Genomic DNA, 69,792 nt, shown 5'->3' on the forward strand with positions numbered 1-69,792 from the left:
AGATATAGATGATTGCCAAGGTGAGGGGCAAGAAGTAGGCAAAGTAGGTAAAAGGGGTCAAAAGATATAAACTAATGATAACACTATTTTTTATTGTTTTAAATTTACATCCAATTTAGTTAGCATATAGTGCAACAGTGATTTCAGAAGTAGATTCCTTAATGTCCCTTGCCCATTTAGCCCATCCCCCCTCCCACAGCCCCTCCAGCAACCCTCTGTTTGATCTCTATATTTGTCTCTTATGTTTTGTCCCTCGCCCTGTTTTTCTATTATTTTTTGCTTTTCTTCCCTTATGTTCATCTTTTTTTTTCTCTTAAAGTCCTCATATGAGTGAAGTCATATGATTTTTGTCTTTCTCTGACTAATTTCACTTAGCATAATACCCTCCAGTTCCATCCACGGAGTTGCAAGTGGCAAGATTTCATTCTTTTTTCATTGCCAAGTAATACTCCATTGTATATATATATATATATATATATATATATACCACTTCTTTACCCATTCTTCCATTGATGGAAATTTGGGCTCTTCCATATTTTGGCTATTGTTCATAGTGCTGCTATAAACATTGGGGTGCATGTGCCCCTTCAAAACAGCACACCTGTATCCTTTGGATAAATGTCTAGTAGTGCAATTGCTGGGTCGTCGGGTAGTTCTATTTTTAGTTTAGTTTTGGTTTAAAAAAATTGTTTTTAATGTTTATTTATTTCTGAGACAGAGCATGAGCAGGGGAGCGGCAGAGAGAGAGGTAGAGACAGAATCAGAAGCAGGCTGCAGGCTCTGAGCTGTCTGCACAGAGCCCGACACAGGGCTCAAACTCACGAACTGCGAGATCATGACCTGAGCCGAAGTCGGTTGCTCAATCGACTGAGCCACCCAGGCGCACTTATTTTTAGTTTTTTGAGGAACCTCCAAGCTGGTGAGTAGCTGCACCAGCTTGCATTGCTACCAACAATGCAAAAGAGATCCTCTTTCTCTGCATCCTCACCAACATCTGTTGTTGCCTGAGTTGTTAATGTGAGCCGTTCTGACAGGTGTCAGGTGGTATCTCATGGTGGTTTTGATTTGTATTTCCCCGATGATGAGTGATGTTGAGCATTTTTTCATGCATCGGTTGGCCATCTGGATGTCTTCTTTGGAGAAGTGTCTATTCATGTCTTTTGCCCATTTCTTCACTGGATTATTTGTTTTTTGGGTGTTGAGTTTGATAAGTTCTTTGTAGATTTTAAATACTAACCCTTTATCTGATATGTCACTTGCAAATATCTTTTCCCATTCTGTCGGTTGCCTTTTAGTTTTGCTGGTTGTTTCCTTTGCTGTGCAGAAGCTTTTATTTTGAAGAGGTCCCAGTAGTTCATTTTTGCTTTTGTTTCCCTTGCCTTTGGAGATGTGTTGGGTAAGAAGTTGCTGCGGCCAAGATCAAAGAGGTTTTTGCCTGCTTTCTCCTCGAGGATTTTGATGGCTTCCTGTCTTACATCCATTTTGAGTTTATTTTTGTGTATGGTGTAAGAAAGTGGTCCAGGTTCATTCTTCTGCATGTCGCTGTCCAGTTTCCCCAGCACCACTTGGTGAAGAGACTGTCTTTATTCCATGGGATATTCTTTCCTGCTTTGTCAAAGATTAGTTGGCCATACGTTTGTGGGTGCATTTCTGGGTTCTCTATTCTGTTCCATTGATATGGGTGTCTGTTCTTGTGCCAGAACCATATTGTCTTGATGCTTACAGCTTTGTAACAGCTTGAAGTCTGGGATTGTGATGTCTCCTGCTTGGTTTTCTTTTTCAAGATTACTTTGGCTATTCGGGGTCTTTTCTGGTTCCATACAAATCTTAGGATTATTTGTTCTAGCTCTGTGAAGAACGCTGGTGTTACTCTGATAGGGATTGCATTGAATATGTAGATTGCTTTGGGTGGTGTCGACATTTTAACAATATTTGTTCTTCCTATCCAGGAGCATGGAATTTTTTTCCATTTTTTTTTGTGTCTTCTTCAATTTCTGTCATAAGCTTTCTATAGTTTGGTGCATAAATGTTTACAATTGTTAGGTCTTCTTGGTGGATAGACCCCTTGATTATGATATAATGCCCTTCTCCATCTCTTGATACAGACTTTATTTTAAAGTCTAGATTGTCTGATTAAGTATGGCTACTCTGGCTTTCTTTTGTTGACCATTAGCCTGATAGATGGTTCTCCATCCCCTTATTTTCAATCTGAAGGTGTCTTTATGTCTAAAGTGGGTCTCTTGTAAACAGCATATCAATGGATCTTGTTTTCTTAATCATTCTGTTACCCCACATCTTTTGTTTGGAGCATTGAGTCCATTGACGTTTAGAGTGAATACTGAAAGTTATGAATTTATTGCCATTATGATGCTTGTAGAGTTGGAGTTTCTGGTGGTGTTCTCTGGTCCTTTCTAATCTTTGTTGCTTTTGGTATTTATACACACACACACACACACACACATATATATATATATATATATATATATACATAAATTTTTTTTTCATCTTTTCTCCCCTCAAAATTTCTTGCAGGGCTGGTTGAGTGGTCACAAACTCCTTTAATTTTTGTTTGTCTGAGAAACTTTTTATCTCTCCTAGTATTTTGAATGACAGCCTTGCTGGATAAAGAATTCTCGGCTGCATATTTTTCTGATTCAGCACACTGAATATATCTTGCCACTCCTTTCTGGCCTGCCAAGTTTCTGTGGATAGATCTGCTGCAAACCTGATCTGTCTTCCCTTGTAGGTTAGGAACTTTGTCCCCTTTCTGCTTTCATGATTCTCTCCTTGCCTGAGTGAGAGGGACTCAGGATCGCCAAAGAAACTTGACCCCCTTCTTCATTCCAGAGAGATGCCTGATATTCCACTGCCTCTAGGGCACAGGTTGCTAGGTGGGTACAGCTCCAGAGCAATGGGCTTAGTCAGGCCCTGGGTGGTAGGTAGTCGAGACACTCTAATGTCTATGACACCCTTGTTTCCTAAGACTGTCCCTTCTCCCTACCCTCCCAAGCTCTCCTGTCTCCCTGAAGGAGAGTCCAAAGACCTTTTCCCTCAGGAGTGCTGGTTGTTAGGGGAGATACTCCATGGCAACAGGTCTTAGAGAGGCTTGAGGCCAGAGCTCTCAGAACTCTTAGGAGCCCAGACAGAGGCAGTGCCCTCCTTCCTGGTCCCCATGTTAAATATTGATGCTGCCCTATTCCCCTGGGCTGGAGCCTAGTGTCTTCCACCCCTACTTGGCAATGGTTATCAAGGGTGGAAACTGCCTGGAGCCTGAGGCTGTGGTCACACTGTAACTTAGAGGCCTCCCCACCCCCAACCTGAAGTCAGGGTTTTAGGCTCACGTGCAGGCTGGCGGAGTCTCACAGTCGTAGCCATCAAACAGACACTCTGCAGAGTCACACTGTGGGTGGCACTGCCCATCCCGAAAGAGAAGCCAACACCGGGAGTGGGAAGGACAGCCCTTCCAGGGGTCCGGGACCCCCAGGGAGCAGTCTCCCCCATCCCAATTTCCTCCAGGGCCGCTGCAGCCAGCATCACAGGCCCCATCTCCACCTCTGCCCTCACATCCCTTTGCTCCAGGCCTCTGACACCGGGGCCCTGGAGAGCTGGGAGGGCAAGAGCATCAGAAGGCTTGGGACCCCAGCCCAGGGATCTCTGAGCAACTGCCATTGTGTAGGCATGGAGAAGGAGGGCCACAGCCATGAGGAGCAGGTGGGGTCAGACAGTCAGGGCCCCCGTAGCCATTGAGGCAGGCACAGCGGGGTGGGAAGCCAGGCTTGGGGGAGGGCAGACACAGGCCACCATGGTGGCAGTGGTGGTGGCCACAGGAGGGGGCTCTGTGGTTACAGGTGGGGCCCTCAAAACCCTGTGGAGAGGAGAGAGATGTTGGGGAAGGCCCTTGTATTATTCTTCCCACTCCCCCTCAAGCAAACTCTCGGGTTAAGATAACACAGATGGCCCTAGAATCTCATATCTGGAAGGGGCCTCAGAGAACATCAGGTTTATATCCAGTCATTTTATAGATGTTGAAACCATGGCCCATGTTTTTTTCACATAATGACATATTACACAGTGAAAACGGACGAACCACCGCTGTGTGCAACAACCTGGAAGACTAAACACTTAATAGAGTGGTAGTAAATGAATATTATCTTAATCCTTGGACATAGGGTGATAAACTCTCTTTCTCTGGAAGGGGAAGAGGATAGAGGAAGATATAAGTACGTGTGAGTCATCGTTACTGTTGTAATTCTTAGGTTAGGTTCCTGGGTATTATGTTGTAAGAATAATAAAAAGAAGGCCGTGCACAAACCAATGATGATAGTGTATCATGAACAAAGGCTTATGATTAACCTGATTTCATGCATCTGAGGTCCACGCGTGCGCGCACGCGCGCGCACACACACACACACACACACACATAAAAGAACTTACCCAAGGTCGCCCAGCTTGACTCTGGGGCCTTACCTTAGGCAGTGCCAATGATTTCTGAAAATCCATTCATGCTAACACCTGATCCTGCCTGCCCCCCTGAACTGCTTCTGAGAGCCACTCATCGCCATTCACATGGGCTGGTTCTCGTCAATAATTCCCACTCCAGTGCTCCCTAGACTCCCCTCTAGGATCCCACTCAGGCATTCTCACCTGGCACCAGTGTTGGGGGAAACAGAGAAGACTGCTTTGTGGTTACTTACCTGGAGGCAGTGGCAGGTGAAACCCAGGGGTGGTCCTGCTGTTGTCTCACAAGACCCTCCGTTGGAGCAGGGCTGGCTCTGGCAAGGGTCTGTCTCCACTTCACACCACTGGCCTGTGGAGGGTGGGGTTAGATGTCATACGCTACTTCAGTCATTGCCCCCTTCCTAGCTCATTACTGGGAATTGACCCAGTACTACCTGCACAGGAAGGGATCCTGGGGCATATTCCCTGGGGTGGGGAGGCAGGGGGATGGACATGATGACTAGGCTGCCTTGTGGGTGGGGGTTGTCAACTCAGCTGTGCCACAGAGATGCCTACACACACCTTCCCAGGCCTCACCCGTGTATCCAGGCAGACATTGGCAGTAGAAGGCATTGGCCAGAGAGTGGCAGGCTGCAGTGCCTGGGGGGTGGCAGGGCTGGTCCAGACACTCATCTACGTCCCCTTCACAGCGCAGCCCCACAAAACCTGGAGGGCAGGTGCAGTAGAAGCCTCCAGGTTTGGGGGTGCAGGTCCCATGGTTGTGACAGGGCTGGGATTGACAAGCGTTGGATTTCTTTGAGCAGTTCCATTGTAGCCTGGGGCACACTGCGGGCAAAGAGGGTCAGACAGGGAACCAATAATCCAGCCCATCTCAACAGTACAGGGGAGCCAGCTCAAGACATTCTGCCTAATCCCTTCCCTACCTTCCAGTTCAGAGTATCACTCAACTGATCATCCATCACAGCCCTGCGTAGCTTCACCCTTGTATCTCAACTCCATGCTATACCCTTGTTCAATAGTGGGCAATTTAACCGCTCCAGCAGTCCCAAACCATCTTATGATACAATGCTATTAAACATAGTTCTGTTTTTGGTAAGACCTCCCTCCCTCAATCACACGCCTGACAGCCAGGCTCTGCCATGCTTTCTTAATTAATTTGTAAGTGTTTATTGAATGCCTGCTACATGCCAGGCACTGTTGAGGCACTAGGAACATGAAGAAAATTAGAACTCATCCCTGCTTCCATGACGTTCTCAGTAAACCAGAGAGACAGTTAGCATTTATTGCATGATTTCTATACATAAGCTCATAAAACCCTCCCAACAAACTTGTATGTGAATTATCTCATTTGATTCTCACTTTACAGAAAAGGCAAATGATTCCTGGAAAGACTGCATGACTCGGCTAGCAGGTGGCAGAGCTGGGATTCAGTGCAAGTCTGTGACTTCATAACCAGTACCCTTAGCCATTTTCCAATTGTTTACCTTTCTGCTAGTGGGAGAAGGGTCATCGATGAGGTCTGTACCATGTGCTGAGTTCTTGCAAGAGGAAGGAGAGCATGTAAGAATGCAGTACCAGGCTTCAGAAAGGTGGAGCAAAAGGGAATTACAGAGAGCGTGAGGAGTGGCTGGAGGGCTGGGAGAAGCGGGTGAGGGGGTATCTTGGAGATATCAGAGGGAAGGAGTCTCAGGAAAGGGGAGGTAAAGCTGAGTGTTGGGTGAAGGGGTGTTGGCTACTAATTAGTACACTGCTTTTGTGTATGTTTGAAAATGGTCATAATAAAAAGTTAAAGAATAAAATTAAAAAGTTAAAGAGGATGGTTGGGGGATTTGCATCACACCTTTTATCCAAAGTCAGCCTTCTGAGTACAGGCATCAGGCTGCTTGGACTTGAATCCCAGCTTTGCCTCTTCTGCTCAGTGATCTGAACCACGAGGGAGAGGCCCAAACCCAGTCTGGAGAGAAGTTAGGGACATTTCCCTGAGGAAGGCACCTCTTGAGCACCGTCCAGTGGAGGTGGGTGGGGAAGGACACTGGAGAGCCAGTATAAGGGGTGTGTAGGGAAGCCAACAGCAGCTGGAGCAGAGAGTGGGAGGGCGGGGATGTGGGTACATGAGACCTAAGAAGCAGGCAAGGCTGGGTCACGCTGGCCTTAGATTTCACTATCAAAGAGCCACATTGTGCGCCTGGGTGGCACAGTCGGTTAAGCTTCCGACTTCAGCCAGGTCACGATCTCGCGGTCCATGAGTTCGAGCCCCGTGTCAGGCTCTGGGCTGATGGCTCAGAGCCTGGAGCCTGTTTCCGATTCTGTGTCTCCCTCTCTCTGCCCCTCCCCCGTTCATGCTCTGTCTCTCTCTGTCCCAAAAATAAATAAACGTTGAAAAAACAAAACAAAACAAAGAGCCACAATGGGGCGCCTGGGTGACTCAGTCAGTTGGGCGTCCGACTTAGGGTCAGGTCATGAGCTCGCGGTCTGTGAGTTCGAGCCCCGGGTCGGGCTCTGTGCTGACAGCTCAGAGCCTGGAGTCTGCTTTGGATTCTGTGTCTCCCTCGCTCTCTGCCCCTCCCCCGTTCATGCTCTGTCTCTCTCTGTCAAAAATAAATAAACATTAAAAAAATTTTTTTTTTTTTAAAAAGAGGTGGGCAGCCACTGAAGGGTTTTAAGCAGGGGAGTGACAGGTCAGCTTAACGTTTTCAACAGAGCACCCTGGTAGTGGAGTAAAGGTTGAGCCTATAGGTGGACAAGTGGGGAGGCAGGGACAATAGGAGGGTGCTCCATGTGTCCGGGTGGAAGGCAGCAAAGGCCTAGACTGAGGCAGTGGGACAAAGGGTGAAGGAGGAAGGACAGAATTGAGAAAGATTTAGGAGGCAAAATGGCATGACTTGGTGGTTGGTTGGGTATGTGGGTAAAGGAAAGGGAAATGAATACATCACTACACGCCCCCTCAACTACTTTTCCCACATCCACCCACGCTTGTCTCCCCTACTGCTCTCCTCTAGACCGGCTTACCTGGCAGAGATACCCAGTGGGCTGGGCCATGCACGTGGCCCCATGTTGGCAGGGCCTGGACTCACATGGGTTCACCCTGTCCTGACATACGCTGCCTTGGAATCCAGGGGGGCAGTGGCAGAAATAGGAGGAGCCACTGTCGATGCAGAGACCTCCATTCTGGCACAGGGAAGAAACTTCTGTGCCTGAGAAGAAAGGCAAACAGGGATAGATAAAGCTAAGTTAGGTTCTCAGGGGCCCCAGACACAGAGCAGAGAGGCTCATGGGGATCACTGACATTCCTGGGGTGGGTGGAGGCCACTTGGAGCCTGAGGAGTCAATAAATTCTGGTGCTGAAGAGATTAAGACATCAAGATCCCCCTCCTGCCTGTTCTGCCAGAATGGAGAGAGATAGCTCTTGTTAAACTTATTAGAGCATTATAAGCAACCGTATTCTTGGCTTAAAACAAGTGTCAAGGAAGAAAGAACTCAGCGGAAACTTTAGGTGCCTAAGTCTGTCCCCTGAATTGGCATCCTGTGATGTTCTCTCACTGTGATTCCCATCCCCTAACCCACAGTAGTCTCTTTCCTGAGTTCTGCTCATATTAAACCTCATTTGAATGAGGGGGGGTATTCTTTCACAAGGGGGTTGGCATAACATGAAAATGATTGGGAGCAGCAGCTGAGTGAAGTTGGGTTAAGTGTGATCCATTCTAGCTGAGTTATGATGATAGTGACAGAGTTGAGTTGCTTCACATGGAGTTATGTCTCAGTGGTTGTGATAAACTGGAGTCTTGTTGTCTGGGTTGGTTGGTGTTGCTTGAGTTGCTTTGAGCATGGTGATAGGAGGGCTGAGCTATAGAATCAGCAGTAGTGGTTGGTCTGTGTTACTTTGACTCTTGGTTGTTTTGGTCAAAGGTTGTATGTGGATGCCCTTAGGGATCGGGTAGAGAGGGACACCCGTTCTCTCTTCATCTGTTCCCCAGTTGGTCCTTGGGTTAGTACCTTGGCTCAAAGCGGCCTTCTGGCAGGAGGACAGCGGAAGGTTGCAGAGAGGCCCGGTCCATCCCTGGAGGCACAGGCACTGGAAGGAGGGCCCAGTCTGGAGGCAGTGGGAATTGTGTGGACAGGGCTTCTGGGCACAGATGTCCACCAGAGTCTGAGGTTTAGGAGAGAGCATGGGGCAAGACTGAGTGTCATGTGTTCAGGCCCAGAGATGGTTTTCTGCCAGCTGCTCAAAATCCTTCCCTGTCAAGCTCTCTCCTGAATGGTCTGGAGCCAGGTGATAGCCTCCCTCCCCCACCCCCACATCCCAGAACAGTTCCTGGGATCAGAAATCCTTTCCTTACTTCTACTCCATGCAAACCTCAAGCTAGAGCTCAACTCCCAGATTCCACACCCCCTTTCATGTGGTTACCTTCCCAAGCTCCCTGCTCTTCTAGTCCCTGAGACCCTCCCACCAAAGCCCTTCAGCCACCGCCCTCCTCAGCACACTTGGCTCAGCACCCCTCACCTGGCAGCTGTCTCCTGTGTAGCCAGGGGGGCAGAGGCAGTGGGGACCCTGAGGGCCATCTTGGCAGGTTGCCCTGTTCCTACAGGGGCTGGACAGGACAGAGACAAGGCATGGTGGGAGGCAGTCCCGGCAACCAAAGGGGAGGGAGTGTGTGACGCGGTGATGAGATAGAAAACCAGAAAGTGAGTCATAGTGAAAGGATGTGGGATGTGGAATTCAAGGCAGCCTGGAGCCCCAGAGGAGATGGACAGGAATGGTGGGAAGGCTGAGGGGCCCCTTCCCTTCCTCTCGGGGTCTTTGCTCACTTGTCTGCACAGCTAGGACGGGTCCTTCCCTCACAGCGTGGGCCTTGGAAGCCCGCAGCACAGAGGCAGGAGGAGGTGCCAGGCCTGTTCACACAGGTACCCCCATTGAGGCATGGGGCTGGAGAGAGGAGGCTGTGAGGGGTTGGGTTCCTTACCCATACCTGGCCTGTGACCTTAGTCACACCCCGCACAGGACATACACGCACTCCCTGCTGCCCCCATCAAAACTGCAGCTCGTGGTGGCCAGTTGATTTTTATCAGACGGCACCAACACACCCTGACCAGTTCCTCCATCCACCTGTGGCCCAGCCCCAGAACATGGTAGGTACTCACCAGAGGCACAGTGGTCAGTGCTTGTCTGGCAGCGGGGCCCAGTGTGGCTCCAAGGGCAGGTGCAGGAATAGCCCCCAGGGCTGGGGCTACAGGAGCCACCGTTGAGACAGGGCCCTGAGTGACAAGCCGTTAGCTCCTCGCTGCAGGTGGGCCTGAGGGAAATGAGTGGGGTCTGAGAAAGGGCATCCTCTTCTCTCTGTCTTCCTCCACTTATCTCCCCTTCCTTTTCCTCATCCCCATCCCTTTTGTCTTCCATCCAACCTCTTTTCTTTTCTTACCACCTCCTGCATATCGCTTGTGGTCCCTGCAGCACATGCCCAGTTCTCCTTGGTGGTGACCAAGACCCAGAGGCCTTGGACACATGCCTCTACTGGTCTTGCTCTTGATTAGAGGTGGCCAGCCCAGAATGTCTGTGGTTTGGGAAGGGCCTCACCTGTGTAGCCTGTGGGGCAGGCACAGTTGTAGCCCGAGGGCTGGGGGTGGCAGGTCCCCCCATGCGCACAGGGCGTGGAGATGCAGCCCCCTAGCTCTGCTTCACATTCTGGTCCTGTCCATCCCACATCACACACATATGAGGATCTGGTCATAACGAGAAAAAGAAGGGTGGTTTTCTTCTTCTGGTGATTTTTTCTTCTCCCCTCCCCACTCCTCATCATTGGTTAGACCCTTTCTTTTTTTTTTCTTTTTCATGTTCATTTTTGAGAGAGAGAGAGAGACAGACAGACAGACAGGGTGTGATTGGGGAGGGACAGAAAGAGAGGAAGACACAGAATTTGAGGCAGGCTCTAGGCTCTGAGCTGTCAGCCGCGAGATCACAACTTGAGCCGAAGTCAGATGCTTAACTGACTGAGCCATCCAGGCACCTCTTCTGTTTTTAAGTAGGCTTCACGCCCATTCCGGAATCCAATCCAGTCTGGAGCCCAACGTGGGACCTGAACTCACCACCCTGAGATCACATCCTGAGCTGAGGTCAAGAGTTGGACATTGAACCAACTGAGCCACCCAGCCCCCTGATCTCTTCTTTTTTTTGGCCCTGAGACTCTGGTCCCCTTCTTCAGTGGCTCTGTTCTCAGCATTGTCCCCCTTCCATACCTGCCTCCTGCTTGTTTTCTTCGCATATATGTATGAATATGTATATTCATTTCTTCTATAATTTGTTTGTTATCTGTCTTTCCTCATTAGAATGAGAGCTCCATGAGAACAGACACTTTGTCTCTTTTGTTTTGTGCCATTCCTCCAGGGCCTGGAAAAGTATCCACACATAGTAGATGTTCAATATTTGTCTAATGTATGATTTTTTTTCAAATTTTTCAATTTTTTATTTTTGAGAGAGAGAGAGAGAGACAGAGTGAGAGTGGGAGAAGGGCAGAGAGAGAGAGGGAGACACAGAATCTGAAGCAGGCTCCAGGCTCCGAGCTGTCAGCACAGCTTGGACGTGGGGCCTGAACTCATGAACTGTGAGATCATGACCTGAGCCGAAGTCCGACGCTCCACTGACTGAAACACCCAGGTACCCCTCTAATGTATGATTAATTGGCCCTGGGATTTCATGTTTTTCTTCCTGTTCTGACCCTCTAGCCCTCCGTTTCTCCTGTTATTTATGAACTCTCCCCTCACGGGATAGCACTCACTAGTGGATCCCTCACCTTGGCTTTGACCTCAGAACTTGGCCATTTCCTTCTTCTTCCCTATTGGTCATTTCTTGCAGACTCACCCCTCCCTGGTTGTCTCCCCCTGGCCTAGCTGAGGAGGACCCAGAGGACAGTGGAAGGTTACCTCTGGCAGTGTCCGTGGTGGCAGGTGCAGTTGTCCTCAACGGGGGCACAGCCAGGGCTTCTGTCAGGGCAGAGGCAGTGGGCCTTGTCTTCCTGATCTTGGCATTTTTGCTTGGGCTGGCACAGGTTGGGGGCACACAGGGGAACCTCACAGAGATGACCTGGGGTGGGGAGATGGGTCACAGGGAAAACAGAGTCCCTCTATGTCCTTGATGGGGCCAAAGCCACATATGACTTGCTCACTCCCCACGAACCTGTCCTTCAGTGGCTCCCTGTTGCCTCAGGATACTGTCTAACTTCCTCAGAATGGCACACAGGGTCCTGCATGGCATGATTTCACAATGCAGTTACCTGCAGCTAAAACATGTAATCATTCTGTCTTGACAAACTCCTACTCATTCTTCCAGACTCAGCTCAGCCATTACCTCCTAATGAAGTCTTGTCATCTCTAGTCTGGTTGGCTGGTCCTTTGTGCTCTTACAGAATCCTGTGCAGTCCTCTCTCAGAGCACCTGTGGCTATAACCAACAGGAGACTTCTTGGTCTCTCTGCACTAGATTTAAAGCCACTTGAGGAGAGCAGGTCTCTTACCAACTTGTGTCTGTGTCTGGCTGTGCATAGTAGGCACTTAATACATTCTAAATAAGGAAATGAATGGCTTCCTGTTGAACCCCATCCTGTTTCCAAGCCCTAATCACACCATTCATCTTGGGCCCAGTGTGGGCCCTGTAAATAACACCTGCTGTCAGCCTCAGGTTGTGCAAGTTTTGCATTGAATAATTTGAAGGGGTTCCATTCTCATTCTCTTTTTACAGTCCAACCCTTGAATATCCAGCAGTGACCTCTGCTCCACCCCTAATGGACTCAACTATCCTGCCAGTCCTTTCTAACACCTCCCCTGCTTACCTGTGAAGCCAGAGGGGCAGAGGCAAAAGAAGGCTCTGGGAGATCCAGGCAGCTTGCTCCAGTGGGGCATGGGCCACTCAGACACTCATCCACCTTGGCCTGACAGCAAGGGCCTTCAAAGCCTATGGCACAGCAGGAGGGTCAGGGACCTGCAGGGGAGTCTGCACTTGGCCCCCACTCTTCCCTGCAGTGTTTGAGCACTGGTCTACCTGGAAGACACTCACAGTGGAATGATCCAGGCTGGTCCTGGCACTGCCCACCGTTGCCACAGGGAGAGCTTCCACACTCATCGATGTCCTCCTGACACCGGGAGCCAGTGAATCCTGGGGGGCAGGGAGTAAGTGGGGAGAGATGGTAAAGGCTATCTTTCCTTTCCTTTCCTTTCCTTTCCTTTCCTTTCCTTTCCTTTCCTTTCCTTTCCTTTTTCCCTTCCTCTCTTCTCTCCTCTCCTCTCCTCTCCTCTCCTCTCCTTCTTTTTCTTTCTTTTGTGACTTTGGATTCATCAGGGAGTTTGTTACAAATATTTGTGACTGAGATGTACAGGTGTGATTTCATGGATTCAAACAAGAAATTTAGAGTTAATGTCGCTATTTAACCTTCTATTTACACAGACAGAAATAACATTGCTACGAATTGCAGTGAAGAGAACCTTGTTTCAAATGGCTTGGTTTGAAAAAAAAAATGGCTTGGTTTGGAGGACCACTGAGACACAGTGTCCTTCCAAATTTGGTGGCCTTTCCGTGGTGGGGAGGAGAAAAGCAGCTGGCCTCCAGACTCGGCACCTTGCTGTGCCACCACCGCTGTGTGCCCTCAGGTGTGTCTGGCCTCCCTTGTCTGGATTTCCTAATCTTTAGGTGGGTACAGTGTTGCAGATAATGATAAGGAGACAGACATCTCATCTGTTCCCCCCAGTGGCAACGGCGGTGGTGGCGGTTGGCACTGGGCTAAGTGACCACCTCCTGAACATCACTCCCTTTCCTCCTCTCGACAATGTTATGAATTGTGGACATCAGCTGGCAACTGAGGATGCAGAGAGCTTAACTACCTGATGCAAGGGCGCGCGTCTCATCGGTGGCAGAGCTGGCACTGGACACGTGGGCCGCTGCTTGAAGCACAAGGCCTGGCAAGTTGTCATTGACAGTCCTCCTTGTTGTCACACCACGAGAGGCTGGTCTCCCACCCCCAAATCCTCAGAATTACCCAGGCACTCAAAATATCTCCATGCCTGGGCCCACCCCAGACCCACTAAAGCAGCCTTTCTGGGACGTGGGCACCAGTATGTTGCAGGCTTTCCAGGTGATTGCTGTGCCTTGCCACGTTTGAGAAGCCTTGCTCTTCTAGTCCATCCCTCACAGATCACTTTCCTCCCCATGTGGTCTTCACTGCCCTGTCCAGTCCCCTCCCTCCTGGTAGATCAGAGGAGCCTTCCTCTCCAGGGGCTTTCACCTCTGTCCCATACCCCTGACTGCTTCCCCGGGCTAGGACACCCTGCCCACCAGGGGTCCCACACCCTCATCCCCGGGTTGCACCCCTCTTCCTTGCCATGATACCCGTTCCTCTCTCTGGGTCAGATCCCTTCCACCCCCATTACACCTCCCACCACCACAGTCTTTCCAGGTGCTGTTATGGGCTCCTACTAGGAAGGTTAAAGGCCAGATGCCCATTATGCAGAATCCAGGAGGTTCCCCTCTCCCTGCCTTGTGCTAGGCGTTAACCCTCTAGCTACTGGGTCGAGGGTCCAGGCTGGGGCACTAAGGGGCTATGGCAGTAGCCATTTACTAACGGGTTGGAAAACACTTCAACGTTTTAACCATTGGTACAGCCATGCTGGTGAATGTGGCTCGGGTCAATGGTCAGCAAGAGGGCTTGTTGACTCTCACAGCCTCTGTCCTCAAAGGAGCTGGCTGTTTTGCAGACTCCAGTTCCATCTTTCCCACCCCACTTCCCAGTCCAGTGTTCCTGGCTGTCCCGTCCTCCCCACCACTGCAGCGCTCACCTGTCCATCCAGGCAGACAGGAACATCGTGGGCGGCCTGAGGCCTGGATATGGCAGCGGCCCATTTTGGAACAGAAGGAAGAACAGGGGTCCTTGAGTTGGGCCTGGCACCTGTGGCCAGTGAAGCCAGAGGGGCAGGTGCAGGAGAAGCTGGGGGCCAAGGGAGAGGGAAGGCTGGGGGAGCCTGGGAGGGCGGGAAGCAGAGCTTGGCAGCTGCCCCCATTCTGGCAGAGCTGGCCATCCTGGCAGGGGTCAGGAAACTGGCATGTCTCACCCAGGAAGCCAGGGGCACACCTGAGCAGGGGAGGAGAGTGGAAACTTAAGTCACTGGGTCCTCTTTGCCTTCTCTGCCACCTCCCTTCCTTTGCCTTCATTTGTTTCCCTTTAGTGCCTTTACCTCCTCCCTTTCTCCTTCCTTCCCAGTCCCTCCTCCTCCCCAGCTCTCCCTCCCCATTTCTGGTCTCCCACTCCCAGGAGACACACTCACTGGCAGCTCCCTTGTCCCTGAGATAGGCTCAGGCAGGTGCCTCTGTTGGCACAGGGTTCTGGGAAGTCCCCACACCGAAGCACTAGGGATGGAGATGAGGAAGGCATAGGAGTGGGGAGCGCTGCGCTCCCAGATTTCTCTGGGTGCTTTGCTGCCTGCAGCAGCCCCACATGTGCTCTCAGCCACCACCACTTCTGCACTTGCCTGATCCCTACCAGAGTGGTGCTCTTGCCCTCGCATCGCCCCGCCCCCATCCCAGGCCTAGGGATCCTCTCAGTTCCTAATCCCCACCCCCTTTCCTGTTTATTAGCCAGCCTTCCAAGTCCAGCCTCAGGCTCCATCCCTTGGAATGGAGACAACAGGGCTCAGGAGGGGGGCCCAGGGGACTCCTGGAAGGTGAATGGCTGAGACATTGAAGGGATTTCCTCCCGGAAGGGCCCAGCATTGAGCCATCCGGGGGGTGGGGACAGCTGGGCCTGGAAAGGGACTTGGTCAGCCCTTGACCTTCCCATGTCTCCATCTCCTGCTTTTTTCTCATCGCCTTCCCTAGCAGGTGGCCACATTTTACCTCCTAAATGTGATTGCAAGAGCCTGCTGTCCGCCAGCACTAAGGCCAACTGGGTTCTCCCTGAGGCGGGCACCCTCCCACCCATTCCCCAGACAGTCACCGCCCCTGGCACAGGCCCCAAAGCCTTGGTTTGTGCAGCTGCAGCAGCAGAGTCTTCTCTCCCTGCGTTTGGGGGGTGATGGTGGTGAGATTCTCTTCCACCCAGTGTCCTCTCAAAGCATGGGGCTTGGCCCTCCGCCCCCAACCCATCAACACCCTCTTAAGGAAGATGGGTCCCGTCACCTCTCCTACCCCATGCCTCACCTCTGGTCTTGACGACTGAGTGACACAGCAGCAGCAGCAGCAGCAGTGAAGGGGGCTGCATTCCAGAGCACCGCCCCACACCCAGATCCTCTGCTTCCTCAGGCAAGGACCCTCAGAGCCCTCACCGATGCAGGAGCCACCTCCTCTGCTCCCACGGCCCCTTCCTCCTCCTCTGCCCACTGCAAGCCTTACATCTGAGCTGTTTCCTGAGTCACACAATGTCCTGGACACCCTAATGATGGGAGGGGGAGGAGTGGAACAACATTGAGGGGGATGAGGGAGGGGCCTTCTGTCCCTGACAACCCCTGGGGAGAGGGGGAGTGGGATGGTGTGGCAGGTGAACAGGACGGGAGCATCGGGCTGGGAGGGGAGGTTCTGGGTTCAGTCCCAGTTCTTCTATTGTTGTGTGGTCTCCCCTTTCTAGAGATGAGAATGACAAGGTGGCTTACCCTTGCCCTGGGAGGGTCAGGGCCTGGAACAGAGGTGTGGGGTGCTGAGGCATCTTCTGTTCCAGGTTAGTATCCGTGCTTCTTGGACAATCTGCAACTTTCTATAAGTTGAAACCACTAACCTTGGCAGTGGGAATGCAGGGCACTCCTAGCCATTACCTTGGCCCTTGCTGGGGACTTAGTTTTCTCCTTTGGGGGAATGGGCAAGTTACTGGGCTGGTTCTGGGGGAAATCTTGGCCTTCCTTTGTTGGGAAACGTATAAAACCAATATCAATGATAAATGGACATTGTCGGTACTGAAATGTGCAGTCTGGATTATCCAGCGCAAACTCTATATTTAGGTAGGTTCCCTTCCCTTTCTCTACCACAGCGATCTCTGAGATGTACGGAATGTCAGTTTCTGAGTTCATAATTGGAGTAAATAAAACGACAAAAGAGAATTCATTTCCCTGACTCATCCTACCTTTTTCAAGTCAACCCAGGACAGCTCCAGGGTCAGTCACACACTGAGTTTCCTTAGTAGCACAGAGAGCTGAGAGTCTGGGGTGGCTGGAGGTGTTATCAATAGCCATGCACAGCCCCAGCACTGTGGTACCCAAAGCTGCATCCTGGTGTGCCCGGAGTACCTTCCCTTTTTAAAACTCTTTTTTATTAGCATAAGAGACTCTTAAAAACTGAGAACAAACTGAGGGTTGATGGGGGTGGGGGGTGGGAGGGAGGGAAGGGTAGGTGATGGGCATTGAAGAGGGCATCTTTTGGGATGAGCACTGGGTGTTGTATGGAAACCAATTTGACAATAAAATTCATATATTAAAAAAATAAAACTCTTTTTTATTTGGAAATAATTTAAAGCTCACAGCAAAGGGGCAAGAATATAATTCCGGGATACTCTTCCCTGAGATTCACCAACTGGCATCATGACCACATCTGCTTTATCATTATTTCTCTAAATAGACAGTATTTTTTTCTGAACCACTTGAGAGTAAGTTGTACACAAGGTATTCGTACTTATAAAAACACGGGTATGAATGTCTTAGGAACAAGAACATGTTTTATATAACTACAGTACAACTATCAAAATTGGGAAACTTAAGTTGATACAAGAGTATTATCTAATCTAGTGTCCATGTTCCAAATCTGCCAATTGCCCCATAATGTCCTTCATACTGAATTTTTTTTCTTGGTCCAGGATCATGCCTTGCACTTAATCATCATGTCTTTTCAGTATCCTTTAATATGGATAGAATTCCTTAGACGAACTTTGCCTTTTATTATATTAACAGGTTTGAAGAATACAGGTCAGCTATTTTGTAGGTTGTTTCTAAATTTAGGTATGTCTGATGTTTGTTCACTTTACTCATTTTGGGCCAGGAATACCACCAACGTGAGGCTATAGCCTTCTCAACGCAGCACACCAGAAGACACACGGGCTAACATCATTCTTAATGGTTGGCAAGTATCCCACTGCTTGATGAACCCTCGTTCATTGAATCCGGTTTGCCATTGTGGGGGCATTTAGTTGCATCTCAATCCTTAAAATTACGGTAAGGCATGCTGCAGTAAATATTCTTGAACATACATATTTGCATGGTTGCCTAAGTGATTCCATAGGCCGAATTCCTAGAAGTGAAACCACTGAGTCAAAGCGTCAAAGGATAGGCTTATTTGGAAAGCTTTTGGTATCTAAGTGTTGCCGAGTCATTCTCCAGACAGCAGCACAGGACAGCACCTGGGCCGTAGTGTCTGTGCATGCCCTTATTCTCGCCGACCCTGCTGATCAGAATCGGAATACCTACCACTTTGACAGGTGAAATGGTGTCTCATTGTTTTCAGTTGTGCTTGTTGGAGAGCTGACATTATTTTCATCTATTTAGTGGCTATTCTTGTTTCTTCTTCGTGAGTTTCCTGTGTGTGTTTCTGTCCCGTTGTCCTGTTTATGTCATTGCCACTGTCCCATCATCTTTGTTAGTTGGTGGCAGCTCTGAGGATGGAGTCTTGGGCAGAAGAAACCTAGTGTGAAAAGTCTCTCCTTCTGGTACCTTCTGGTTTGTTGACTGGTGGACGGGGTGAGATTTGATGTTTGTGAGAAGGGAAAGGAAAATAAGAAGGGATACTACGCTTCTCACGGAACTATGAAGACCTGAGTGGAAAAAATGAAACTCTCCATTTCTTCCATATTCTTGACCCCACATTTTTTTTGTGTGTGTGTGGAAAAGGAGGCTAGTGCACTAGGCTTCAGCTTGAGACAATGAAAGGATAACAGAGACAGAAAGGGAGTGGTTGGGTAGAAGGGGGACCTGGGGTGTGATAGGGCAGAAGCTGAGTTTAAAGACAGTGACAGTGGGGTGTATGGGTGGCTCAGTTAGTTAAGTGTCCAAATCTTGATTTCAGCTCAGGTCATGATCTCGTGGTTCATGAGCCCAAGTACTGTGTTGGGCTCTGCACTGGTGGCTCGAAGCCTGCTTGGGATTCTCTGTCTCCTTCTCTCTCTGCCCCTCCCCTGCTCTCTCTCTCTCTCTCTCACACACACACACACACACAAATAAATAAACATAAAAAAAAAAGATGGGGCACCTGGGTGGCTCAGTCAGTTGAGCACCCGACTTTGGCTCAGGTCATGATCTTGTGGTTCGTGAGTTCGAGCCCTGAGTCGGGCTCTGTGCTTACAGCTCGGAGCCTGGAGCATTCTTCGGGTTCTGTGTCTCCCGCTCTCTCTGCCTCTCCTCCACTTGCACTCTGTGTGTCATTCTCTCTCAAAAATAAATAAACATTAAAAAAGAAGACATTGTCAAGAAAGTGCACAGCCCACTTCTTGCCTTATCCCTGCCTAAGGAAGACAGCATGCACCTGTTCAGGTGTTATGAGCTGTGCTTGGGTCACAGATACTCTCCCTGGCCTTTAGGATCTTACCGTCCAAAAGAGCATTGATGCTTTCCTAAGAGCTTGTTTCTCTGTCCCAGGAGACACAGAAAGTTCTTTCTGGTGTAAAGTGACCTCATTCCTTACAACATCCCATCAAATAGAGATTTGTTTTACTCAACTGACTCTTCTTATATTGTATATCCCCTGAGGAGAATAAACTTGTCAATCATTCACACTTTAGTCCTGGGGACTTTTGACTTTAAGATAGGATCCATCTCTGAGCTGGGCCTTGATAATGTGACCAAACACAGAGAAGATGCTCACCGTAGATGTAGAAATGCACAACCTGAGCGTTGGCCCACCCTGAGAGATTACTTGTGATTATATAGTTCAGGAGACTTGGAGCCTCTCTTGTTCCCTCAGACCTCCCTTCCCTGCTGGTGACTTCTTGTCTCCTCAACTTTGTACCACAGTGGTGTCCATGGTGCGATCTCTGGGCCTCTTCTATTTTTCATCTGTCCCTGAGTGATTCCATCCAGTCTCATGTCTTTGTCAGATTTAAATATCACCTAGGAAGACTACCTTTGTGTTGATGACTCCCAAATTAGTGTTTCTAGATCAGACTACTCTCTTAAACTCTTAATGTACACTTCCAGGGTCTCATGAGTACTTCAGACTGGTCATGTCCAGAACTGATGCGATCTTCGTCTCCAAATCTTCTCCTTCCTCCCAATGGACTTGGCCTTTGCCTATTCTTTTAGTCTGTTCAGGCCCAGATCCTTGGAGACATTGCTGACTCCTCTCTCTCATACTGTATATCCAATCTGTCTTAAATCCTACTGGCCTACATTCACAATCTTTCCAGAATCTGACCACTTCTCATCTCTTCTCATCCCCACTGGTAGCACCCTAGTCCAAACCACCATCATCTCTTGCATCTCCTAACTTGCCTCCTTGCTGTTGTCATTGCTCCCTTGGCTATTTGTCTATACAGTAGTCACAGTGAATCTGTTAAAATATGAGTCAGACCATGTCGCTCCTATGCCCAAAACTCTCCAATCACTTCTGCATTCACTCATAGTAAAGCCAAATTTCTTAAAGGGTGGGCACGGCCCTACATATTGACTCCTTTCCTCTCCTGCCTTGTTTACCTCTCTGACCTCATTTCCTATTACTCCTCCCTTCCACTGTGCCACACTGGCCTCCTAACTGTTCTGTAAACAGGCACATTCACACCTGAGGACCATTGTACTTGTTCTTCCCACTCCCTGGACTGCTTTTCCCCCCAGCTACCCGTATGGCTTGCTCCCTCAACTCAAAAACTTTCATAAGATTCATAGGAAATATGAAGGACTCAGAATAGCCAAAACAATAGATTTATATTTCCCAATTTCAAAAGTTACGACAAAGCTATGGTAATCAAGGCAGTGTGGTATGGACATAAGTTTAGACATTAAGCTCAATGTGATAGAATTGATTTATGGTCAATTGATTTTCAACCAAGGTGCCGAGACAATTCAGAGGGAGGAAGAAAAGTGTTTTCAACAAATGGTAGTGGGGGGCACCTGGGTGGCTTGGTCAGTTAAGCACCGGACTCTTGATTTTGGCTCAGGTCATGATCTCATGGTTATGAGATCAAGTCCTGCATCGACCGCTGAACGTGGAGACTGCTTGGAATTCTCTCTGTCTCTGTCTCTCTCTGCCCCTCTGTCCTACTCACTCTGTGTCTTAAAATAAATATGTTAACATTAAAAAAACCCACAACCAAATAGGGGTGCCTGGGTGGCTCAGTCAATTAAGCGTCCAACTTTGGCTCAGGTCATAATCTTGCACTTCGTGAATTCAAGTCCCATATCAGGCTCTGTGCTTACAGCTCAGAGCCTGGAGCCTGCTTCAGATTCTGTGTCCCTTCTCTCTCTGCCCCTCCCCCACTCATGCTCTGTCTTTCTCTCTCTCTCTCAAAAATAAACATACATTTAAAAAATTTAAAAACAAACAAACAAACAAAGAAACACCAAATAGTACTGGGACAATTGGTTCTCTACATACAAAGAATGAGTTTGGACACTTATCTCACAAAATACACAAAATTTAACTCAAAATCAATCATAGACCTAAACATAATAGCTAAAGTATAAAAATGTTAAAAGACACCCTAAGAGTGAATATCATGATTTTGGATTGGACAATGGTTTTAACATGTGATACGGATGCATAAGCAGCAAAATAAAATTTTGATAAATTGGACTTTATCAAAATTACAAATTTTTGTGCTCTGAAAGTTGCCTTAAGAAAATGAAAAGACAAGCAACAGAATGAGAGCAAATATTTGTAAATCATATATCAGATAGGGGACTTGTATCCAGAATATATGAAAAATTCATAACTCAATCATGAGACTCAGAAATGGGCAAAATATTTGAACAGCTTTTCCCCCAAGATGTACCCATGGCTAATAAACACATGGAAATATGCTGTTTGGGATTCACTCAGCTTCTTTTTTTTTTTTTTCCTTTTTCTCCCCCAGGTAAAAATTGAGACATACATTTATTTATTTATTTATTGCCTTTATTTATTTTTATTTATGAATTTAATTTAATTTAATTAATTTAATTTTTTTAACGTTTATTTATTTTTGAGACAGAGAGAGACAGAGCATGAACAGGGGAGGGGCAGAGAGAGAAGGAGACACAGAATCTGAAACGGGCTCCACTCTCTGAGCTGTCAGCAGAGAGCCCTACGCAGGGCTCAAACTCACAGATGGAGAGATCATGACCTGAGGTGAATCGGACACTTAACCGACTGAGCCACCCAGATGTTCCGATTTTTTTTTTAAGTTTACACCCAAATTAGTTAGCATATAGTGCCACAGAGTTCAAAAGTAGATTCCTTAGTGCCCCTTACCCATTTAGCCCATCTCCCCTCCCACCGCCCCTCCTGTAACCCTCATTGGTTCTCCATAGAGTCTCTTCTGTTTTGTCCCCCTCCTTGTTTTTATGTTATTTTTGTTTCCCTTCCCTTATGTTCATCTGTTTTGTCTCTTAAAATCCTCATATGAGTGAAGTCATATGGCTTTGTCTTTCTCTGACTGACTTTTCACTTAGCGTAATATCCTCCAGTTCCATCCACGTAGTTGCACATGGCAAGATTTCATTGTTTTTGATTGCCGAATAATACTCCATTGTATATATATATCACATCTTATTTATCCATTCTTCCATTTACCCAAAAGTAAAAAATATAGTAGAAAAAATTAAAAATACTTTTAATAAAAATTGAAAATAAAAATAAATTTTTTCTCTTTGTGCATTGAAGAAAAAGAAAAGAAACGAAAAGAGTAAAAATATAAAGGAAAAAGAAAGAAAATTGAACAGATGGACCATCGAACAGACTGAAATATGATTGAAATTAGTTCGTTTTCCCCTAGAAGTCAAACTATGAAGTGCTTTATAGTCTGTAAACTAAGCAGGCAGAGAGACTTGTGTTCCTGAAGAGTGAAGTTGGCCCAGATGGGTGGGGCTTAATGTAATGGCCTTGTTCTCCTCTAGATGGCGCTGCTTCGCTTCCTGGGATGGATTGTTGTGGCGCTTGTAGGGGTGTATGTGCATGCGCCACAGTGGTGAGAGTGGTGTCACCCAGCTACCCAGTCTCTAGTATCGGAACCCTGTTTTCCCTGATCAGCAATCACTCACCCATCCTTTGTCTTTGGCTTCTGTCCACTCCCCAGTTTTACACTGTCCATGACCAAGGCCCAGGCAGCACCTCCCTCCTGAGTTTCATTTCAGATGCAACTGTGTTTCCTGACCCCTTAATTCTGAGGGCCTGTTTCTTTGACCCATTCTGTCCCTCTCGGGAGGGTCCACAGAGCAAAGGACAGGTGCCGGCTGCACCCAGAAACGTTCGTGGGACTGTGCCGCTGCCAATGCCCAGAGACTATGGCTGGGTGCCAGCCTGCTCCAGAAAGAGTTCACACGATTGTGTAGTAACACTGTGTCAGGGATTATGGCAACTCAAACATGCATCTGGCACCAGGCTTCACCCCCAACAACCTGTTCCAGCAACAGTGAATATGGTTGTTCTCCTGTATCCACTGGGGCCTTTGACTTGGGGGGGGGGGCACACAGCTTCTACCAGATGTCCTCCCAGCAGGGGAACCTCCTCTCCCTGTGTGGCCTGAAGATCCCCGGACTTCACTCTGCTCCTGGGGAATCGTCCTTCACACCAGAGCACCACCAGGTATCGGGCTGTGGAGTTTCAGACTCTGTGCTCCCCCTGTTTATAGAGTTTTAATGGAATTTAAACCCTCTCCTTTCTCCTTTCTCCCTTTTTAGTTTAATCCCTGTGACTGTTTCCACTTTTCCCCTTTCTCTCCAGCTGGTTTGGGGGGGATGCTTTTCCCATATTCTCCCGCGCCCCCCTGTCTCCATCCTTTCTTTGCATGCAAAAACAGCTCCTTGCCCTCCGTGGCTTCTGTCTCCCCCAGTTCACCTCTCCGTGCCATGTACATGCTGAATTTTGTGGTTCAGGTTATGCAGATTGTTGTGTTAATCCTCAGATCAGTTTTCTAGGTATGCAGGATGGTTTAGTGTTGATCTGGATGTATTTCATGGACACAAGACACAAAAAAACCTTCCATGCTGTTCTGCCATCTTGGCTCCCTGCCATTTGCATTTTAAGATAGGAAGTATACCATGTATGTTTTCTTGTGGGTGTGATTTTCAGAGGGAAAGGCAGCATTGCAGAAGAGGGAGGGTTGCAGGAGGAATGACCTTGAATAGGTGGGAGGGTCTGGGGTTCAGTGACCAAGTGGAGGAGTTGGTTATCAGTTGAAAGTGGAGGGGAGGGAGGGTGTGCAATTAAGAAGAAAATGTGAAATAATTGCCTTGAAAGTTTGTGAGTGAGTAAACGGGAAAATTCTGTGTCCTTTTATCGACGAGCTTGAAGTTTGTGATTATAAATATTCCATAGGCATGTTTGAGTATTTTTATCCAATCACTTAGCTGCTTGTATTTAGACATGGAGTAGGTGGGAAGTTGGATTTAGGCAAAGCTGGATTTTTCCAGGGTGGTATGATGGAGAGAATGCGGAAAATGGGAGTTGAGTGTGCAAGGTAGTTATAACAATGGGTCTGGAAATCTAAGTGGGATATTGTTAAAATCGGGCAGAAGCGGTTGGAAGTCTGGGAAGAGGACAAATTATAGGGGTGGGGCAGAAGAGTGACTTGCAAAAACAGGAGGTGTTGAGCACAGTGTGGGATACTTAAAATTTTTCAGTATTTCCTAAATGACCTCCTTCCAGGTTCAGAGAAGCTTTTCCATTTCCTGGATCCTGGGATCTTGTGAATCAGGCTAATTGCCTTTCTTATAGGGACTGCTCTCCCCACATGCATCTCTCAGCTGCCCTGGCCCTCTCCCCATGGATGACCATTATGCGGTTCTTGGTTCTTGGATATTCTGGAGAATTAATTACATCGAGTGACTGCTCTGTGCTCATGGAAGGTATAGATAGGGCCCTTGGGGCTTCTGGACAGTGGCTCTGAAGGTGACCCTGAAGATGCTGACATCCTTTCATGATGTGAGAGCCCAAAGTAGTACCTTCTGGAAAGTCTGACCTGGGAGGAGGGGTGGGCTGGGGAAATGGTTGCCTCTCTAGGTCTGGGATCCAGAAGGAGCTGAAAGCGGCACCTGACATAGCACAAAGTGTGCTCTTCTTAAGTCAGTGAACTGTGCCTGTCCCTTTTCCTCAGCACACTACTGGCCCTGGGCACTCAGACCTTGGCCGGGGAGGTTGGGGCTAGTGTGGGTCAGTCAGTAGGTGCTGGATTCAGAGCATGGGAGGTGCACAGGGAGGTACATGGGTACTTGACCAGTCAGATACTGTCCTAGAAGACCCTAAACTAGAGCTGCTGGGTGGTGCAACATTACGGGTTATCCTTTTGCCAGAAAGATTGGCAATTAAACCCGTAAAATAGACTAACATTTTTACTGGACACACATGATCATAGACTGATTCAGAAAATTCTCCATTTTAAAATTACAAACTATTGCATAAGCAGACAAAAGTTAAAGATAGCACACCGACTTATTTATTCTTTTCCTGAAGAGAAGCAGTCTTGTACTGGGGCCTAGTATGAGGAACAAATTTATTTAAATATTAAGGAAATTTAAGTCCACAAGTTGATAAGTATTTAAACAATTGGCAGGATAAGTAAGAGAAGCAAAACTACTACTTGACCTCTAGTAAATGTCTCTACGTCCTAAGCCCCAGGGACCCAAAGGGTTTGTGAATCTGTGCGTTTTCTCCTTTTTTTTCTACCTCTTTTGCCAAAGTTTACTGAATTCTTGGTGAAGAGAGAGGACTGTTGGATGTGTTTTCAGTGGAAGGGTAGTGCTTTCTCAGTGGTAGGAGGAAGAAGCCCTTAGGCAGTGGCTGGGAGTGGGGTGGTGGAGGGTCTGGAGTGGGCAGGGGACGTGGCTGGGGTGGGGGTGGGGTGGGAGAGTTGAGGTTAGGATGGGGAGAGTGGAGTTGGGGAGGTAATGGGGGTGGAGTGTGACTGGGGTGGGGGCAGCAGGCTGGGGCTTTAGGACTTGTCCTGGGGGGAACTGTTTAGAGGGCAGACTCAGTGAGGATGCAGAGGGTCCCAAGATGCATGATGTGGGGGCAGGGAGGTCATCGTGCAGCGAAGACAGCCAGAGGTGTTGAGATTGGCAGCTAGCTACCTGCGTGGGCTGCTCTGGTCTACTCACAACCCACCCTCCCTGGGTGTTTGGGACAAGAGGTAAGTCTCTGGTCCATGGCCCATGTTGATGGAAAGGCTGGGAGTGGCTCTCCTGGGTCCTGGGCCCCAGCCTGGCACAGTCACGGGGCAAGAGCTGCCCAGCATGGTACCTTCCTCATGGGTTCTCTGGGCCTGACCCAGCTTTAGGTGTTGGGAGGATCTGTCTACACTAAAGGATCTTTGACCTTCCACTGCCCTCCAGAGGTTCCCAAACTATGCGGGAGACCCAGACAGTTATAATAAGTAAAACTGTGGATGTGAAGGGAGGTGGTATGAACATCCCCTGTGGAAGCTCAGAGAGAAGCCAGCTGTTCTCCATCCCCACAGCTCTGACTACCATCAAATGGTCCTGTAGCCACACAAAGGATGTTTCCAGCCCAGAACTTTTCTTTTTTTAATAATGCTTATTTATTTTTTGAGAGAGAGAGAGAGAGAGAGAGAGAGAGAGCATGAGCAGGGGATGGGCAGAGAGAGAGGGAGACACAGAATCAAAGCAGGCTCCAGGCTCTGAGCTGTCAGCACAGAGCCCGATGCAGGCTTTGAACTCACAAACTGCAAGATCATGACCTTAGTCAAAGTCGGATGCTCAACTGACTGAGCCACCCAGGCGCTCCAGAACTTTTCTTGGGCTTAAGACCTACATGTTCAACTGTGTCTTCCACTCCCCACCAAGATGTCTAACAAAAAAGTCAACAGAAACACATCTAACCCCAAACTCTTGATTCCCTTCCCCGAAATGGAGCGCTCTGGGCTGGATGTGGGCAGAGGCACTGTGGATTCTGCCCTTCTGGGCACAGGAGCTCCTTGGGTGCAGTTGAGGCCTGAAGACTCTCCCCTTCTGTGACCTCTGGGACTTGGGAAAAGGGGAGGCCCTTAGGAAGCTTCTGGAAGACTTTTCACCCCATACCCTCAAAGCATATCCTTTGGTGCATGTGACCTGTCACATGCTCCCTGGGGAGAAGGCCTCCTTGAAGCGAGGGTGCTGGGCTTCTGCCCACTGAGGGTGTCCAACTCTTGGCTGTGGAAAGGGGGAGGAGCAGGCTGACCCCTGTCTCCCAGCAGGTGCTGATGTGGCCTGTGCCCTGCAGACCTCTTCAGAAGCCAGTGGCCAGGCTTGGCACTCTGGAAGAGGGGCAGTGTACATGTGCTGGGTGCAGGTCTAGGGCATGACAGGACTCTTACCCTGCAATGGGGGAAGGCCCAGGGCCAGGGAAGGCCAGGTTGCCTCAGGGAGAGGCAGCCAGCCACAATCATTGGGAGCCACTCCCTCTGCCCATCTGTATTTTTAGCCAAGGAGAAGGTATCACTTTAGAGGTAGAGAAGATAGAGTGGGAAATGGTGAGCAAGGTCAGTGGATAATTTGAACCCAAGGGTTTGAACTAGAAGTTTCCAGGGCTCCTTTGGGTCTCCTATCTGACACCTGATGGCAGTGAGTAATTTGAGGAGGGACTGAGAAGAACTGAGTGGCAGGGAAGACTTGGAGGGGCCGGTCAAAGGAAATTGAGGATGGTTGTTGCCCACAGAAGCTAGTCTGTGTGGGTGAGGGTGGTGCACGAGAATAGGGCTGGTGAGTGCAGGAAGGCAAGGCGGGAGAGGGGGAGCTGGGATCATGGGGTTAAGGCACTGGGCTTCCCAGAGCAGACAGGTGTGACAGGAGAGTCCTGAGGGGATGGAGAGACATCTGCAGAGTAAATCTGGGGCATGGGGAACAGCCTCAGAGCTCAATGGGGTGAGAGATTTGGGGAGAGGAGGTGGTTCTGGAATAGCCTGAAGCTGGTCCCACTCAGCTACTGTGCTTGGCCTCCTGGCCAGCTGTCATTGTATAGGCCTGTGAGAGCCTTGTATTTTGACAATCCTTCTTTTCTGTGTCCTTATGTTTCTTTTTGCATTTCCTATGCAAAGTTCTCTAAAAATGAATCTCTACCTTTTGAGTGTGAACTAAAAGGATGCAGGGGGTGATTCTTCCTGGCCTCTGTGATGGTGATGGTGGCAGAAGTGGATGGGGGCTGTCCCTGGGGAAGGCTCCTGGGGGTAAACCTACATAGAACCTAGTCCTCAGGTCTTTGTAAACGCCTGCTGGGAGGCTCCCCACCCTTCCTAGTCTGGGCTATGACTTTGGGCCTGGAGACATCAAGAATTGTGTTTTGTCCACTCCAGAGCTGCCTGGCAGGCCTCCCTACCTCTCCCACCTCTATATGCACCCAGATTCCCCACTCACTGGGCTTGTCACTGGTGTCCTTATCTTTGTTGGGGGGAGGGTTGTCATCTGGCAGAAGCAGTAGTTGGATCACTTGGGAAGGTGCTTGTGGCAGAGATGGATCAGGTGGGGATTCTCATGTTAACCTCTTCCCCTGGGTCCCTTTGTCCTTTGTTGTGTTACTCCCTGTCTGCCCTTCCTTGCTCTTCCTTGTCTTTTCTCACCTTTCCCTGCCTCACTCTGTAACTGGGGACACTGACTCCCTGGACTGATCACAGGGAGCGAGGGCTTAGGGACTTGCTGGTGGCTTTTCACTGGGGACAGCCAATGGGAGGCACTAGAGGGAGGCTTTGGTGGAGGGAGAGTAGGTGGGGTATTCTCCCTCCCTCCCTGCCAGTATCTGGGCTCCTCTTCCCTGTCCCTTTAAGGCTGGGAGGGGGAAGAAAGGCTCTCAGGTGCCTCAGAAGCCCCTGCTGTTCCCTTGTCCCACCCATCCCCAGATAAATTACTTCTTTACAACTTTGTAATTGAACCATCTAATGGAATTCTGCTTCCTTCTGGGGCCCTCCACCTCTCTTCTCTCACACTCTGGCCTCAGGTGGGCTGGCTAAGAACTGAGTTTCCATGTGGGGGGAGACACGCTCTCCCTCACTCAGTGCTGTGCTTTTCTCACCACAAACTGTAAGGCAGAATCTTCAGCTTCCTTTCCATCGCTCACCCTCTTGGGATTCAGTCTTTAAGTCCCTCCCTCTACCTTGAATCTCTGGTTCCAACTCTGAGTCAGTGTCTCCTCAGCAAGGAAGCTGTCTTCTCAGAGGTGTCACACTTGGACTAACCACTTCCAGCTTTGTTCCAGGGAATCTGGAGTTCTCAAGGGGAGTCAACATGCAAACCTAGGGCACTTCTCCAGCAAGTCTGCCCAGGGCCTCCCTTAGGTGTATCGTATCTTTAGTGTATCTGAGGGTCCACACTTCTTGCTCACATTGCCTTGCGGTTTCTCTGCTTTGCCATGTGTCATATTAAGTGGCCAGGTTGTGAGAATGTCTGGGGCAAGAGACTTTCTTTGTCTCCCCCAGATGCTTGAAGCCAGCTGTCAATGGATGCCCACTGAACAAGTGAGTGTAGAGATTGTGTCCTATGACCTTTCACTAGGGGCACAGTGAGGGGTGAAAGGGGAGGGGGCAGGTGGAGAAGACAGCTTTTGGTTTGGGGGAAATGGCAGAGCCAAGGCCTGGCAGTGTGGACCTTTTGCAAAGACAGGATGCAGTGATGTGTGTGTGTGTGTGTGTGTGTGTGTGTGTGTATGGGGGTGTCTGTGAAGGGGGATCCTCACCCTACCAGGCTTTAGAGGAACAGTGAGAATGGGGAGCCAAACCAATGTGTGGAGACTTGGTTGGACAGAGATGTTGACATCTGTCCCAGCACTTTCCTGTGGGAACTCAGTTTTGTTCTTTAAAAATGAATAATATTTAATTACAATATATACATAAAATAAAAATAATAAATAAAATGAATAAGCTAACTTCAGTAAGTCAGTAAGTATGAATTAAGCCCCACCACCCCAGGATAACTATGTGGTGTCCTTTCCTGTCCTAACTACCCCTCAGTGCTACGGAACTCCTCATCGGCCTTCTGGCACCGCGGATCCGTTTTACCTTCCGTTTTGCCTGTTCTCTAATTTCATCTATCAGGAGTCTTGTAGCTTGCGGTCTTTTGTGCCTGGTTTCCTGTGCTCCCATCCACATTTATAAGATTGTATCTGTCCCTGTGTCCTCCCGCAGGGAAACGCTCCTTCGGTGCTGTGCGTGCTGGCCACAAGGGGGCAGCAGAGCCTGATGCAATCTGGGAGACTTGGTAGGGTCTCCAGGGTTGCTCTCCCCTTACAGCACCCTCTGTCTGGTTGCCTCCCAGGCAGCTGCTGCAGCATAGTCCTCCTGCTTCCGTCTCTGAGACCTGCTACTTTAGAGAGGATTTCTGGGCCCAGGGCCTCCAATCTGGTGCCCTCTGTTTAGGGCTCACCTGAGTTTTGGGGTGGACCTGCCTCAAGTAGGGTTTGGCCCTGGGCAGGTCCCTGTGTCCCCGTGTATTCTTCAGCTTCTGTCTTTCAGCTTTAAAGTGAGGAAAGGCTCTCCTCTGAGGATTAGAGTAAGTCATTTACTGAAACAAAGTACATAATGACCTGAGTGAAATAGCACTAGATAAATGGTGGGCCTGAGTATTTGGTGAAAGTCAGTAGTGAGCTGGGGCCTGGCCTCAGGGCTTCAGCCTACAGCTCAGCCTGTGGAGGCAAGTCTCCCTGACATGGAGGAACAGGGTGTTGGGCATGCTGGGGACTGTTAGAATCAGCCTCTCAAGCTTGGCCAGGGCCCCTCCTGACTTTTCTGCCTCGGGCCTCTCTCCTCTGATTCTTTCAAGGTCAGAGGCTAAAGTAGCAGATCTCCAGGCCCTTTTCCCATAACTTGGCACTCACCCTCCTACAAGGACTTAACTGTTTCAGCCTTGACTGTGGATGGGCCTGACCTACATGGGATTGGGAGAGTGAGTAAATGCTTCCCAGGTTATGACTGGGTCACCTATATGTGGGCGGTACTTGTATTCACTCACTGCAAAACATTCACTGACATCTCAGTGACTAGTGAATGTACTTGAGACACTGCGGGCATACCTGTGTCCCATTCAGGTGTCTTGTCCCCAGATATATCAGGGCTGAATGCAAGGTGGGGCTTGCACCTTCTCTTTTCCCTTTCCTTTCCTCCCTGCTTGCCCTTCCCTCCCTCCGTCATTCTGTTCTCCCTTTTCCTCTCCCTCCTTCACTTCTTTCTTCTTGCTCTTTCCATTCTTTTTTTCCCCTGTTCTTTCCATTCTTACACCATTTTTCTCTTGGCTTTCTTTCAATTTCTTATTTATCTTTTGCTAATTGATGGCATAATAAAATTTATTAAAATTTCTATAAGAATGTCTTTCTCCCAGGTCTCAGTCCTTTGCCTTTATATATAGCTCAGAGGGGTGGGAGTGATGCTTCTTCATGTCCCCAGGAATCTCAGACTTTGGAAGCAAAGGGACTTGCCCATTCAGAGGGTGCCGGGGCAGGTGCCCTGGCCAGTTGGGCTTTGCCGTCGACCTGTGAGAGGCCTGGGCAGGCCCCACTCCTGGGAATGAGTAAGGATCTAAGGAATTTTCTGAGGCATCTTTGGTTGGATAGTTCAGATATGGGAAGACAGCCTCCATTAGGAAGGTCTGTGCTCACCAGAGGGGCAGGTGTGCAGACTCAGGGGATACTGATCATCCCCACTGAGCCCTTGGTCTTGTCCTCAGCAGACTCCCAGGGCAGAGCTCAACCCACCAGCATGGTCATACTGGTTAGAAAAGGAAGGAACATTTTGAAATCTACACGGAAACTATCGCCTTATGTGTGTGTCCGCGCATGTGTGTATGTGTGTGTGTGTTTCCTGTTATTTTTCAGTTTTTCCAGATACCAAACAAGCAGGAAACATTTGTATAAACTTTTTTCCTGCAGTGGAAGATAACCCAGTGAACCTTCACCTTCACAGCGTCAAAATAAATTAAGATTCACCAGATTGCAGATTTTTAAAGATGAGGTTTAATCCTTTCCACCAAACGTCACATTTTAAAATTACACTTCTTTTTATATTAGCCGTTGATTTATGGCTTCAGTATTTATCTGAAAAGTGTTTCAAAAGTACTTGAAACAACTAAAGATAAGAGGCATTACATGGCTGTTAAAGGAGAAAGTATAATATTAACACACTAGCATCGGGATCACTTATATTGAGCAAGAAAAATCATTCATGGCCAGTGGACAGTATTTGTTGACGAACAGCTGGAACATGAGTCTGAGAGCTGGGGGAGGACGGTGAAGTTTGCTGTGTGGTGTCCTTCCTGCAGTGTCCCCAGGTGTCCTTCCAGTGTCCTTCAGGAACATCTTCCCTGTGCTTTGTCATTCCTTCCTCTCCCCTTCCTCGCATCCTGGGATCGAAGGACTGGCCTTCAAGGGAGATAAGCTTTCTGGCCATATCATCCTGGTCCGTTGCTGAGTTCAAGGTCCTCTTCCTGCTCCTCTTTCACCCAGAGCTGTGTGGAGCTAGGGGCTGGGCTGGGCTCGTGGACTGGGTCATGTGGGGCAGTAAGGAGGGGTGCACCTTGCAGGTCCAGCCTTCCCTCCTCTTGGAAGTTCCTGGATTAAAGGTTAATAGAGGGCAGGGCTCATGTCTTCCTTCATCTCTGTGTGCATGTGTGAAAATGAAGTGTCATAAATACAACTTGTGTAGCCCAGTTCCTGGCACTTAGTAGGAACTCAGTCAAATTCTTCGCACAGTCTTTACATCAAATTTCCCTAATGTCTCTTAGGCATTGAGGAGTCTCCCCGTTGGGCAGGGATTGGTGGTGGCATGGGTGGGGGGGGGCGGACCTGGAAGCTGATATTGGTCCTTATCTCATTTGTTATTTTTCTTTCTTTTTTTAAAAAAATATTGACTTTTTAAAAAGTTTATTTATTTTTGAGAGAGAGTGAGTGTGCGCACCCACGTGAGTGGGCGAGGGACAAAAAGAGAGGGAGAGAAAGAATCCCAAGCAGGCTCCTCTCTCGGAGGGCACAGAGCCCGACAAGGGACTTGATCCCACAAACTGTGAGATCGTGACCTGAGCCAAAATCAAGAGTCAAATGCTTAATGGACTGAGTCACCCAGCCTCCCCTCATTTGTTATTTTTCCGTTAAGGTACATTTTCCCAATAGTCCCAAGTCTAAGTGGATATTGGCAGAATAGACCTTTGCGGATGACAACCTGGGATGTGTTCAGATATATCCAGAGGTCTTGGATTTGTGCAGAGTTTTCATATCTCAGACCAGACATCTAGGCAGAAAACAATCAAGCCCATGCACCATGAGCCAGTCAGGCCTTGTTTCATGAAAACAAATCCAGTGAATTATTCAGAACAATCAAGAGTGAATGCAGGCTGGGTGAGGCTTTGCTGGGTGTGTGGTTGCAAAACTCTGAGAGATTTGGTTTCGTCTCCTGTAGAATGAAGATAAATGACAACAACCTGGCAGAAATGTGACCAGGGAAGCTGTAGCCCAAGCTAGTGTCTTAACACCAGTCACTTAACTCATGAACACCCGAGCACTGGGCAGGCTTGAGGGAGTAAGCAAAGGTGGTTGAATCTGAGTTTCTAGCCTGGGGATGTTTCAGTGAAGCATATATATTTGGGGCAGGAAGGAAAAAGGAGCAGGAAAGATGGTGGGGTTGTACCACCGAGGGGCTGGGCTGACGTGTTTAGGTCAGAGTTAACCGTCTTTGTGTTTCTCAGTGGAATGAAATGTTTTCCAAATTTGGACAAGGCTGAGTAGCCAATGGGCTGCTGCAGTGAGTCCTCTGCAAATGAGCTCAAGCAAAGTTTATTGTTTACTGTGTCCTGGGCACGTGAGCAGGGCACACATGCCTCCCTTTGTGGATGCCACAGACATTCCACAGAAGAACCAATGTCAGAGCTGTGCTGGAGGACAGGGTGCCGGTAAAACTCCAACAAGTACGTGTATGGGGCACGTATGGGGATGAGCAGGTGGGCGAGGGTTCCTCTGAGGAAGGTCACATTAGGCAAGACTGAGACGTTAAGGAGTTTGGGGGATGAGAGAGAGAGAGAGAGAGAGAATGAGAGAGCAAGATGATACAATGACTTGTGAGAAGGCCCGAGGCTTCGGAACGGAGGAACTCACTGGAGGAACTAACTCAGGCCAGTGAGGGACAACTGGCAGAGTGATGGAAAGAGGTCAGAGAGGAAGCTGTGCCCTGGGAATCACAGACAAGAGGTTTATAGGGGGATCCCTTGAACAGATAAGGCAGATCTGACTTGAGAGGATCATGACCTTGGAAGGAAAATGAACTTGAGGAGGTCAGGCTGGAGGTGGGCCGGGGACACTCATGGGGAAGCAGGGACACCCTGCTTGGGCCAGGGGAGAAATGGGGGTGGCCAGGAACTAGATACTGGCCATGGATATGGATTTGAGAAAAGTCTTGAACATTTCTGGTGCATTGGAGGTAGACTGGGTGGGAACATGGACTGTGTAGTGGAATGACCCTCCAGTTTCTGGCAGATGTAACTGAGTGAACCAAGGTGTCCTGCTGAGATGGGAACATACAGGTAGGGAGGGGCTGGAGGAAGCCCCAGTGCTCCAGGGTTTTCCTTCAGAGACCATAACATCCATCTTTCCTAGAGCACACTGCAGCCTGGCAGGGAGGGGACTGAATGGTGTATGCAGGCCATGCATACTTGTAAAATACTAACAAGCCACAGGGTGCTGTCCATTCAGCTTGGGCAGGGCCAGAGTCCTGGAACTGGTCCTGGAAGCTCCTGATGCCCAGTAGTAACCTCTCTGTTGCCACACCTATGTGGTCTCAGGGTGAAGAAAAGCAAAGCAGCTACACCAGGGGCTTTTCAAAGACTCTTGCCTGATGGTATTCACCAACTGTCATGAGTAGTCTCAGTAGTGAACAGCCATGCATAGGGCTAGGTATTAGTCTTGGCTGTGCCATACACACTCTCTGCTTATGGTTTAGAAGTTAGCCAAGCTGGAGAGTAGCAGTTGTTCATCAAACTATTGCTGAGTCTGTCCCTCTGTGTGACTCCCTGCAGGGTGGGTCAGTGTACCTGGACCTGCCCTGTTTCTGTGGCTCTGATCACGTTGCTTCCTTACTGATAACTGGGGTGCACCATCCAGAGGGCAGGGCAGAGTCTGCTGGGATTGTTTTTTGTAAGCTTTCACTTTCAAATGGTGCAGGAGTCAGAGAAGGGTGGATTCTCCTGTTTGGGAGTGCTTAGTGGGGGCCCAGGACCCTGTTTTGGCTCAGACTCCTATAACCTGTTCAGGTTCTGCTTCCCCACTCATCTGGGAACCACCTGCCTCTCAGGCAAGAAGACCCTATGGCACCCAACTTTGGATTTGGAAGCAGGGTTTGGGGCTCAGAGCAGCTGACTGCAAGTGCAATCTCTGAGAGCAGATTTGGGGTCTGCTGAGATCTCACACTACTGAGTTAGAGACATTCCAGAATCTCAGCTTTCTAAGCAGGTAAGTTGGGTCTGAGGATGCTTTTGGCCAATAAAAGGAAAGGTGGGAGCAGCTGGCTTTGAGGAAGTGGCTGAGATTGTGGTGAGGGTGGTGGTGCTGGGTTATAATGAGGCTCTGAGAAGACCCAGGACAAATACAGTGATGCCTGCACTTCATTCACTTACTGACATTTGTGTAGCACTACATCCTTGTATCTTGGGGTGAGATCCCGTTACTATCCCCATTTGACATTGAGGAAGCTGGGGCAGAAAAGGTCAAGAAACTAGCCTAAGGTGGTTGCCTAGAGAGTGGCTGAATCTGGAGAAGTCAGTAGTCACCTCCAGCATCTGTTCTTCTCATTACTATTTGCTGCCGGACCCCCACTCCACCCAGCAGTAGGTGGTTTGAAGCTCTTTTTTGTCTGACCAGGACACATTTTATCATTTCTGTGCTCTGTCTCTTCTGGGATCCTCTTATTTTTTTTTTTTAAGTAGGCTTCACATACTGTGCCAACGTGGGGCTTGAGCTCATGACTTGAGATCAAGACCTGAGCTGGAATTAAGGGTCAGATATTTAACCGACTAAGCTACCCAGGCAGCCCCCTCCTGGATTCCTTTCTCTTGGGTCAGAAAGTCCTCAGAGATATAGAGGATGAGGGTCAACTTTTCATGGGGAATTGATGGAGCCCTCTGTTGGGAGTAAGGCCAGTTGCTTTGTCCTGAGCAGCCTTTGTCCTGGGCCCCCAGCCCCATCAGCATAATGACTAGTAGCAAAAACTCTTCTTGTTCTGGGGATTATTATCAGCCTTGAGCCCTTCTGTCTGTTCTGAGGCCCAGAGCTGTGAGCTGGCCCTCCTCATTTCTGTAGGTGTTCTCCTGCCTCTTGCCGTGTGTCCTCCCAGCCCCAAGGAAATGGAGGATTGCCGCAGAGGCTCTTTGCTCTCCTGTCTCACCTCCCTGCTTCTCTTCTTCCAGTTGCCTGCTGGGGGGTCTGCAGGTAAGTGTGTCCCCATCCCCCTTCCTGCATCTCCCTTGGGTGGGCGAGAGCCTCTGGGAGCCCTGCTGTGTCTCCATCAGGACAGATGGTTATTGGTGGAGGCCCTGGCTGTAGGAAAGGTCTGGTGGTCCCCCAACCACTAGGTATAATTAAATATTTAAGAAGAGTCCCAGAACCAAATGCAACCACTCTAGAAGACAGTATGGAGGTTCCTCAAAACATTAACAATAAAACCACCCTACAACTCAGCAATTGCACTACTAAGTATTTATCCAAAGGAAACCAATGTACTGATTAAAAGGGGCACACACACCCCAATGTTTATAACAGCACTATCAACAATAGCCAAAGTATTGGAAAGAGCCCAAATGTCCATTGACTGATTAATAGATAAATAAGAAACAGTATAGATGTACATGGAATACTACTCAGTGAGCAAAAAGAATGAAATCTTGCCATTTGCAACAATGTGGATGGAACTTGAGGGTGTTATGCTAAGCGAGATGAGTCCGAGAGAGACAAATACCATATGATTTCACTCATCTGTAGAATTTAAGAAACAAAACAGCAGAGGGGAAGGAAAAGTAAGATAAAAACAGAGAGGGAGGCAAACCATTAGAGACTCTTAAATACAGAGAACAAACTGAGGACTGCTAGAGGAGAGGCGGGTAGGGGATGGGCTAAATGTGTGTTGGGCATTAAGGAGGGCACTTGTTGGGATGAGCACTGGGTGTCATATGCAAGTGATGAATCACTGGGTCCTACTCTTGAAACCAATCCTACACTGTATGTTAACTAATTTGAATGTAAATAAAATAAATTAAAAAAAAAAAGGAAGAGTCCCAGGACCATAAAATAAGGGAAGGGGACCAAGACAGTTGTCCAAAGAGGAGTTTATGTCTTACAAAGTAAAAAAAATGTGAATTTCACTATGAAAAGTGTGAAAATAAATTTCCTTTTATTTTTTGTTTGCTGGCTCTATTGGTATCTAAGTAGTTATTCAGTTATTAATTCATTACATTCCTTAAATATTTACAGGGTATGAAGTTTGTGTAAGGTGCTGATCTATGTACAAACCAGAGTCCCTGTCTCCACAGAGCTTACATTCTGGCAGGAGACAGTGAGTACTAACTACCTCAACTCCATGGAATCTATGTCTGTTAGAGGAGTGGACAGTGTGGGAGAAGGAAGTAGAGCAGGGTGGGCAGTCAGCGGTGCAGGAGGGTGTGTGGGCAGGCAGTAGTCTCCATAAGGTGGTCGGTGTAGGCAGTGAGATGGGAATGAAGATGTGGAGTACCATCCTGTCCGGATCCCCATGGAAAGAGGGTTTCCAGAGTGGGGAGCAGCCAGAGCAAAGCAGGCAGTGTGCCTGGGTGTTGAAGGAGCAGAGGAGGCACGTGTTGGGTGGAACAGAGTGAGCAAGAAAGAGAAACAAGAGTTGGATGTCAGAGAGCACTGAGGGATCATCCTTATTGGGCTTGCAGGTCACTTCGGGAACCAGAGAGGCATTGGAGGGCTTGGATAGAGAGGGGACTGGTTTTACTTACAGGATAAAAGGGTCACACAAATGGGGCTGGGAAGAGGATAGTCCCAGGGAGACTAGTCACTGTCATTCCTCAGGTGAGACAGATAGTGACTCAGCCAAAGTGGAGTAGCACAGGAGATGAGAAGTCACTCTTTGTAGATGCAACAGGGTTCTTTCTGCAGAAGTGTCATGTCATGACGTGTCCACCACGTCTCAGAAAACCAAGGCCTGTGAAAGGTGGTGGTGATTTGGGTGCTTGTGTGATGGAGTGAGGGCAGGTTTTAATGGAAATAACTGTGGGCTCTAGTTTTTCATGCACATGTAATTCAGCAGAGGAGAAACACATGGGCAGAAATAATAAACTTCAACCAGTTTTCAGTCCTGTTCTAAGAGGAGCCAAGCTGGAGCTGTGATCTCAGAGTATGGTCCCTGGAACATCAGTCTCAGCATCCCTGGGAACCCCTTAGAAATGTGCATCGTTGGATCCACCCCAGATGTACTGATCAGAAGCTCTGGGGGTGGAGCCCAGCTGTCAGTGTTTTACAAGCCTTCCTGGTGATTGTAATGCTTGTGGAAGGTTAGAACCCCTGAGTTAGAGAGTCCTTCATGGAGGGCTGGAAACCAGGAACACAGGCTGCTGAGGGAGTCTCTTTGATATCATTTCCAGGTTTCAAAGGTGTGGTAAGATGATCTTGTCCCAATTCAGAGTGGTCACAGCTCAGTCTGTCAGGTCAGAGCCTCCCACCTGCTACTCACCCCTGCCTGCCTGGGCCCCCCACCTGACAGTATGTGTTCCATGCCTCCCTACCTGTGTCTCTCCACTTTCTCACTCCTGTGTCTGTGTCCACAGAGGAGTTTGTGGTGATTGGCCCCTCGGACCCCATTGTGGCAGTGCTGGGTGGGAACGTCACGCTGCCCTGTCATGTGTCCCCAGCCATGGATGTGGAAAACATGGAGCTGCGGTGGTTCCGCTCCAAGTTCTCAGAAGCAGTGTTCATCTATGAAAACCAGCAGGAACAGAAAGAAGAGCAGCTGGCTCAGTACACAGGGCGGACCTCGCTGGTGAAGGACTTCCTCAGCCAGGGGGAGGCCACTGTGCGTATCCACAAGGTCCAGGCTTCCGACAACGGGCTGTATACCTGCTTCTTCAGAAAGGGAAGTTTCTATGAAGAGGCCAGTTTGGAGCTGAAGGTGGCAGGTGAGTGGTTGATCTATATTTAGTGTCCTGAGTGTTGGAGTTGGGAGCGACCTCAGGGGCCAAGTGAATCAGTCCCCTCATTTTAGAGATGAGGAAAGGAGCGATTTTCACTTATTGATTAGTTCAATAGGAATCCTTATAATTCTTTTTTTTAATTTTTAATGTTCATTTATTTATTTATTATATAATTTATTGTCTAATTGGTTTCCATACAACACCCAGTGCTCATCCCAACAGGTGACCTCCTCAATGCCCATCACTCACTTAATTCTTTTTTTTGTTGTTAGAAAAATCATCAGTTTATTTCTTTTTTTAAATGTTTATTTATTTTTGAGAGAGACAGAGACAGAATGCGAGTGGGTTGGGGCAGAGAGAGTGGGAGACACAGAATCTGAAGCAGGCTCCAGGCTCTGAGCTGTCAGCAAAGAGCCCTGACATGGGGCTCGAACTCACGAGCTGCGAGATCATGACGTGAGCTGAAGTCAGACGCTCAACCGAGTGAACCACCCAGGTGCCCCAAACATCAGTTTATTTTTAAGTTTTCTTTCATAAAAGAAAGTATTACGACTCGAGTATAAAATCACATTTTTGTTAAATTGATGAAAAGTAAATCAGAAATATTTCTTTTGATTTACAACTCTGTCATCAATGCATGCAAGTTCATGAGTACATTCTTTTAAAATTTTTCCTCTAAGGACTGGCTAATTATCTGTTACTCAACACCCCTTACCCCCATTTTTGCATTAATTTGTCTGTCCTAACAATATACCAGTATCTTTTTTTCCCACACCTGTACTTTATTTATTTATTTATTTATTTATTTATTTATTTATTTTTTAAATTATTTTTTTAATTTTTAAAAATTTACATCCAAATTAGTTAGCATATAGTACAACAATGATTTCAGGAGTAGATTCTTTAGTGCCCCTTACCCATTTAGCCCATCCCCTTCCCTCCACCCTTCCAGTAACCCTCAGTTTGTTGTCCATATTTATGAGTCTCTTCTGTTTTGTCCCCCTCCCTGTTTTTATATTATTTTTGTTTCCCTTCCTTTATGTTCATCTGTTTTGTCTCTTAAAATCCTCATATGAGTGAAGTCATATGATTTTTGTCTTTGTCTGACTGACTAATTTCACTTAGCATAATACCCTCTAGTTCCATCCACGTACTTGCAGATGGCAAGATTTCATTCTTTTTGATTGCCGAGTAATACTCCATTGTATATATATACCATCTCTTCTTTATCCATTCATCCATCGATGGACAGTTGGGCTCTTTCCATACTTTGGCTAATGTTGATAGTGCTGCTATAACCATGGGGGTGCATGTGTCCCTTTGAAACAGCACAACTGTATCCCTTGGATAAATGCCTAGTAGTTCAATTGCTGGGTCATAGGGTAGTTCTATTTGTAGTTTTTTTGAGGAACCTTCATAGTATTTTCCAGAGTGGCTGCACCAGCTTGCATTCCCAACCCACTTAATTCTTTATACCCTTTTAAGATATATAGAATCCCTACTAAGTGCCAGGTCCCCTTCTGGGCACCTGAATACATCAGTGAACCAAATAGAGATCCCTGTCCTGCAGAGTTTATGTTAAAGACAGTAAATAGACAGACAGATGGGTTATAGAGGATGTTGGATGGTGGTGAGTAGAGACTTAGCTAAGTGGGTATCTGGGGGTGAGAGTTCCAAGCAGAGGAATACTCATGTGAAACAACCAAGGTTGGAGTGTGGCTGGTGTGTCTGGGCAGACAAGGAAGCCATGTGGTTGGTGAGACAGGTGGATGGGAGGTTGCTGAGAAGTGACAATCCTGGTCCACGGGCAGAGAGAAAGGATTGATCTTGAACAGTGCATGAGGAGTACACACTTGAGCAGGTACTTGAGTGAATCCAGAAAGTGTTCCAAAGAGCCCTGGTGGTTGATGAAGGGCACAGAGAGCATGGTGATTGTGGTTATGAGCAGTTCAACAGTTAACCAAATAGTCCTGGGGCTGGAGTGGCCCGGGTGGGAGAACTTGGGAAGAAGTGTTGAGGGGTTTTGAGGTTAGGGGCGATGCCAGACCATAGAAGGCTTTGTGTGGTGTATTACGGAGTTGGGAAGAAGAGCTGAGGAAATTCTAAACAGAGCAGTGAAGGGAGGTGTTTTTGGGAGGAGGTTTGCTTTGACACCTGTAAGAGAGGGTATATAGAAGGTGAGCAAGACTGGAGAAAGACATGTAGTTACAGGGTGGGGAGGATGGTTCCCTGAATTGATGTCAGAGCAGCGGGGTGGGAGAAGAGAAGGGGTTTCAGTGTCAGAGAGTTTGGAAAGTAACCCAACTGAGTGGGTGGATTTGGGGACACAAAGAGTTTGGGGGTTGGAGTTAAGGGACTGGAGATTCCCAAGGTTTTTTTTTTTAATTGTTGTTTGTTTGCTTATTTTTTGGCAATTTGTTGTTTAGTAGTAGTATTTAGAAGTATTGTTATTTTGTGTTAGTTGTTGATTGCTGTCATAATGCTGTGCAACATAGACAGAAATCTCAGCTGCGCATAGTAACAACCATTTACTTACTGTTGAGCATTAGGGGAGTTCAGCTCACCTGAGCTGTGTTTGACAAATCTTAACGGTGCTTACTCATACATCTTTTTATTTATTTATTTATTTATTTATTTATTTATTTTCAATTTTTTTTAACGTTTCATTTATTTTTGAGACAGAGAGAGACAAAGCATGAACGGGGGAGGGGCAGAGAGAGAGGGAGACACAGAATCAGATGCAGGCTCCAGACTCTGCGCCATCAGCCCAGGGCCCGACGTGGGGCTCAAACTCACCGACCGTGAGATCATGACCTGAGCCGAAGTTGGACGCTCAACCGACTGAGCCACCCAGGCGCCCCACATACATCTTAAGTGTAGGGGAAATATAATTAAAGACAAAGTCTCCAAATTCAGAAATCCTCTTTGCAAAGGTAGTAGGGAGAGAAAACATTTTTATTATGGCATTATCATTAACCAGTAAGTGATGTGCATCCCAGAGAATCTACCAAGGGGTTGCAAAGACAGAAGAAATCTCACCTTTTTACATAGCCATGCAGACGCAACTTGTTACATACATGTTCTCTGGATAGACAGTTACTAGTCCTCAAGTAAATGGACTTGACGGTATCATTTGTCATGGGCAGTGCACCCTAAATGTACTTCTAATTGTGGTGACCATCTCTGTTAGCTGATTGGCTTTATCCCAAGGAAAACAAATTCTCCAATCTTAAAAGTTAAAAAAAAGCTTTTAAATTCCAGTGTAGTTAACATGTAGTTTTATATAGTGGCTCAATATAGTGCAATATAGTGGTTCAACACTTCCTCCTGTTACTCAGTAGAGATTTCAACAGAAACTTGTCAGGCCAGGAGGGAGTGGCATGATACATTCAGAGTAACTGAAAGGAAAAAACCTGCAGCAAGGCTGTCATTCAGAATGGAAGGAAAGATGAAGAGTTTTCCAGACAAATAAAAGTTAAAATAGTTTGTTTTTACAACTTCTCCCATCTTTATGACAGGAAGTGGTTTTGCACTTGGGCCCTGGTCCCCAATGAGGTTAGGCTCCTACACTCCCCCAGTAACTGGGAGAGAGGGGTGCTGTCCACCTTGGTGTTAACAGTTCAGAAAGAGGGCTCCCATGGTCTTTAGAAACACATTCCTGGATCACAACCCTGACAAAAGGCCTATGTAGTTTTCGCAAAGGACGTGTATACATTTCAAAGAGGAGAGAAAGCCCCCACAATCACAAATTTCCTCAAGTAAATGGCATAAGAAAAAGGATGGGAAGGGACCTTACTTTCAACAGGGACAAGAAGCCTCTGCCTTTTAATATATTTTGTCCTGACAGTCGACCTTGACTAGGTTTACTCACATGGGTGAAGTTCATTGGGCTGTTGGCTGATCTAGGACAGATTTGGCTGGAAGGACTGCTCTAGCCCAAGCATGTCCGTCCTGTGGCAGAGGGCAAGGCAATGGCACAAGTACTTTCCAACTCTGCTGGAGTCACATTCCCTGACCTCTCAGTGGCCCAGATAAGTCCCATGATGGAACCCGGAAGCAGAGTGTGAAGGCATTAAAAATATGTGGCAGAAGGTGAGCTGGATGTGAAACAGGCTTAAGGATTGGGAATATTTTCATCATCAGCCTATCACAGAGAAGCCAAATATGAATCAGTTCAGGGTTTGAGTTTGAAGCATCTGTGAGGAATCCTGGCAGAGCTAACATGTGGATATTAGCGGGGGGAGCTCAGGAAGTAGGTAGGGTTGTCAAGGATGGAAATGATTTACCACAGGGCAGTGAGTGTGCTAGCCAATGCCCTGGAGAGTGTGTGAGGTGAGAAGAGCAGAGAAGGATAGAACTTGGGATGAAATTCCTTTGTGTTACTCTGGGTGATGGACTTCCCAGCTTTATGGATGGGAGAAGAGCCCTGCCCTCTGCAGGTCCCCATGCTCCTTCCTTCTGTTCCCTGTGGCAGGACCCCTGCTCTAATCCTGCAGGGACCACTCCCCAGGGAGCCCTGGAATGCAATGCTACACCAGAGTTGTGCAGAGGAAGGCTCTGCTGGCATCCCTGGATTCTGGAAGGCCTCCTTGTGCTCTCCAGCTTCTCTCTCACAGGTGTGGGCTCTGTCCCTCAAGTGCACATCACAGGGCCAGAGGAGGACGGGGTCCGAGTGGTGTGCACGGCCTCGGGATGGTTCCCAAAGCCCCAGATACAGTGGAGAGCTGCTAATGGGGAAAAGTTCCTGACATTCTCTGAGACCCATGCCCAAGACACTGAAGGGCTGTTCAGCGTGGAGTCTGCTCTGGTGGTGAGGGACAGCTCTTCAGGGAACATGACCTGCTCAGTCCTCAACCCCGTCCTGGACCAGAAGAAGGCGATGGCCATTTTCATCCCAGGTCAGCACTACTTCCCATTCCCAGCAGGGCCAGAGGGAGTGGCCTAGGGTTTCTGTGAGTGTTGGGCTGGGCTGCCCTGGTCTGTGCCGCTGATGGGGTCTCTGGCTGGCCGCAGAGCCCTTCTTCCCCCAGGCCTCTCCCTGGAAGCCAGCTTTCATAGTGAGCCTCGTGGTGCTGATGCTCTCACTCCTTGGGGCTGCCTATTACATCAAGACAGAACATACTGTAAAGAGGCAGGAGATGCAGGAATGGGAGAGACTGCGCAGGGACAAGGAGGAGGCCCGGCGGACAAAGGAGGAGGCGTTGAAGGCCAGAGGTAAGGCAGCTCAGGAGCCAAGACAGGCAAGTGTGGAAGGTGGTGCAGAGGACAAGCTGACAGCAAGGGGCTTGGCTGGAAGCAGGTGGCTGAACAGGTCCAGAGAGGACAGCTGGAGCTGTGGAGGCGGGTCTGGAGTTAGATCTTCTAGGATACAGAGAAGTCCTTTTATGGGTTCTCTAGGTTCATCCTTTCTTAAGGATGGGAGTTCATACTTATTTTTCACTCTCTTTCAGATGAACTCCAAGAAGATCTCGGTAAATTCTGTTCTTTCCCCAGAAGTTTCTGAGTCCCCTGTGTAGGAGACACTCTGGTTATTAGCTCACCAGTTTCCTGTGTTGTCTTTCAGGCAGGAGGAAATCCATTTACCTGGGTGGTGAGTGACTCTCCAGTTGTCTTTGGGTCTCCTGTCCTACCTAAGCTAAGGTGTCCCTTCTCCTTGTTTCAGGCACAGACATATGGACCCTTCCCTGGGGCAGAAGTGGAAGTTGGTGGGGGGCAGGACCCTGCTCCATGGACTTTCCCTATGTGGGGTGCTGTTTCCCACCCAGTGCTTGGGAACCTGGGGTGATGGTGGTCCCTGGAGTCTGTCACGCATCTTGGGTTTATTCCAGTGCTCATCTTCCCACCATCTTGCTAACTTTTTAGCCTTCAGTGCAACTAGTTCTCATTCAAACTGGATGCTCTGAGATTTTGGTAAAGAAGCTGTGTAAATAAATGGGGTCATTAAGTTTAGGAGTGTGTCCCCTCCATATAACACCACCCAGGGAGAGTCTTTTCTCTCCAGTGCCTGGAGGTGCTGGTCACAAAGTATGGGTAGAGGACTGGGCAGACCATGGGTGGGAATGTGGTGGGGTTAGCTGTCAATGCTCCAGAACTGTGATGTGTTTTCTGAGAAAGTTTGGCCCTTTTTACCCCAGATCCCACCTAATCCCTGTCCTTAATTCATGTCCCCTTTTGTGTTCTTTCCCAAATATCTCTTTGCTGGAAAACATTGGATGTAATAATGATTTCTGTTTATAATTATGGAATAATTTATATTTTATTCCCTAAAATATTTTCATAAAAGCAAAACTGATTGGAGATAGAATAAATATATTTGAGGTTTTTAAGGCACAGGATACTAAATGGCTTTGCAAAAGGTCACACAGCTGCAGCAGGCTGGGGTGGAACTCAGCCTGCAATTCAGGCTTTCTGACCTGTGATCCAGGGAATTTCCCCCAATACCCTGCTGTCTGCACATCAGGAGGATATCTCCTCTCCAGCCTCCCTACTCTGTTGGGAGTGTCACCTGTAGTACAGAGAGGAGGCAAGGCCAGTAGATCAATGCTAAGCATTCTTGTTCTGGCTCATATTTCACTAGAGTGTGTCCCTTTTCAGGCTGGAGGAAGGCGCAGTTGTATGCAGGTGAGTAACTCAGTTTTCTGTGCCCTTACCCCTTCAGCCTCAACTCTTCCCCCTTCTCTGTCAGTGGACCCCATACCAGGACAGGGTGGGTGTCCCTGTTCTCCTTGTCATGTTTGTCATTTCCTTGTGAAGACTTCAGGGACTCTTCTGGGAAACACAGATCTGCCTCTATTCTGACCAGTCCTCTACTGAAGGTCACTCTTAGGATTAGCAACTTCATCTGAACACACCTTGTTCAACTGATGCTTTTGCTGCAGCAGTGACGAAAGAGTGCTCATTTATAAGGACAGTTGTAACACAGTAATGGCTTTGTAGACCAGAAATTGCTGTCTCTAGAAGATTTCAGATATCATTCTTGCTTGCTTACGATTCAGGTATTCCTAAGGGGATCCTTGGTTCTGAATCCATTTTACCCTGAAATTCCTACATCTTGCGGATCTACTTTTGATTTTCCTGTTTTTGTCTTGGTCACCTGGAATGGTGGTCATCATTTGTTTCCTCATGCTCCTTGTCCAAGTTGGGTTTCTTCCTCTAAACTACCCTGCTTGCTGTGAAAGTAATTGCTTTAAATTGCCTGTTCTGAATCTGAGATCCAGAGCTTCCAGGATATTTATGGACTCCTGGTGGTGGGTCTGAGAGCTACCTGCAATTATATACAAAATCTTATGTGTATGTTTGTGTAACAGAGGAAGAAGTTAAAAAAAATTTTTTTTTGAAAGAACTGTAACGTATAATTGTTCACAACCATTATCTCTCCTTTAGGACAATTGCATGTTTACCTGATGGGCTTGTTACTGGTTTGATTTATCAGGGCAATGTGTGAAGATACGGTAGGAGAAAGTTAGAGGAGTGAAAATTGTTTATCAGAAAAGTTGGGAACAAATCAGGGAAAGAAAAGCAGTGAGGAAGAGAGGAGATGAGAAGGGAGTAGAAATCCTGTGATTCCTCTTGGAGAGATTTTGGGTAGCTCAGAGTGGTGGAAGAGAGACCACAAATCATAATCACGGTGGTTTGAGTGTAAAGTACACAGAGGGTGTGCAAAGTTTTTGGGTGCACAAGAAGTAATAAACTCCCTGATACCTCTTTGAGAGATTTCTGAAAAGACTTACAGTATTTTGAGCAGTTTTGAAGTACTTTTCTGACTGAGTTTGCTTCTGATCTGAGACCATCTCAACCTTCCAGTAGCAGTTGGGGCAAGAGTGTGGTGAGGGGGATCCTAAAGCAGTGAAAGTTATCCAGAACACCACTTAGCACCGGTGTGAGTTAAGAATCTGGGTCCTTTGAACCTGTGTGGGGTGTGTATGTGTGTGTGTGCACGCGCGGGTGTTTGTCCCAGCTGTTTTGTTCATGATCATGAACATGGACTATGAGAGCAGAGAAGGGGGAGCCAGGGATGCAGGAGACCTGAGGCTAGATGTGTGAGGAAACCCCCTTAGAGAGTCTCCCTGATTCCTGGGATGTATTTATTAAAAATAAGGATCAAATAGTCTTCTTTTAGCATTCCCCCTTCTCTGATGGATTGAAGTGCATGTGTTTTAATGTATACCTTGTATACCTTTTTATTTTGTAAGGACAGATACCATTACAGTAGAATCAATATTTGCATATTGGTCAGCTCATAGCGTGAGGTGAAGTAATATCTGATCTCATCGTATTTAAAAATTGAAAAATAATTTTTCAATGCCATGAATAAGGGGGCCTAGGACATGACCATATTTGGGTACCTACTACATGGGGTTTCTCCTGGTGATTTCGATCTCTCTGAGCAGTTAAGGGGGGAAGCAGATGACTAGACCTGATATTTTTGATTTCCCCTTACATATAGGGATATTTTCCTCCCAATAACCCATGAAAAGGGGAAACAAGTTCATAGTGTCTGTCCTTTCCCTAGATGTATGTCTTTCCTGCTTGAACTTCTGTCTCTCCCTTCCTTGAAACCTCTCCATTGCCTTCTGACTAGAGACAATTTCTCTGATGCTGTGTCCTGAATTCTCCTCGCCCAGGGCTTGTAGTTGGCTTCCAAGTTCAGCTCTACCAGGTTGTATGTCTCTACCATGGCTTAGATTCAACCTCCAAGTTCAGTTTAATCAATTCTTTAGAAATAAATGGAGGCCTCAGAATTTTTTATCTCCCCAATTCTTCTCAAAAAAACCTAGCTTTCAGGATAGATGTGTGGCTAAGGATTCTTGAGAAAGCATAATATGATGGTGAAATCTGGGTCTAGAGCTTTCTTTTCAGGTTGTTATCCAGCCTCTCAGTGGTTAAGTTTTATAGCTGGGCTTTCATGGGAAGGCTGTAGCATGATGGCTGTGTGTGTGTGTGTGTGTGTGTGTGTGTGTGTGTGTAAAAGAAATAAATGCTTCAGTTGAATGTTTCCCAGCGATTTTTCCGAAAGATATCAACACTGATATGTACAGTCTCCTCAAATCTCTGATTTGTTGTCACATTTGTGAAAAATGGTTCTCTTGTAGACTGGCGGAAGGAGAAGTTCCAGGCCTGTGAGTTACTTCTCATTCTTTCTGGGTACTCCTACTGCTGCCCCATGGCCTCTGATGTCTCCTTTAGCTTGCTGTGGTGATACAAATGCTGGCACCATCAATGGTTGTGCAGTGGGATGGGGCAGTGAAAGTCACATAGCTGAGCTTAGTGAATGTGGCTGATATTGCATTCCAAATATATATCCTTAAGTCCTTGAGTCCAGACTAGTTCCTCAAGTTCCCTGTGACCCATCTAACCCTCAGATCAGTCTTATGCTTACTTCTCCTGCTTGGAGAGCTGTGTACTTGAGTCACAAGACTCTCATCTCAGGAGGCTTAGCCCTTCCCATATGCAACTAGGTGTCTGAGGGTGGTGGTGGTGGTTGTGTGCCCTTATTATGGGGCAGGGGAAGGTCTTGCATGATTGGCAACTCTCTCTGCAGTGTCTGTCACTCTGGATCCAGCGTCTGCAGATCGGCACCTTGCTGTCTCTGGTGGACAGACTAGTGTGACCTTGGAGGACACAACTGAGGACCCAGGAGGACCCTGTAGCATCTTGGGCCAGGAGGCCATCACATCAGGGCGCTGCTACTGGGAGGTGGAGATCAAGAATGGAAACAGTGGCGAGTGGGGTCTGGGGGTCTGTAGGGGAGATGTGGTGAGGAAAGGCTGGTACAGAGAGTTGCCAGAAGTGGGGTTCTGGGTTCTGGGGTGGTACGGAGGTAAATTATATGCCCTTGTCCTCCCTGAGAGTCAGGAAATCTGTGATGAATTTCCTCACAGGGTGGGTGTTTTCTTCGACCTCAAAGAAGGGGATGTCTCCTTCTATAACATGACTGATGGATCTCACCTTTTCTCCTTCCCTCTAACTTCCTCCACTGGGACTCTGTTTCCATACTTCATGATTAAGTCAGGGGATGTGTCCCTGACCATCTGCTCTGTGGTGGGTGTGCCTACAGAGACCCCTGTGCCCCTTAACAATCCTCCTTCTTCTTTGGAGGAACCTGTAAGCCTCTCAGGGGATGGGTTCAGCTCAGGCTCTGCTGTTGATGGTGCTCTCCCAGGGGCCAACTCTCCATTACTCCCCTATGGCCCTGAGGCTATGTGACCATAGGACCCCAACACTGTCCCAGACTCCTTATGGTGGCTCTTTCTGGAGCTTCACATTCCTTGAGACAAAAGCCTCTGAGGTCAGTCCTGGATGACCTGGGTGTCTTGCACTCTTGCTCTGGATGCAGTCTCCTGGGGTATGGCTATGAGAACACTCAGTTCATGCCTTATGCTCAGGCAACAGAAGATAATAGTTGGCTGAGCTGGTTTAGGGTAGGCTGAATTTAACTATTGGAAGTAGTGCTTCTTTTGGTAATGAAAATTATTTCATACAGTCTTTATTCTGCTTGGATATGAAGGAGATGAGGGCTGAATGACTCTGCAGAATTAAATGGTGTATATTTTATCCAATTTGAGTTGTGCAGATGAACCCAGAGGCTATGAGTAGGTCACCAGTTCTATTTTGGGAAATGTGCACTCTGACCAGAGACATTGGCCATCCAAAAATTTCTGGAGAAATGAATGGCTGATTGATGTTCAAGAGGAAAGCAGTCTAATATTCTACTGTATATACCTCCTATTCTGGGATGGTGGAAGCACACTTATCTTACCAACCTTAGTAAATATCTGTTATTCGTGAAATACCAGTGCTGTGTTAATTCAGGAATTAAGAAGAAGGATCTGGTTCTTCCTGTGTGTCAACTCCAGTTGGAAAGAAGAGAACTTCTACCAGAATAAAGATATGAATGAGGTAGATAATTTTCAGATGCTGGGTGAATTTCAAGAAGCTTTGACTATGAGCATGGTTTCCAGAATCTGTGTAGTGCCTCTCATTACTTCCAAGTCCAAAGGTGGAGTGCCTGAGTAGCTCAGTGGGTTAAGCGTCCAACTTCAGCTCAGGTCATGATCTCACAGTTCGTGGGTTCAAGCCACACATCAGGCTCTGTGCTGACAGCTCAGAGCCTGGAGCCTGCTTCGGATTCTGTCTCCCTGTCTCTGCCCCTCCCTGCTCAGGCTCTGTCTCTTTCTCTCTCAAATGTAAATAAACATTAAAAAAATGGGGGAGGGGAAGAGGACCTAATAGATATTTTTCCAAAGAAGACATACAGATCACCAATAGACACATGAAAAGATGCTCGACCTCACTCAGCATCAGGGAAATGCAAATCAAAACCACAATGAGATATTACTTGACCCCTGTCAGAATGGCTAAAATCAAAAAGACAAGAAATAAGAAGTGTTGGTGAGGATGTGGAGAAAGGGGAACCTTCTTGCACTGCTGGTAGGAATGCAACCTGGTGCAGCCACTGTGGAAAACAGTATAGAGTTTCCTCAAAAAATTAAAAATAGTATTGCAAAATAGTAATAGTAATAAATGAATGATTGATTAATATCACTATTAGTTATTTACACAAAGAAAATGAAAACACTAATTTGAAGTGATGTATGCATCCCTATGTTTGTTGTAGCATTATTTACAAAAGCCAAGTTTGGAAGCAACTTCAGAGTTCACGGCTTGAGGAATGGATAAGGAAAAGTTGGTTTATATACATCATCGAATATTACCCAGACATAAAAAAGGATGAGATTGTGCTATTTGTGACAATATGAATGGACCTAGAGGGTATTATGCTAAGTGAAATAAGTCTGACTGAGAAAGACAAATGCCATATGAGTTAACTCCTATGTGGAATCTAAAAAAAAAAAAAAAGAAAGAAATGAATAAACAAGCGAGCAAAAAAGCAGAATCAGACCTGTAAACACAGAGCACAACTAGCATAATGTTTAAACTTGTTGAGTCACTAGGTTGTACATCTGAAACTCATGTAACATAGTGTGTCTACTATACTCAAATAAAAATATTAATAAAAAATTAAAATAACAAAAGTTAAGCTTTACTTAATTACGGGTTTTTAAAAAGCGTGTTTAATCGTTTCCACCAACTGACACATTATAAAACACAATTTATTTTTCCTTAGCCCTTCTTTCATGGCTTAGGTATTCTCTGAAACTGTTTGAAACACACATGAAGAAAGATAAGAGATATTATATGGCTGCTAAAGAAGAAAGTATAATATTAACCGTATTAGCATCAGAATAATTTATATTCTGAGCAAGAAAACTCATTAATGGCCATGAGCAATGTTTGCTGATAAAGCAGCTGAGACATGAGCCTGATGAGCTGGGGGAGAGCAGGGAAGTTTGCTGTTTGGTGTCCTTCCTGCAATACCTCCATGTGTCCTTCCAGGGTCCTTAGGGAACATCTTCCCTGTGCTTTGTCATTCCTTCATGTTTCTCCCTCCCAACATGGGATCCAAGGACTGGAATTCAGAGGAGATAAGCTTTCTGGCCATGTCATTCTGAGCCATTGCTGAGTCCAAGGTCCTCTTCCTGTTCCTTTTTCACCTAGAGTTGTGTAGAGCTGGGGGCTGGGCTGGGCTTGAGGACTGGGAGGTGGGGGGAGTGTCCTTGCAGGTCCAGCCTTCCCTCCTCTAGGAAGTTCCTGGATTAAAGACTAATAGATGGCAGGGCTCATGTCTTCCTTCATCTCTGTGTGCATGTGTGAAAATGAAGTGTCATAAATACAACTTGTGTAGCCCAGTTCCTGGCACTTAGGAGGAGCGCAGTCAAATTTGTTTTCCTTCCCTCAGTCTTTTCATCAAACTCCCCTAATGTCTCTTAGGTCTTGAGGAGTCTCCCTCAAGCAGACTTGAGGGCAGGGATTGGTTGGGGCCATGGTGGATGGATCTGGAGGCTAATATAGGTCCTTATCTCATTAGTTTACTTTGCATTAAGTTGCATTTTGCCAACATTCGCAAGTCTAAGTGGATATTGGAAGAAATGGACATTTGGGGATAAAAAATCAGATGTTTCAGGTCTCTCCAGATGTCCTAGGTGTGCTTAGAGTTTTAGCATCTCAGACCAGACCTCTGAGCAGAAGCCAATCACTCTCGTGTATCAGTGAATCAGGCAGTCCTTGTTTCATGAAAACAAATATAGCAGATCATTCAGAACAATCAAGAGTGAACACAGGATGAGAGAGTCTTTGCCAAGCATGTGGTTGTGGAATTCAGACAGATTTGGTTTCCTCACGTGCAGAATGAAGACAGTAATGACAACAACATGGCAGAAGTGTGACCAGGGAGGCTCTAGGCCAAGCTGTTGTCTTAACACCAATCACTTAACATGTGGACACCTGAGAACTGGGCAGACTTAAGTGAGCAAAGGTGTTTGGTGTTGAATCTGATGATTCTATCCTGGGGACATTTCAGTGATGAACTAACTTATGTTTGGGGTAAGAAGAAAAGTGGGAAAGATGGTGGAGTTGTTGTACCCAACAAAGGGGCTGACTTGTTTAGGTCAACGTTTTAACAGTCTTCGTGTTTCTCAATGGACAGAAATGTTTGCCCAATTTAGATAAGGCTGAGTAGCCAATGGGCTGCTGCAGTGAGTCCTCTGCAAAGGAGCTCAACAAAGTTTATTGAGTGTTTACTATGTGCTGGCCATGTGACCAGGGCACACACTACCTCCCTTTGTGAATGTCACAGACATACCCCAGAAGAATGCTTGTCAGGGCTATTGTGGAAAGCAGGGTGTCATTAAACTCCAACAAGCATGTGTATGGGGCAATTATGGGGATGAATAGGTTGGCAAGGGCCCCTCTGAGGAAGGTCACTTTAGGTGAGACTGGAATGTTGAGGGGCTTGGGGGACAAAAGAGCAAGCAGGATCAACCAGTGGCTTGTGAGAAGACCTGAGGATGGCAAAGCTCCATGAACTGGAGGGAGTCACCCAAGCCAGTGAGGGAGACTGGGGGAGGGCGGAAAGAGGTCAGAGAGGAAGCCTGGGATTGGGGATCATAGACAAGAGGTTTATAGGGGGATTTCTTGAACAGATGAGGCAGTTCTGACATAAGCTGATTTGAAAGGATCATGACCATGGAAGGAAAATGAACTTGAGGAGGTCAGGCAGGAGGTAAGCAGGGGACACTCATGGGAAAGCAGGAACACCCTTCTTGGGCCAGGGGGGATGAGGGTGGTCAGGAGCCAGGTAATGGCAATGGATACAGATTTGAGAAAAGTCTTGAACATTCTGGTACATTGGAGGTAGACTGGGTGGGAAAATGGAGTGTGTAGTGGAATGTCCCTCCAGTTTCTGGCAGAGATAACTGGGTTCACCCATCTCCTTTACTGAGATGGGAACCTGCAGGTAGGGAGAGGCTGGTGAGGAAGCCCCGGTGCTCCCTGATTTTCTTTCAGAGACCATAGAATCTGCCTTTCTTTGTGCACACTGTGGCCTGGCAAGGAGAGGGCCGAATTGTTGTACCGAAGCCTTGTGTGAGAACAAAATACTAAGAAGCAATGGGTCAATGTCCATTCATTTGGTCAGGGCCAGGGTCCTGGAGTTGATTCTGGAAGCTCCTGTTGCTCAGTCTTAACCTCTCTGCTGCCAAGTTGTGGAGAGCACCTTGGTGGTCTCCTGGTGAAAAAAACACATAGCAACTACACTGGGACTCCTCAATGGCTCTGGCCACATGTGATTCACAAATAGACATGTAACCATCTGGGTAGTAAAGGGCCAGTACAGAGAGCCCCATGCACAGGAATAGGTATTAATCTTGGCTCTGGCAAACACACTCCCTGTTGGTCTAGAAGTTAGCCAACCTGGACAGTAGCAGTTCTTCAACAAAGGATTGCTGAATCTGGGCCTCTGTTTGTCCCCATGCAGGGTGGGTCAGTGTACCGGTACCTGTCCTGTATTTCTGGTTCTGGTTATGCTGTTGCATTCCGGATAATGGGGGTGCATATCCAGAAGATAGGGCAGAGTCTGCTGGGATTGTTTTTTGTAAGCTTTCACTTTCAAATGGTGCAGGAGCCAGAGAAGGGTGGATCCTCCTCTTTGGGAGCACTTAGAGGGGGCTCAGGACCCTGTTTTGGCTCAGACCCCTGCAACCTGTTCAGGTTCTGCTTCCCCACTCATCTGGGAACCACCTGCCTCTCAGGCAAGAAGACCCTATGGCACCCAACTTTGGATTTGGAAGCAGGGTTTGGGGCTCAGAGAAGCTGACTGCAAGTGCAATCTCTGAGAGCAGATCTGGGGTCTGCTGAGATCTCACACTACTGAGTTAGAGACATTCCAGAAGTCTCAGCTTTCTAAGCAGGTAAGTTGGGTCTGAGGATACTTTTGGCCAATAAAAGGAAAGGTGGGAGCAGCTGGCTTTGAGGAAGTGGCTGAGCTTATGGTGAGGGTGTTGGTGCTGGGTAATAATGAGGCTCTGAGAAGACCCAGGACAAATACAGTGATGCCTGCACTTCATTCATTTATTGACATTTGTGTAGCACTACATCCTTGCATGTTGGGGTGAGATCCCGTTACTATCCCCACTTGACATTGAGGAAACTGGGGCAGAACAGGTCAAGAAACTAGCCAAAGGCGGTTGCCTAGAGAGTGGCTGAATCTGGCCACTAGAAAGTCAGCAGTCACCTCCAGAATCTGTTCTTCTCAGTACTATTTGCTGCCGGACCCCGACTCCACCCTGCAGTAGGTGGTTTGAAGCCCCTTTTTGTCTGACCAGGACTCATTTTATTATTTCTGTGCTCTCTCTCTCCTGGGATCCTCTTTTTATTTTTTTTTTTTAAGTAAGCTTCACACCCTCTGCCAACATGGGGCTTGAGCTCATGACTTGAGATCAAGACCTGAGCTGCAATTAAGGGTCAGCTATTTAACCGACTAAGCTACCCAGGCAGCCCCCTCCTGGATTCCTTTGTCCTGAGGCAGAAACTCCTCAGAGATATAGAGGATGAGGATCAACTTTTCATTGGGAATTGATGGAGCCCTCTGTTGGAAGTAAAGCCAGGTCCTTTGTCCTGAGCAGCAACAGGTTGGGGGGAGGTGGGAGCTGAAATTTGGGTGAACTCAATAAGCAAAGGGCCTCAATACAGGATGCGTGTGGTGGGAACCACAATGTCCTTGAGGAGGATGTCGTCTGACTCTCATGCTTCTCAGTGGTTCCCTGGTCATTATTAGGGGGCAGTAGAAGAACAGCACACAGGACCTGGCAGGTCCTTCATGGGCAGGGGCCTGAGTCTGGGCCTGTGTCCCTGGGCATCTCTGGTGGTCTGTGACTCATACAGACTTGGGGGAGGCCCTGTGCTAAGGCAGGAGGGTTCTGGTCCTATGGGCAGAGCAGTCTGTGAAAGCTTTCCGAGGGACTGGGAGGGGTTTCTTGGTACCAGGGTTGTGGGGGCCCATCAGCATAATGACTCTTCTTGTTCTGGGGATTATTATCAGCCCTGAGCCCTTCTGTCTGTTCTGTGGCCCAGAGCTGTGGGTGGCCCTCCTCATCTCTGTAGGTGTTCTCCTGCCTCCTGCTCCTGAGGAAATGGAGGATTGCCGCAGAGGCTCTTTGCTCTCCCATCTCACCTCCCTGCTTCTCTTCTTCCAGTTGCCTTTTGGGGGGTCTGCAGGTAAGTGTGTCCCCATCCCCCTTCCTGCATCTCCCTTGGGTGGGCAAGAGCCTCTGGGAGCCCTGCTGTGTCTCCATCAGGACAGATGGTTATTGGTGGAGGCCCTGGTTGTAGGAACGTTCTGGTGATCCCCCAACTGCTAGTTGTAACTAAATATTAAAGAAGATGGTTTGCGAGGGCAATGGCAGACCTCCCAAGGCTTTGTGTTCTGTCTCATGGAGTTTGGTTGCAGAGCTGAGGAAATTTTCAACAGAGCAGTGGAAGGAGGTATTTTGGGTAGGAGTTTTGCTTTGACTGCTGTAAGGGAGGGTATATGCAAGGTGGCAAACCTGGAACAAACATGTAGTTACGGGGTGGAAAGGTGTCTGAATTCACGTAGGGGCAATGAGATAGAAGAGGGGTTTCCAGCGTCAGAGAAGTTGGGAAAGTAGACCCAACTGAATGAGTAGCTTTGGAGACAGGAGTTTGGAGGGGGAAGAGGGGACTGCAGAGACTCCCAAGGTTTCTCTTTGGCAGTTTGTTGTTTAGCAGTAGAAATATTGATAACTGTGTGTTAGTTACCTATTGTGACAATGTGTTAGTTGCCTATTGTGAGTGTGTTGTCTCAGAAAGCTGACGCAGAAAGCTCAGGGGCATATAGCAACAACCATTTAATTAATCTGTGCATTAAAGCAGTTCACCTCATCTGGGCTGTGTTTGGCTGATGCTTTTTTCTTTTTAATTTTTTTTAACATTTATTTATTTTAGAGAGAGAGAGGCAGAGCATGAGCAGGGGAGGGGGAAAGAGATACAGAATCTGAAGCAGGCTCCAGGCTCTGAGCTGTTTCTTAGCACAGAGCCCAACGCGGGACTTGAACTCACAAACTGCAAGACCATGACTGAGCTGAAGTCAGACGTGCAACCGACTGAGCCACCCTGGCGCCCCTGTGTTTGGCTAATCTTAACTGGGCTTACTCATACATCTTCGGTCATGTAGGGGAAATATGATTAAACACAAAATCTCTCAACTTGGAAATCCTTTTCAGAAAGATAGTAGGGAAAGGAAACATTTTTTATCATTGCATTAGCATTAACCAGATTGTGTTGTGCATCACAGAGAATCTACCAAGGGATTGCAAAGACAGATAGCCATGCAGACACAACTCATTACATACATGTTCTCTGGATAAACAGGTATTAACCCTCAAGTAAGTGGATGTGACAGCAATATTTGTCACAGTTCATTCCTAGTTTGCTTGGTAATTGGGGTGACCAACTCTTGGCTTCATCCAGAAAAAAAAACCCAAGTTTCCTATCTTAATGACAGGAGATGGTGTTACACTGGAATCATGGTACCCACTGATATTTGGATCTCAGGAATGGGGACAGAGGGGTGCTGTCCTTCTTGACGTTAACAGTTCAGAGAGAGGGCTCCCTGGTTCTTAAGAAAGACATTCTTGGACCTCAAAGCTGGCAAAAGACCTATCTAGTTTTCACAAAGGACTTATATACATTTCAAAGAGGGGAGAAAGCCTCTGAAATCACAAATTTCGTAAAGTAAATGCTGTAAGTAATAGGATGGGAAGGAACTTTCTTCCTCTATTTTCAACAGGGACAATAAATTTCTTACCTTTTTTTTGTCCTTACAGTGGACTTTGGTTGTGTTTCGTCCCATGGGTGTTGTTCAGCTGGCTGTTGGCTGATTGATCTAGGAGAGTTTTAGCTGGAAAAGTTTTGCTAGACTGAGCATGTCCTTCCTGTGTCAGAGGCCAAGGCAAAGGCACAAGCAGTTTCTAGCCTCTGCTAGAGTCACATTCCTTGAACTCTCAGGGACTGAGTCAAGGTGCATGATGGAACCCAGAGGCAGAGTGTGAAGGCACTAAAAATATGTGGCAGAAGCTGAGATAGATGTAAAGGAGGCTGAAGGATTAGGGATATGTTCATCGTCAGACTATCACAGATAGGGCCAAATATGAATTAGTTCAGGATTTGAGTTTGAAACATCTGTGAGGAATTCTGGCAGAGCTAACCCCCAGGGATGTGGATATTAGGGAGATAGCTCAGGAAGTTGGTAGGGTTTTTGATGGTGGAAGCAGATGCCCCGGAGCGTGTGTGAGGTGAGAAGAGCAGAGAAGGATGTAACCTGGGACCAAATTCCTCTTTCTGTCACTAGGGGTAATGGACATGCCACTCTCATGGTTGGAGAGAAGAGCCCTGCCCTCTGTGCCCAATGCAGGACCCCATGCTCCTTCCTTCTGTTCTCTATGGCAGGGCCACTGCTTTGCTCCCTAGGGAGCCCCCAGAATGCATGCTGCCCCTGGAGTTATGCACAGGAAGACTCTGATGGCATCCCCGTTTTCTGGAAGGCCTCCCTGTGCTCTCCAACTTCTCTCTTGCAGACGTGGGCTCTGTCCCCAAAGTACACATCACCTGGCCAGAGAGGGACAGGGTTTCAGTGCACAGCCTTGGAGTGGCTCCCAAAGCCCCACGTGCAGTGGAGGTCCCTCAGTAGGGAGAAGTTCCTGGCATTCTCAGAGACCCATGCTCAAGATGCTAAAGGGCTGTTCAGTGAGGAGGCTGCCTGGTGGTGAGTGACAGGTCTCCAGGCAATATGACCTGCTCAGTGCTTAGCCTCATCTGACCTGCCCACCATATTGCCAGCTGTTTTGCCTTCAATGCAACTAGTTCTCAGTCAGCACCTGGAAGCCACAAACCAGGTATACTTATGTTGAAACCTTGCCGTTGTACTTCACCATTCTGCTCTTTGCAGCTTCATTCCCCCTTTATGCTTTTTGTTTTAATTATTTTTACTTATGCCACTTTCTCCTCTGTTGGCTTTAATAATACTAGATCATGTTTCTTGATTTCTCTATTAATTATAGTATTTTTATTATTTGTTGACTACCCTTGAGATTCAGCTTTATTTCTTTCCTTTTTTTTCCTTTTCTTTTCTTTCTTTCTTTTTTTTTTTTTAAATTAAACTGGGTCCCGAGCTCCACCAGGTGAGGGTCCAATGAGGTTGTGCTGAGCTGACATTAATATTTTCTTCAGCAGGACAGGAAGGAGTCAGTCCTGCACAAATCTGAGCATATGCAGCCTGGCAAAGGGCACAGGAGTGCAGATGCTGGGAGGCAGAAGTTGGTGTTGTCAGAGTGGAGGTTAGAAAGGAGGCTAGGAAGGCTGGAGAGAGTTGGGGAGGAGAGCAGAGAGGGAGAAGGAGGAGGGCCAGGGCCTGGGGCAGGATGACATTTTCAGCACTCTGCTACTAGTGCTGTATGACCGTATTTCCCCACACTTAGTGGCTTGAACCACAAACGCTTACTGTCTCACAGTCCCAGGGAACCAGGAATCCAGCAGCACTCAGCTGGGGGCTCCTACCAGAGTCTCTCAGGAGTTTGGGGCTGTTGTCAACACCGAGGCAGGCCTTGCTTCACTCAGAACCCCTGAGCTCACTTAGGTGTGTTAGCAGGGTTCAGTCCACATCAAAGGCCTGAGTTCTTCTCTTCTGTTGCTGTCTCTCAGTGCTAGACCACATGCATGTGTCTGTGTCATGACTCAACATAGAGGCCTATTCCCCAGTGTGAGGATCTGAGAGACAACACAGGTCAGAGTGAGCACGTGGCTGGGCACTGAGAGTTTATAACCAAACCTTGGAAGGGGCTTTGGGTCCTGTTGCCATCTTCTGTAGAATAGAAGTGAATCACTAAGTCTAGGCCACACTCCAGAGGAGGGAGTTACACAAGGACATGTATACAGGAGGTGGGGATCTCAAGGAGCCACTGAGGGGAAAAGATGAGGACCCTGACAGGGTCAGTGCCTTTTCCAGAATCACAGGGACTGGTCAAAAGGCAGAACCAAGCATGAATCTAGCTCCATGTCCTTAAAGTTGGGGTTCTGGCTGCACCCAGGCTTTCTGAGGGGGCTCTGGAAAAGGTTGTGTTATTGTCCCTGCACAGACATGGAGATGGTGTGGGGGTGAGGGTGAACAGGAGGGTGACAGGAGGCATTCCAGCACATTCTTGTCTGAGGAGGACCCCAGGTCAGGGCAACCCACTGAGTGCACCCCTGTCCACATTGCACCCAGTGGAGAGGGAGAGAATGGCAGAGCCTAGAGGTAAGGGTGGGTTCTGACCTTCTAGGCCAAAGCTCCAATCCATTCTGTCTGGTTTGCTTTGGAAATTAGCCTATGATCTTGGGAAGCTTTTGCCCACCCTTCCCATATTCTGGGTCTCCAGAATGTGAACACTGGTACACACACACACACACACACACACACACACACCCCAGTAAGGACGGTGGGGTGGGACCTGAGGAGCTGCAGGTTCAGAGGTGGTGAAGAGATGACGAAAATACGGTTGGAAGCATTTCTTATGTGTGATACTACTCCTCCAATTTCATAGGTATCATCCCAAATATGCCTGAGGACATCCCGAGGAAGTACATGCTAGAATAATCTCCATTGCACAGGAAGGACACAGACCATCCCTGAGAGGCACAATGGCTTATCCAGGGTCAAAATCAGGTAAGAATGAAGACTTGTGTCTGAACCTAGATGTGTCTAAAAGGTAGGACCTAGATGCACCCAGACCTTCCCAGGGGACTGTAGAGACTAGTGCATTGGTGTAACTGTGTGCAGATGAGACATTTCATGAAGAAAGGGGGTGAGAAGCCAGCAGCCCAGGGCTCTATTTGCATAGGTGTTATCCTGGAGGGGACTCGGGTAGGTGATCCTAGGCAGTGAAGTTACTGCCTTGACAACAGACCCCAAGAGAACTTGGAATCCCCATAACCAGGCGCCCATATTCTAGTATAGTCCCACACCAGGCTCACTTGGCTGGAGACACTTGATAGTAAAAAATGTTTGCTTGCTGTTCTTTCTTTCTGGAGCTCTGGCTTCCAGAGACCCCAGTGGGGAAGATGTTTCAGATGCTGTGGATGTTGGCTCAAATGTCACTCCCAATGCCTCAGGCTGTTTTTCTGAAGGCCCCGTAAAGTAATACAGAGCAGCCTAGGGAAGGCCAGTTCAGCTCAGGGCACCTCTTCGAGCCATCCCTGGGCAGCCCCATTCCCTCCTCTTCAGTTTCAGGGAAAGAGGGACATGTGAGGAGGTCCTGCCTGGGGCTAGGGAAGGTTGGAGGGCAGTGGATAACCTGGTGGCCCCATCATGTCCACACCAATGTCATGGTGGGTGGGTGGAAAAGGGATTCCTGAGGTGCTTCTTTCCTGTGCAAGGGTTAATCCAAGGTCCTTGTGCATGTATCTTTTTCCTCCTTGGTGGAAGTCTGTGCACACTGTGGTGTAGTGTGTCTGGAATGGAGTCACATGGGTCTGAGGGCCAGTAAAGGCAGCCAGTCAGGACTCTGAGGCCTCCTGCCTATCTGCTGCACTGTCTTTACAGAACTGCACACCAGAGATGGGGCAGGAGTTGAGTGATGACATCCTCTGCTCAACTTCCGTGAAGGACAGGAATATGCCCCACACCACCAACAGGATGCAGGACCGAAGCGGCTCAGGGGGAGTGCAGGTACCAGGGAGACCCAACAGCCAGGGCCCAGATGTAGCAAAAAGATCCCAGGGCCCAGAAGCCACACTGCTACTCCCCTGAGCCCCCTTGTAGACTTCTGCTCCCAGATGAATCTGGATCCCCAAATCCTCCTCAAGTTTGCCTTCCCAGCCCAGCCCCTGCCATGGCCAGATGCAAAGTCACTGTCCACTTATTTGTAGGAATATCAGAAAAGAGACCTGAAGTCATTTCACATCCCATCTGGTCTAGAGTATTTTTTCACTGTTGTAAGTATTTTCCTAACTCCTGTTCCCAGGTGTCCCTGTTGGCCTGACCATCCTTGCACACCTTCTCCAAATGTGGCACATGATCATCATGAGGAGGGAGATTTTTGCCAGAAGGGACATGGGGCTCATGGTATTTTGTCTGCTGCTCTGCAGTTTGGTTGCCAAGGAACACATCCCTGAGGCTCCTCCAGGTCAGGAGTAGGGGCCTCTCTGGGCTATACAACATTCCAGAAGGGAGATGGGTTACCACACCCATTTAGCTCTTCACTGATGTGGGACTTTGACATGATTCCCTTTTGTTGCCATGTTACAGTGCTCACTGGACATCCTACATGACCTATTACCCTAATCCCTCTAGCCCCAGGAAATGCCTCTGCCTTCTCTTCTCTAGAATGGGCTGTGTTGTCAGAAATCACACGGATGAGGCTGTTGATGCAGGGAGGTGCTGTCAATACTCAGCTAACAATCTGACCTGAAATACTCACATGTTCAGTCACTATCCACCTCAAATTCTAGTTTTAACGCCAAAATCCTTTTTCCTACTGTGGGTACCTATGTTTCAGTCTTTCCACAAGCCACCGAAGGCTTGGGGATTTGTTCTGCATTCTGTCCCCTAACCCTCCTGGTGGCCAGTGTGCTGCCTGACTCTGTGTCCCTCCTCTGTTCCACCTCAGGGTAAAAATGCCTCAACCGTGAATAAGAATGAGACCAGTGTGATGTGGACCATCCAGGCAGGCTTGCTGGATAAGCAAGTGTAGCATCCTGTGCCTGTCTTCCTGGGCAGAGACCGCTGCCCCCCCCCACCCCCATGTCTCCATGTTCCTGGACATGTACAGAACTTTTCCACTACTGAAAAGGTGCTGGATTTGTTGATTCCAAGGTGAGCACCCTGCCTCGCCACAGCCCCACTGAATTTGGTCACTTACAAGCTTTGAGTCTTGGGAATGTCACCAAACCTCCCCAAGTCTCAGTCTGTTCCTCAGATGCGGGCAGAGTTATTATAGGGACCCAGTGGGGCCCTGCAGGGAAAGTGCACCTGGCATTGTGGAACGGTCTGCTGGCAGGGCTGTGGCTGTGCTGGGTTATTACTGTCCTCTTCTCCATGATGACGTTTCTGCCTCATCTGTCACTGTCACCAGGTCTTGAGCTGGGCCATTTTCCCATTTGAAAAGGAGATTTGAGGCTCCATCTGGGGGTCTGAATCCTGGCTGAGACCAGAGCAGGGGTCCCTGGGGGTGAGCAGGTGGCCCCAGGCCCACTCAGATATCTGTGATGGTGCTAGTTGAGGCCCATTCATTCATCAAACATACAGGAAGCTCCACCAGATGCAGACACTTCTTTAGGAGCTGACTGTCATCCAAGGCACAGAGCAGACAACACCCTGCCCTCTAGGGCTCCATTCTACACAGGGGTCAGTGACACTAGGTATGACAAGAGGTAGCATACACAGGACAGGTCATATGATGCCCTCCTGGCCTCCTCTAGGTATGGATGCATCCTTCCTGAGATGGGATGAAGATGGCAGACCCCTGGAGCAGCAGAAAATGTGAGTGGGCTTTAGACAATGCAGGAGGGTCTTCCCCCTCCAAGAGGGCAGCAGGGGGGGGGGCAGCGAGTTGGAAGGGCTCCCTGCATCCGACACATCTGCGATTCCTCTGAGCGGGCAAAGGTCTGAGGGCTTCTCCTGGAAGAGGAGAAAGGGGTTCTAGAGAGCCGTAGATGAGGTGTGGGCACAGTGGGACAGCAGAGGAGGCCAGAGGACAGAGTCACCTCCTAAGAGATTCCAACCCCATCCCTTCCCACTCCCAGTCCTGCCTCCACCCCCATCCTGGGACCCAGAAAAAAAGGTGTGGGGAACATCACACTCACCAATCTGGTGGCACTTCAACGGTGGGTGCTCAGCAAGTGCTTTGGAGACCCAGTAAGGGCTCAGGGACCAGATGTCCCCCACCTTGTGGGAGATTAGGGTCAGTGGGGGGACACCCACATGGATGCGAAGTGAATAAAGCAACATGTAGGCGGAGGAGGTAAAGTTTGAGGTATTAGGAGGGTCCTGAGAAGCCCTGCTGAGAGACGGGTTCCTTTGTTTCCTATTTGTTCCGATATTCATGGAGCACTGGTGTATGCAGTGAGGACAATGAACCGACCAGACACCACCCCTCCCTGCCCACATGGAGTTGAATTCCAGCAGGAAGTAGGCAGGGAGACAGAGCAAAGAGTCCTTCTCCCAGAAGGACAGAGATGGCCCCATCATTGGTTAAGGGCTCCCATTCAAAATGGCTTTTTGCCAGACTCTCCTCAGTGACCAGGGCTATCTTAGCAGGAGTGCCAAATCAGAGGTGGACAAGGAGTAGGACCAGCCTCTGGACAGCTGGAGACATAGGAGCCCAGGTTCCCACTGGGTGCCCTGAGACATCAGTCTTGATTCTTCTGCCCACTTCTGTATCTCCAGGGCCATCTTCTCCATTCTGGGCACCTGGATGGCCCACTCCCCTGAGGATTTTTTCCAACCTGCAGAATTTCCCTGCCTGAAGATGCTGCTGGCATACATGGGGCTTAGCATGCTGGGCTCACACCTGGAGCACCATACGTCTGTTTTCCTCTCATAGCTGGGACACATGGAGCCCAATGAGCCAGAGGTTGAGGGTGAGGAGAACTCAGGGTGGGCGATGTGAGCATGTGGAGGGGACAGGGTAGGCCACACAGAACAAGTATCCTTAAGCTGTGTTTGGATCAGGAGCCGTGAGTAGTCTCAGATAACTGTCCCCATGGTCTGCCATCTGGGGAGACTTCCTGGGGGTGGGTTCTTGGACTCAGAAGACATTGACTGGTGGGAGAGGTTTCCTTTATTTGGAAGAGACATGGAAAGGCAATCATGGTGATGATACTTTCTCTTCTTGAAGCTATAGCACCCGTTCCGGAGCAGGATCCAGAACCAACTCAAGAGCTAGCCCCAGCTCCCACTGTGGTGCCTGCTGCAGCTTCAGAGCCCGAGGTGGCTGAAGCCATCACTCCTGCTGGAGCTCAGCAATTAGGAAAAGCAGTGACCCTCCCTGCAGTGTCAGAGCCAGTGCAGGTGGTAGTTATAGCTCTGATTCACTGTCAGGAGCTGGAAGAACCACCTGCATCTTTGGCAGCCCTGGAGCATGAGCAGGCCCCAGCCCCAGCTACTGGGGTTACGGAAGGACTAGAACAACCACTTGCTACAGCTGAATAACCAGCCTCAGCTCCCAAGCAGTGGCTCGTGTCGGCTGCAGCCCCAAAGGATGGCTTCCCCTCCCCTGTCGTTACTTTTTTTTTTTTTTGAAATTTTTGTTTTTTTTTTTCAGATATGGAATGGCTTAGTGTATTTTGTTTTATAAGTAAAGTATAAATTGACTTCAAGTAAAGTTTGACTCTGATCCTTTTAAATTGGATGTTGAAGTGTCATTAGGTAGTTTGACAATGTTATACAACCATGACCACTAGGTATTGCTAGAACACTTCCATCACAGAGACACCTGTGCTACTGATCGGTCACTGCTCATTTCCTCACCCTAATCCCTGGAACCACTGGTCTCTCTGTTTCTGTTGCTTTACCTCTTCTGGGATTTTCATGTGCATGGAATCATTCAACATGGCCTTTTGTGTCTGGCTACATATAATGACGGTGATTAATAATTCTTGAAATTTAATGAAAATAACATTTTTATTACAAAGGAATATCCCCCAAAGAACATAGATTATGTGAAGCCCCAAAATGAACTATCTTCATTATGTGGCATAGGGACACCTTTTGTAAGTAAGTTTGACTCGAGAGCCACAAACCACAAGAGAAATGTCTGGACCAGTAAAATACCTGTAAAACCTTTTATTTTCCCGGACAGGCCACGTTTAAATTAGGCTATTGGACATAGTATAAAAATACCACAATAAAATATTAAATCTTCCCATTTATCACCAATATTTTAGGTAATAAAGTATATTATTGAAGGTTTTAGATGAGTTGTTTATTTAGTAAAATAATAATTTAAGTAATGAAGATAGGTGCAGGGTGACTCAGTTGAGTGTCCAATTCTCGATTTCGGCTCAGGTCATGATCTCACAGTTCATGGGACTGAGCCCCCAGTCAGGGTCTGTGCTGACAGTTTGGAGCTCTGCACAGGATTCTCTCTCCCTCTTTCTGCCCTTTCCCCACTGGTGTTTACTCTTTTTCTTTCTCTCTTTCTCTCAAAATAAACATTAAAATATAACAAATAAATGAATATGAAGAAAAAAGACACACTCTTAACAACAAATAATTGCCCATAACAAATGGTTTCCCTCTTTCCAGACCTTTCTCTTTGTAACGTGTGTGTGTGTGTGTGTGTGTGTGCCTGTGAGTGTGTGTTGGGTTGGGGCGTGGAGGGTTCCAGGACTATGCTCTTATACTACCTAATGTCTCCACAGTGAACAGGCACAGTCATTCCTGTCCCCTTGTGCATTCTCAGTGGCCACACATCATCATTTATTCAGTGTCTCCAGCTGTTGAATAATTGGGCCAATTCCAGTTTTTTGACTGGCATAATTGTAGTGAATGGTATATCTGTGCCATAAATCTCTTTTTTTCTTTTTCAACGTTTATTTTTGGGACAGAGAGAGACAGCATGAACGGGGGAGGGGCAGAGAGAGAGGGAGACACAGAATCGGAAACAGGCTCCAGGCTCTGAGCCATCAGCCCAGAGCCCGACGCGGGGCTCGAACTCCCGGACCGCGAGATCGTGACCTGGCTGAAGTCGGACGCTTAACCGACTGCGCCACCCAGGCACCCCTAAATCTCTCTTTCTTTAGGACTGATCCCTATAAGCACAATTCCTGGAACATAATTTATATACTTTCTTGAGGTATTGGTTACAGTTTCCAATTGCTACAGTCTCTTTATTAAGTTGGGGCCTTATTTGGGAAAGGCACAGGATACTAAATGGCTTTGCAAAAGGTCACACAGCTGCAGCAGGCTGGGGTGGAACTCAGCCTGCAATTCAGGCTTTCTGACCTGTGATCCAGGGAATTTCCCCCAATACCCTGCTGTCTGCACATCACGGGAGGATATCTCCTCTCCATCCTCCCTACTCTGTTGGGAGTGTCACCTGTAGTACAGAGAGGAGGCAAGGCCAGTAGATCAATGCTAAGCATTCTTGTTCTGACCCATATTTCACTAGAGTGTGTCCCTTTTCAGACTGGAGGAAGGCGCTGTTGTATGCAGGTGAGTAACTCAGTTTTCTGTGCCCTTATCCCTTCAGCCTCAACTCTTCCCCCTTCTCTGTCAGTGGACCCCATACCAGGACAGGGTGGGTGTCCCTGTTCTCCTTGTCATGTTTGTCATTTCCTTGTGAAGACTTCAGGGACTCTTCTGGGAAACACAGATCTGCCTCTATTCTGACCAGTCCTCTACTGAAGGTCACTCTTAGGATTAGCAACTTCATCTGAACACACCTTGTTCAACTGATGCTTTTGCTGCAGCAGTGACGAAAGAGTGCTCATTTATAAGGACAGTTGTAACACAGTAATGGCTTTGTAGACCAGAAATTGCTGTCTCTAGAAGATTTCAGATATCATTCTTGCTTGCTTACGATTCAGGTATTCCTAAGGGGATCCTTGGTTCTGAATCCATTTTACCCTGAAATTCCTACATCTTGCGGATCTACTTTTGATTTTCCTGTTTTTGTCTTGGTCACCTGGAATGGTGGTCATCATTTGTTTCCTCATGCTCCTTGTCCAAGTTGGGTTTCTTCCTCTAAACTACCCTGCTTGCTGTGAAAGTAATTGCTTTAAATTGCCTGTTCTGAATCTGAGATCCAGAGCTTCCAGGATATTTATGGACTCCTGGTGGTGGGTCTGAGAGCTACCTGCAATTATATACAAAATCTTATGTGTATGTTTGGGTAACAGAGGAAGAAGTTAAAAAAAATTTTTTTTTGAAAGAACTGTAACGTATAATTGTTCACAACCATTATCTCTCCTTTAGGACAATTGCATGTTTACCTGATGGGCTTGTTACTGGTTTGATTTATCAGGGCAATGTGTGAAGATACGGTAGGAGAAAGTTAGAGGAGTGAAAATTGTTTATCAGAAAAGTTGGGAACAAATCAGGGAAAGAAAAGCAGTGAGGAAGAGAGGAGATGAGAAGGGAGTAGAAATCCTGTGATTCCTCTTGGAGAGATTTTGGGTAGCTCAGAGTGGTGGAAGAGAGACCACAAATCATAATCACGGTGGTTTGAGTGTAAAGTACACAGACGGTGTGCACAGTTTTTGGGTGCACAAGAAGTAATAAACTCCCTGATACCTCTTTGAGAGATTTCTGAAAAGACTTACAGTATTTTGAGCAGTTTTGAAGTACTTTTCTGACTGAGTTTGCTTCTGATCTGAGACCATCTCAACCTTCCAGTAGCAGTTGGGGCAAGAGTGTGGTGAGGGGGATCCTAAAGCAGTGAAAGTTATCCAGAACACCACTTAGCACCGGTGTGAGTTAAGAATCTGGGTCCTTTGAACCTGTGTGGGGTGTGTATGTGTGTGTGTGCACGCGCGGGTGTTTGTCCCAGCTGTTTTGTTCATGATCATGAACATGGACTATGAGAGCAGAGAAGGGGGAGCCAGGGATGCAGGAGACCTGAGGCTAGATGTGTGAGGAAACCCCCTTAGAGAGTCTCCCTGATTCCTGGGATGTATTTATTAAAAATAAGGATCAAATAGTCTTCTTTTAGCATTCCCCCTTCTCTGATGGATTGAAGTGCATGTGTTTTAATGTATACCTTGTATACCTTTTTATTTTGTAAGGACAGATACCATTACAGTAGAATCAATATTTGCATATTGGTCAGCTCATAGCGTGAGGTGAAGTAATATCTGATCTCATCGTATTTAAAAATTGAAAAATAATTTTTCAATGCCATGAATAAGGGGGCCTAGGACATGACCATATTTGGGTACCTACTACATGGGGTTTCTCCTGGTGATTTCGATCTCTCTGAGCAGTTAAGGGGGGAAGCAGATGACTAGACCTGATATTTTTGATTTCCCCTTACATATAGGGATATTTTCCTCCCAATAACCCATGAAAAGGGGAAACAAGTTCATAGTGTCTGTCCTTTCCCTAGATGTATGTCTTTCCTGCTTGAACTTCTGTCTCTCCCTTCCTTGAAACCTCTCCATTGCCTTCTGACTAGAGACAATTTCTCTGATGCTGTGTCCTGAATTCTCCTCGCCCAGGGCTTGTAGTTGGCTTCCAAGTTCAGCTCTACCAGGTTGTATGTCTCTACCATGGCTTAGATTCAACCTCCAAGTTCAGTTTAATCAATTCTTTAGAAATAAATGGAGGCCTCAGAATTTTTTATCTCCCCAATTCTTCTCAAAAAAACCTAGCTTTCAGGATAGATGTGTGGCTAAGGATTCTTGAGAAAGCATAATATGATGGTGAAATCTGGGTCTAGAGCTTTCTTTTCAGGTTGTTATCCAGCCTCTCAGTGGTTAAGTTTTATAGCTGGGCTTTCATGGGAAGGCTGTAGCATGATGGCTGTGTGTGTGTGTGTGTGTGTGTGTGTGTGTGTGTAAAAGAAATAAATGCTTCAGTTGAATGTTTCCCAGCGATTTTTCCGAAAGATATCAACACTGATATGTACAGTCTCCTCAAATCTCTGATTTGTTGTCACATTTGTGAAAAATGGTTCTCTTGTAGACTGGCGGAAGGAGAAGTTCCAGGCCTGTGAGTTACTTCTCATTCTTTCTGGGTACTCCTACTGCTGCCCCATGGCCTCTGATGTCTCCTTTAGCTTGCTGTGGTGATACAAACGCTGGCACCATCAATGGTTGTGCAGTGGGATGGGGCAGTGAAAGTCACATAGCTGAGCTTAGTGAATGTGGCTGATATTGCATTCCAAATATATATCCTTAAGTCCTTGAGTCCAGACTAGTTCCTCAAGTTCCCTGTGACCCATCTAACCCTCAGATCAGTCTTATGCTTACTTCTCCTGCTTGGAGAGCTGTGTACTTGAGTCACAAGACTCTCATCTCAGGAGGCTTAGCCCTTCCCATATGCAACTAGGTGTCTGAGGGTGGTGGTGGTGGTTGTGTGCCCTTATTATGGGGCAGGGGAAGGTCTTGCATGATTGGCAACTCTCTCTGCAGTGTCTGTCACTCTGGATCCAGCGTCTGCAGATCGGCACCTTGCTGTCTCTGGTGGACAGACTAGTGTGACCTTGGAGGACACAACTGAGGACCCAGGAGGACCCTGTAGCATCTTGGGCCAGGAGGCCATCACATCAGGGCGCTGCTACTGGGAGGTGGAGATCAAGAATGGAAACAGTGGCGAGTGGGGTCTGGGGGTCTGTAGGGGAGATGTGGTGAGGAAAGGCTGGTACAGAGAGTTGCCAGAAGTGGGGTTCTGGGTTCTGGGGTGGTACGGAGGTAAATTATATGCCCTTGTCCTCCCTGAGAGTCAGGAAATCTGTGATGAATTTCCTCACAGGGTGGGTGTTTTCTTCGACCTCAAAGAAGGGGATGTCTCCTTCTATAACATGACTGATGGATCTCACCTTTTCTCCTTCCCTCTAACTTCCTCCACTGGGACTCTGTTTCCATACTTCATGATTAAGTCAGGGGATGTGTCCCTGACCATCTGCTCTGTGGTGGGTGTGCCTACAGAGACCCCTGTGCCCCTTAACAATCCTCCTTCTTCTTTGGAGGA

General features: G+C 47.7%; 4 protein-coding genes across 4 annotated transcripts in view; 2 read left to right on the forward strand and 2 right to left on the reverse strand.

Annotated features, from left to right (window-relative positions):
* Nucleotides 1–2,947: 2,947 nt before the first annotated feature.
* LOC122490437 (neurogenic locus notch homolog protein 4-like) lies at nucleotides 2,948–13,793 on the reverse strand. The gene is given in 16 exon segments (XM_043593144.1): nucleotides 2,948–3,865; nucleotides 4,695–4,807; nucleotides 5,035–5,265; nucleotides 5,268–5,283; nucleotides 7,468–7,652; nucleotides 8,452–8,605; nucleotides 8,960–9,047; nucleotides 9,265–9,382; nucleotides 9,598–9,750; nucleotides 10,031–10,176; nucleotides 11,374–11,533; nucleotides 12,278–12,313; nucleotides 12,316–12,399; nucleotides 12,502–12,600; nucleotides 13,323–13,423; nucleotides 13,774–13,793. Coding segments are annotated over 16 exon segments (2,232 nt in total). The 3' UTR covers nucleotides 2,948–3,337.
* Nucleotides 13,794–14,128: 335 nt separating this feature from the next.
* On the reverse strand, nucleotides 14,129–15,041 carry LOC122489359 (neurogenic locus notch homolog protein 4-like). The gene is made up of 2 exons (XM_043591077.1): nucleotides 14,760–15,041; nucleotides 14,129–14,566 (listed from the first exon to the last, which is right to left on the reverse strand). Exons 1-2 carry the CDS (start codon nucleotides 15,011–15,013, stop codon nucleotides 14,131–14,133), a joined length of 690 nt encoding a protein of 229 aa, XP_043447012.1. The 5' UTR covers nucleotides 15,014–15,041; the 3' UTR covers nucleotides 14,129–14,130.
* A 20,847-nt stretch (nucleotides 15,042–35,888) lies between these two features.
* Nucleotides 35,889–49,611, forward strand: LOC122489362 (butyrophilin-like protein 1). Its single transcript, XM_043591080.1, has 9 exons — nucleotides 35,889–35,973; nucleotides 38,349–38,696; nucleotides 43,328–43,609; nucleotides 43,725–43,925; nucleotides 44,162–44,182; nucleotides 44,275–44,301; nucleotides 45,306–45,332; nucleotides 47,804–47,830; nucleotides 48,253–49,611. Exons 1-9 carry the CDS (start codon nucleotides 35,889–35,891, stop codon nucleotides 48,915–48,917), a joined length of 1,683 nt encoding a protein of 560 aa, XP_043447015.1. The 3' UTR covers nucleotides 48,918–49,611.
* A 14,940-nt stretch (nucleotides 49,612–64,551) lies between these two features.
* Nucleotides 64,552–69,792, forward strand: part of LOC122490438 (butyrophilin subfamily 1 member A1-like) — a 6,041-nt gene continuing 800 nt past the window's right edge. Inside the window, exons 1-4 of the mRNA XM_043593145.1 lie at nucleotides 64,552–64,562; nucleotides 66,272–66,315; nucleotides 68,785–68,811; nucleotides 69,234–69,792. The exon at nucleotides 69,234–69,792 is cut by the window's right edge and continues 800 nt beyond it. Coding sequence (XP_043449080.1) covers nucleotides 64,552–64,562; nucleotides 66,272–66,315; nucleotides 68,785–68,811; nucleotides 69,234–69,792 — 641 coding nt within the window. The remainder of the gene's footprint in view (nucleotides 64,563–66,271; nucleotides 66,316–68,784; nucleotides 68,812–69,233) is intronic.

The sequence above is a fragment of the Prionailurus bengalensis genome, chromosome B2, assembly GCF_016509475.1.
Source record: "Prionailurus bengalensis isolate Pbe53 chromosome B2, Fcat_Pben_1.1_paternal_pri, whole genome shotgun sequence".
NCBI lineage: Eukaryota > Metazoa > Chordata > Mammalia > Carnivora > Felidae > Prionailurus > Prionailurus bengalensis.

Excerpts from the sequence above, each read along its gene's own strand:
- LOC122489359 (XM_043591077.1), bottom strand. The coding sequence starts at position 15,013 with ATGGGGGCGGGGCGATGCGAGGGCAAGAGCACCACTCTGGTAGGGATC. Across the intron at positions 14,567-14,759 it reads CAGGGACAAGGGAGCTGCCA|GTGTGCCCCTGGCTTCCTGG; the intron begins GTGAGTGTGTCT and ends TCCCCTGCTCAG.
- LOC122489362 (XM_043591080.1), top strand. The coding sequence starts at position 35,889 with ATGGAGGATTGCCGCAGAGGCTCTTTGCTCTCCTGTCTCACCTCCCTG. Across the intron at positions 43,610-43,724 it reads GATGGCCATTTTCATCCCAG|AGCCCTTCTTCCCCCAGGCC; the intron begins GTCAGCACTACT and ends GGCTGGCCGCAG. Across the intron at positions 44,302-45,305 it reads GAAATCCATTTACCTGGGTG|GCTGGAGGAAGGCGCAGTTG; the intron begins GTGAGTGACTCT and ends GTCCCTTTTCAG.